This window comes from Lactuca virosa, chromosome 8, assembly GCF_052849685.1.
Source record: "Lactuca virosa cultivar CGN04683 chromosome 8, Lactuca_virosa_CGN04683_v6, whole genome shotgun sequence".
Lineage (NCBI taxonomy): Eukaryota > Viridiplantae > Streptophyta > Magnoliopsida > Asterales > Asteraceae > Lactuca > Lactuca virosa.
Genome location: NC_136433.1, coordinates 395,158,269 through 395,230,357, shown reverse-complemented (window position 1 = coordinate 395,230,357; position 72,089 = coordinate 395,158,269). Strand labels below are relative to the sequence as shown.

General features: G+C 39.2%; 1 protein-coding gene, 1 long non-coding RNA gene and 1 other non-coding gene across 3 annotated transcripts; 1 reads left to right on the top strand and 2 right to left on the bottom strand.

Annotated features, from left to right (window-relative positions):
* Positions 1-38,109: 38,109 nt before the first annotated feature.
* Positions 38,110-43,437, bottom strand: LOC145132018 (uncharacterized). The gene is made up of 4 exons (XM_079066657.1): positions 42,764-43,437; positions 41,851-42,277; positions 40,324-41,712; positions 38,110-40,020 (listed from the first exon to the last, which is right to left on the bottom strand). The coding sequence occupies exons 1-4, from the start codon at positions 43,435-43,437 to the stop codon at positions 38,110-38,112; spliced, it is 4,401 nt and encodes a 1,466-aa protein (XP_078922783.1).
* Positions 42,659-42,765, top strand: LOC145134983 (small nucleolar RNA R71). The gene has a single exon (XR_013719465.1). It is a non-coding gene; the product is annotated as a small nucleolar RNA R71 (small nucleolar RNA).
* Positions 43,438-52,181: 8,744 nt separating the features above from the next.
* Positions 52,182-53,919, bottom strand: LOC145132989 (uncharacterized). Its single transcript, XR_013718324.1, has 2 exons — positions 53,655-53,919; positions 52,182-52,718 (listed from the first exon to the last, which is right to left on the bottom strand). It is a non-coding gene; the product is annotated as an uncharacterized LOC145132989 (long non-coding RNA).
* Between the last annotated feature and the right edge of the window lie 18,170 nt (positions 53,920-72,089).

Here is a 72,089-nt window from a genome sequence, read left to right as displayed (position 1 = left end):
CCAAATAATTATTATAAGGTCCTAATAACATTACTATATTAAAACATAAGCTATACTAAAGATAGGTTAGGCGTAGCGCACTTACAGCGGGTTTTTCTCAAAAACCGGGCTTCGCCGAAGCAGCGTTCCCGAGCCGAAAGGCTCCTTTATCGGTACTCCGGGAGCCTCGGGGCTTCCTTCGGGTTCTAGGGAGGTTCCATAGGCTTTTTGGGGGGGTTTAGTGGCTAGAGAGAGGTTCTAGAGAGAGAGAAGAGGTTGGAATGGTGTGAAGAATGAGGGAACCCGACACCTCTATTTATAGGCTGGAAAACAGCTCTACTCGTCGAGTAGGTCCTCCTACTCGTCGAGTTCGTGCCACATGTCACCTTCTGGTGGCTTGCCTTGGGGAGAAAGCCTTGGCCCATAATCAGCCACGTCACCCCTTTTGCAGCAGCACCCTGCCGACTTCTAAATCCCGTAACTTTCGCATACGAGCTCCGTTGTCGACGTTCTTTTTTTCCACGCGTAGGTAAAAAAAAGAACTACAACTTTCATTTAGACTCCATCGGCTAATTCTCGACCGATCTTAAATTTAACAGTAGGATGAGATTAGACTGTTAAATGACCACGAAGAATTCGTAACTTCTTCATACAGACTCTGTTTTCGTCTGTATTTTTACCGTTGACTTCCTATTAATGAGATATTCAACTCTCATTTAGGCTGCGTAAGCCAAAAACTGCTCGAACTAAAATTCGAGTTTCTGGCCGTGCACTGCTATGCCAAATCTTAGAAAATTCATAACTTCCTCATACGAAGTCAGATTTGGGCGTTCTTTTTATGGATGTTCTCGGTTTAACATGTACTACAACTTTTGTTTAGATCACTAAGGCTAAAAAGTCCTCTATTGAAAATTTACTATTTACGTCTCCCGGTGCCGTGCCGGTTTTGCCGAAAAACTTCGATGGACCATAACTTCTTCGTTATAACTCGGATTTTGGCGTTCTTTATATGTACGGAACCCTTGAGACATATTCTACAACTTGGTTAAGATTATTTATTCTAAATAATCTTTTGTCAAAAAGTCATTTTCGACCCCTATTATCTCTAAATTAACTAGCCCGGATCTACGGGCGTTACAATTATCTCCCCCTTAGGATGATTACGTCCCGAAATCATCAACGAAACAGGATTGTATAATGACTCCATACATTATCTCTTCATCCTAGGTAATAACCGTAACTTCTATGTTGTTTCGAATGAGTATCTAACTCTTGGACTCCTTGACTGCAGACGGTGCTCGATCTTGCTCCCGCCCTCTGTCTCATGTTAGACCTTCAATCATGGCCTTCATGTCACAATCTCGCTCTTTATCAGAGACTCCTTCTTCAAACTTGTTATTTGACTTCCACGATAGACCGATGGGTCACGTTCTAATGACCTCTCATCGTATGTTGCAATGCTTAGACTCAGGTCTCTTAGAGTCAAACCCTAAACCCTAAACCCTAAACCCTAAACCCTAAACCCTAAACCCTAAACCTTAAACCCTAAACCCTAAACCCTACCCATGGCTCTGATACCACTGTTGGGCTTTGTATACTACAACATCCTATGGTGCACATACAACCCTAAATACCTTGGATCTATGTTTTCACTAATTATATATGCAATGATGTTTCCAAGGTATTATGTGACATCCCCATTTTCACGGCCAGAAAAGACCGATTTGTTTATGCTTTATTTTGAAAATCAGAGTATCTTTTAAAGAAATGTGTTGTGGAATTTGTTCCCAGAAAAACATGATAAATACGTTATCAAAGCATTTCCGAAGAAATGTATTTTTATTCATTTTCAAAAACCTTGGGATGTCATTGTCAATACAGAAACATAAGCATAAACAGAACTTACATTTATTTACACTAGTGATCTACATCTCTTTTAAATCTCTCACTGTAAAGTAGCTTCACATCGACACCTGTGATACGAATAAACTGAGTGGGTCAGGTTGGGAAACCTGGTGAGTACATAGGGATTTCAATCCCACAATGTTATATCATATATATAATTTAGAACTCACAAAATATACAATTTCACCATATATATAAGCAACTCTTACCCCCACCCCGTTAATTCTCACAACGAGACTATCCATACTCTCGGACCTAAGATTAACCGTTTTACCTAATCCATACTCCCGGATCAGAAATGAACGGCTTTACCTAATCCATACTCTCGGACTAGGGACGAATGACTAATCCATACTCTCGGATTAATGACGAATGATTATGCCTAATCCATACTCTCGGACTAGGGACGAATGGCTAATCCATACTCTCGGATTAATGACGAATGATTATGCCTAATCCGTACTCTCGGGCTAGGGAGGAATGACTATGTCTAATCCATGCTCCCGGATCGATGACATATTTTAAAGTTCTATTCTCTGTGTATAACTCACTCGTACTCATAAGAAGATACTACCTAATATTCCCCATAATTAATTTAGGTTTACTCTTTATCCTAAATCATCATATATAATCAGGTATGTTCTTTAACACGTATTTCAGGCAACATCAAATAACTCGCACATAAACATATATTTAATACTTCAATCAATACTTGTATTAAAATCATGTTCATGAAAGGGACTATGTACTCACCTGAAAGGTGGTGACTCGGAACTCGGACAACGCTTCGTTATCTCAAAACAATTTTCCCTTGACAAAACCTAGTATCAATACCACTAGGGTTTAGTCTAACGTTAACCGAGACTAATTAATAGTCTAGCTATTATTATTATTATATAAGCGTTAAACAACACTATATAACTCATAATAATAGCCCAAATACTTATTATAAGGTCCTAATAACATTACTATATTAAAACATAAGCTATACTAAAGATAGGTTAGGCGTAGCGCACTTACAGCGGGTTTTTCTCAAAAACCGGGCTTCGCCGGAGCAGCGTTCCCGAGCCGAAAGGCTCCTTTATCGGTACTCCGGGAGCCTCGGGGCTTCCTTCGGCTTCTAGGGAGGTTCCCTAGGCTTTTTGGGGGGTTTAGGGGCTAGAGAGAGGTTCTAGAGAGAGAGAGAGAAGAGGTTGGAATGGTGTGAAGAATGAGGGAACCCGACACCTCTATTTATAGGCTGGAAAACAGCTCTACTCGTCGAGTAGGTCCTCCTACTCGTCGAGTTCGTGCCACATGTCACCTTCTGGTGGCTTGCCTTGGGGAGAAAGCCTTGGCCCATAATTAGCCACGTCACCCCTTTTGCAGCAGCACCCTGCCGACTTCTAAACCCCGTAACTTTCGCATACGAGCTCCGTTGTCGACGTTCTTTTTTTCCACGCGTAGGTAAAAAAAGATCTACAACTTTCATTTAGACTCCATCGGCTAATTCTCGACCGATCTTAAATTTAACAGTAGGATGATATTAGACTGTTAAATGACCACGAAGAATTCGTAACTCCTTCATACAGACTCCGTTTTCGTCTGTATTTTTACCGTTGAGTTCCTATTAATGAGATATTCAACTCTCATTTAGGCTGCGCAAGCCAAAAACTGCTCGAACTAAAATTCGAGTTTCGGGCCGTGCACTGCTATGCCAAATCTTAGAAAATTCATAACTTCCTCATACGAAGTCAGATTTGGGCGTTCTTTTTATGGATGTTCTCGGTTTAACATGTACTACAACTTTTGTTTAGATCACTAAGGCTAAAAAGTCCTCTATTGAAAATTTACTATTTACGTCTCCCGGTGCCGTGCCGGTTTTGCCGAAAAACTTCGATGGGCCATAACTTCTTCGTTATAACTCGGATTTTGGCGTTCTTTATATGTACGGAACCCTTGAGACATATTCTACAACTTGGTTAAGATTATTTATTCTAAATAATCTTTTGTCAAAAAGTCGTTTTCGACCCCTATTATCTCTAAATTGACTAGCCCGGATCTACGGGCGTTACAATTATCTCCCCCTTCGGATGATTACGTCCCGAAATCATCAACGAAACAGGATTGTATAATGACTCCATACATTATCTCTTCATCCTAGGTAATAACCGTAACTTCTATGTTGTTTCGAATGAGTATCTAACTCTTGGACTCCTTGACTGCAGGCGGTGCTCGATCTTGCTCCCGCCCTCTGTCTCATGTTAGACCTTCAATCATGGCCTTCATGTCACAATCTCGCTCTTTATCAGAGACTCCTTCTTCAAACTTGTTATTTGACTTCCACGATAGACCGATGGGTCACGTTCTAATGACCTCTCATCGTATGTTGCAATGCTTAGACTCAGGTCTCTTAGAGTCAAATTCCGGAACAGACTATACCTTCCTTCATGTTCTAATCTCATCTTAAAAGGTAGCATTTCTAGCTACAAACAACCGTCGCGATACCTCTATTGATCGCTTTGATTAATTCTTCCAGCTTAAGTCAGGTGCTACATCGAACTTGGTTCTCGAAACCACGTAACATACTCGTCGTAGTCGGACTCAATTTGGTATGACCACTAGGGTCAGAATAACAATCATCTTCTTAATCGTTACCGAAATAATGGTAACGACATACTTGAATAAAACGAATTCAATTACTTGCTCCTTGGTAACCTTGTGACTTTTCCTGATCCAAGTGTGAGTCCTGTGCTTCTGGTAGTATATGCATCTACTACCTTTCACACCTACTCATACTCGTCCCAAGTATTGTCTCGCAGTTTTTTCCAAGTCACCATACAGAAATCACACAACAGTTTAACACATCAGATAACCAAACGAATGTTTTATTATTTCTTGAAACTATTACATAGGTGTTCAAGTTCACCCTATACTATGCCTCTAATAGGCTACATTATACGATACTATCCCTTGGTTACTTCATAACTCGATCTTTGGATATCAAGCCTTCACTCCTGAATCCTTGCATTGTTATCTGCTTCGTCAAGGATCATTTGAAATGCTCTCGCCTTTGGCTTTGGCGGCACATTTGGCTTTGTAGCCCCTTCTCTCTTTGGGCAGTCTTGCTTGAAGTGCCCTTCCTCGTTACATCCGTAGCACACTCTTTTGTTGAATGTACACTCGTTGGCATAATGCCCATGCTTCCCACACTTGAAACAAGTCACCTCCTCACCGCATTTTCCAGAGTGTTTCTTTTTGCACTTCTCGCACCATCTTGCTTCACTTCCTCCTCCTCTAAACTTCCTTGTACTGGACTTGCTCTTCTCATCGGGCCTTGCCGATCCTTTGATTTCCTCTTTTCGCCAACCTCAATCTTGCTGGCGGCTCTTCCCTTGATCATCTCCTCAACAGACTTGGCAGCCCAGATAGCTACCTCCAATGTAGGTGCCTGACGCACTGGCACCGCGTACTCCCATGGAAGTCCTTTTGCGTACTTGTCGATTTTCGTCAGCTCATCCGGAACAAGACGCAAGGCGAACTCCATCTTCTCTGTGAAGTTGTTGGTGTATTCATCAATAGACATGCTTCCTTTCTTCAAGGTAAGGAATTGGTTTTCTAGCTCGAGCAGATTTTGGGCTGAGCAGTACTTACGTTTGAACTGCACCAAAAACTCTGCCCACGTTAGTTGCAGGGGCTCATTGGGGCATAGAGTCTTACCCAGAGTGTTCCACCAACGAACCGCGCCTCCTCTGAACTGGCGTACCGCAAACGTTGCCTCTGCAACCACACGTCATGAAAGCTAACTCCATCTCCGAGATCCAATCCATGACCCAAATCGGATCTTCCTTTCCAGTGAAAGTCGATGGCTTGCAAGTCAGAAAATTCTTGTACTTACATCCATTCCTCTCGAATCCATCATCCTGGTTGTTTTTTCGAACTATTGGTGGGTTGTCTTGACCAACGGTCCCACTGTAGTTCCCTCCTTCTGACTGCCCATCGTTCAATTCGGGCTGTTCAACTGGCATTGTAGGTTCGTCCCTATTTTCATGCAACATCTGCCTCATTTCTTCCCTTTGTTCAGCTAACATAGCCCGCATCATGGCTTGTACTCCAGCCATGGTGATTGGCTCAGGTGCAACTTCTACTACGACTGGTATTTGCTGTATCACTAGGGGTTGATCTCGGTTCCCATTTACATTCACGTTTCCGCTACGGGTCCTTGCCATCTTGATCTATACACCGAATAAGGTGAATCTAGATCTTTATTTAGGATTGACGTTTAAATCATCCTTATCACTCCGAAACGTTTATATTCTAGTTCTAATATCGTAGTTAAACGCTTAGAATCCTAAACAAATAAGGTTTCCAGATCCGGTTGGCAATAGACCATAGATCCGAACAAATAACAGCATATCAGGCACAAGCATTTAGCACATAAAAGCATTTTAGGCACAATTCCTAAAATAAGCTAGTGCTCACACCTCACAATCATCGCTTAGCATTCTAAGTTTAAGTCTAGAAATAAATCCATATTCCTAGTTCGCTTAAATTAATGCTCTGATACCAACTGTGACATCCCCATTTTCACGGCCAGAAAAGACCGATTTGTTTATGCTTTATTTTGAAAATCAGAGTATCTTTTAAAGAAATGTGTTGCGGAATTTGTTCCCAGAAAAACATGATAAATACGTTATCAAAGCATTTCCGAAGAAATGTATTTTTATTCATTTTCAAAAACCTTGGGATGTCATTGTCAATACAGAAACATAAGCATAAACAGAACTTACATTTATTTACACTAGTGATCTACGTCTCTTTTAAATCTCTCAGTGTAAAGTAGCTTCACATCGACACCTGTGATACGAATAAACTGAGTGGGTCAGGTTGGGAAACCTGGTGTGTACATAGGGATTTCAATCCCACAATGTTATATCATATATATAATTTAGAACTCACAAAATATACAATTTCACCATATATATATAAGCAACTCTTACCCCCACCCCGTTAATTCTCACAACGAGACTATCCATACTCTCGGACCTAAGATTAACCGTTTTACCTAATCCATACTCCTGGATCAGAAATGAACGGCTTTACCTAATCCATACTCTCGGACTAGGGACGAATGACTAATCCATACTCTCGGATTAATGACGAATGATTATGCCTAATCCATACTCTCATACTAGGGACGAATGGCTAATCCATACTCTCGGATTAATGACGAATGATTATGCCTAATCCATACTCTCAGGCTAGGGACGAATGACTATGTCTAATCCATGCTCCCGGATCGATGACATATTTTAAAGTTCTATTCTCTGTGTATAACTCACTCGTACTCATAAGAAGATACTACCCAATATTCCCCATAATTAATTTAGGTTTACTCTTTATCCTAAATCATCATATATAATCAGGTATGTTTTTTAACACGTATTTCAGGCAACATCAAATAACTCACACATAAACATATATTTAATACTTCAATCAATACTTGTATTAAAATCATGTTCATGAAAGGGACTATGTACTCACCTGAAAGGTGGTGACTCGAAACTCGGACAACGCTTCGTTATCTCAAAACAATTTTCCCTTGACAAAACCTAGTATCAATACCACTAGGGTTTAGTCTAACGTTAACCGAGACTAATTAATAGTCTAGCTATTATTATTATTATATAAGCGTTAAACAACACTATATAACTCATAATAATAGGCCCAATAATTATTATAAGGTCCTAATAACATTACTATATTAAAACATAAGCTATACTAAAGATAGGTTAGGCGTAGCGCACTTACAGCGGGTTTTTCTCAAAAACCGGGCTTCACCGGCGCAGCGTTCCCGAGCCGAAAGGCTCCTTTCTCGGGACTCCGGGAGCCTCGGGGATTCCTTCGGGTGCTAGGGAGGTTCCCTAGGCTTTTTGGGGGGTTTAGGGGCTAGAGAGAGGTTCTAGAGAGAGAGAGAGAGAAGAGGTTGGAATGGTGTGAAGAATGAGGGAACCCGACACCTCTATTTATAGGCTGGAAAACAGCTCTACTCGTCGAGTAGGTCCTCCTACCCGTCGATTCCATGCCACATGTCACCTTCTGGTGGCTTGCCATGGGGAGAAAGCCTTGGCCCATAATCAACCACGTCACCCCTTTTGCAGCAGCACCCTGCCGACTTCTAAACCCCGTAACTTTCGCATACGAGCTCCGTTTTCGACTTTTTTTTTCCACGCGTAGGTAAAAACAAGATCTACAACTTTCATTTAGACTCCATCGGCTAATTCTCAACCGATCTTAAATTTAACAGTAGGATGATATTAGATTGTTAAATGACCACGAAGAATTTGTAACTCTTTCATACGGACTCCGTTTTCGTCTGTCCTTTTACCGTTGAGTTCCTATTAATGAGATCTTCAACTCTCATTTAGGTTGCGTAAGCCAAAAACTGCTCGAACTAAAATTCGAGTTTCGGGTCGTGCACTGCTATGTCAAATCTTAGAAAATTCATAACTTCCTCATACGAAGTCAGATTTGGGCGTTCTTTTTATGGATGTTCTCGGTTTAACATGTACTACAACTTTTGTTTAGATCACTAAGGCTAAAAAGTCCTCTATTGTAAATTCACTATTTACGTCTCCCGGTGCCGTGCCGGTTTTGCCGAAAAACTTCGACGAGCCATAACTTCTTCGTTATAACTCGGATTTCGGCGTTCTTTATATGTACGAAACTCTTGAGACATATTCTACAACTTGGTTAAGATTATTTATTCTAAATAATGTTTTGTCGAAAAGTCATTTTCAACCCCTATTATCTCTAAATTGACTAGCCCGGATCTACGGGCGTTACATATTAAGTCTATAACTAGCATGAAATTGACATATACCATACAAGATACTAGTTAGAGTAACATACATTTTATGTATCTTGAAGTATTGATGTATTTGGCCTTAAGAGCTTAGCCCCAATAGTGTGGAAGCCTCAAATGAAGTCACAACACATCATGGGCAAAGGTGTTTCTTGAGAGAGAATCTTCATGCACCAAAAACACCTCCATGAACTCCAAGTATATGTCTAGGCGTTTTTGGCTATGAATGGGTATATTTATATGTAGGATTCCAAGGGTCATGGGTATAACCCAAATCCATACCCATGGGTGTTATGATCCATGGTTCATGTGGCCCAACTCTTTATGTATCCATACATAAACTTGGTCCAACATGGATCATAAGCCCAACACATATAAATATAACTAATTACCATAATTAGTCCCCATAGATTTAATTAGTCTCCTTTGATCACTAAATTAATTTCAAATTAATTCTTGATCAATACTAATTAAAACATATGATTTCATATTAATATATTATAACTTATAATATATTAATAAATCATATATAACCTTCTCTCAAGAGTCCATCCTAACAAATTGTCCTGATGATATGTGTAACGCCCGTGTTTCTGGGCTAGGCATTAATGTCGTTGTAATAGTCTAGGTTAACATTTGTAACTCATTTTGAAATAATAATAATGTATTATTTGAGTATTATGTGTTTATGCTTAATTGTGTGGCTTAATTGAATTAAGAATAAAAATAAGCGTAAAAATAAAATGTTAGATAAAACCGATATTGATACATGAAGGCGTAGTGGTCGTGACGAGGTTTCCGAATATATAAAGAATGCTGAAATCCGAGTTATAAGGAAGAAGTTATGAGCTGTCGAAGTTTCTCGACAGAACCGACACGACGCTGAATGACGTAAAATATGAATTTAAGATAGAGATATATCTAGCCTTAGTGATCTAAACGAAAGTCGTAGAATACGTTAAACCGAGAGCGTGCATAAAAAGAACGTCTAAATCTGACTTCGTATGAGGAAGTTATGATTTTTCGAAGTTTCGACTTAGCGGTATGCAACCCAAAGTTCGAATATGAGATCGAGTGATTTCTAGCCAAAACAATCTAAACGAGAATCGAATATCTCGTCGATAGTAGTCCAACGGTAAAAAGACAGACGAAAACGGACGTCAGATGAAGAAATTATGAATTTCTAACGGAGTTTTCCTGTCCCGACCTACTAAAAATAATATAATAAAAATAAATTCAAAATTAGCCGACGGAGTCTAAACGAGAGTTGTAGATCATAGTCTCACCTACGCGTGGATATAAAGAACGTCGAAAACGGAGATCGTACGCAAAAGTTATGAATTTATGAAGTTCGAGGCACGCATCCCAAAGAGGGAACGCCCCGCGTTCAATTGGGGAGCGCCCTGCGTTCAATACTTGGCTCCGGAGTGGCCACGTCGATGCCGACTCAGCGGATAAGGGATAGGATCGGAACCCCGCTCCTACGCACCGCGTTCGAAGGGAACGGCCAGCGTTCGGGGAACGCCCTGCGTTCGCGGCAGACTTCAGCACTATAAATAGATCACAAAGCCAGCCGTTTGTGGTTGCCAAATCTCTTCTCTCTCACTCCATATTACCTCGTTTTACGTACAAAGTATACCCCCGAAGTCCTGGTATCATCCCGACACCCAAAGCAAGTCCCGACGCCTCGAAGATCCCGAGAAATAGAGTTGTCGAGCCAAAACTCTGCCTGCGAGAAGCCCGGTTTTTGTGAAGATATCCCGGTTTCATCGAAGAATATTATTTTAAGAGTCGTATTGCTGTCCGATCATCGTCTTATCAGGTGAGTGTATATTCCTTTTCTTCTAACACATAGATACGAAGTATTCTCTACAAAATACGTGTTATGTGCTTGTATATTATTTGCGTATTCGAAATAATTGTTGAATGAATGATTTGTACAGGTTTTAAGCTGTATATAAATGTATATATTTTTATCTACTAATATGTTGGGTAGAACATGGGTAGATAGAGGTTGTGTGATGAAATAAAATGATGAGAGGCCTCGATGTTGTTGTTGATCTAGTCATCTAGCGGAGTATGGATGACGACCACGAACTCTTTCTAGACTGTCCTGTGGAACGCTGGCAGGTTCATAACCTGTAGGTGTTGTGAACGATGTGTTCACCGGTGTACTCTATCCCCCTCATGGTTGCCTTTAGGACATCTATTGTTAAGGAAACCCCTTTGCAGTAATGTCCATCCCGATGAAAATCCTAGATTAGGTCCCTGGTAATAGATGTTGTTTTAGGGACGTAAAGTGACGATAACGGGAATGGGTAATCGGGTTATTGTTGGTTGGTGAAATTAAATATAATTATTTATTGTGGCTTGAAAACCCTATATGCTCACCAGGCTCCCAAGCCTGACCCACTCAGTTTTATTTGCATTACAGGTAGTGGCGCGAGAGGATAAGATGGATGAATCATCAAGTTATTTTGTTTATAGGCCAGTAGTTGCATATAACTGTTGTAAGGCTTATAATGTGCCGTTTATGCTTTTGTGTCTGTATCGGAACATGACATCCCGAGTTTTGATATATAATGAAAATACATTTCTTTAAGAAATGCTTTGATAAACCTTATTTTATCATATTGTGTTTTGGGAACAAATTCCGCAACTCTTTTAAATCAATGGATTTACTCTGAAATTATTTTAAAAGCATAAATTAAATCGGTCTTTTCTGGCCGTGATATTGGGGATGTCACAATATGCAACCCAAATGGACCATGCTACTCTCGGGTCGAGTACATACCAATAATAGTTATGGGCTTAGACATCTAATCCAACACTTACCTCTATGTTATGATAAGTTCCGCATGACTTATCATATGAACAAGGAGGATGTCACTTTGAGCAAACTTTAGGGCCTTTTGAGGACTACCGAAAGTGGTCTCAAAGGTAAATCTGTTGTAACCACTCCTACTACTACTGCCCCAGTCCTGGAAATCGGACAAGGCAAGGGAAAGAAGAGGAAGACCCCTTCCAAGGGTCACAAGGGAAAGTCTCTTCATGGGTCCTCTTCAAGCAAGACTAATGTCGGTCCTGCTACTCCCTCCTCCAACCCAAAAGAAGCAGAGTGCTTCTATTGTCATGATAAGGGGCACTGGAAGCGAAGCTGCCCTAAGTACTTGAAGGATGTTAAGGATGGGAAAGTAAAACCCACCCATGCAGGTATTTACACTATATTGTCTAATAACTCACCGCATACTAATTCGTGGGTCCTTGATATAGGTTATGGTATTCACATTTGTTCTGATTTGCAGGGACTAACAAGAAGTGAGGATGTGGAGCACGGAAAGATAAACTTAATCATGGGGAATAGGAAAGTTTCACATGTCACAAAGATTGGAGTTTATTCTTTATTGCTTTGTAATGGGTTAAATTAGATTTGAATAATTGTTGTTACTCGTCTGAAATGGTGAGAAATATTATTTCTTTTCATGGTTTGTACAAACAAGGTTTCACATTTTCGTTTGATAATGAAATTGGTGCAATAAATGCTTATTATAATGGTATTTTTATTTTAAGGCATTACCTTGTAATGGTGTATATGAAACTGTGATGGTTGTAGATAACTTAGGAAATAATGTATTGCATATTGATTCTTCCACTAGTTTGGATAAAGCATCCTTGTGGCACTGTCGTCTTGGACATGTCAACAAGAACCGCATAGACCAACTCCAAAAGGCTGGAGTCTTGGAATCATTTGACTTAAAGTCAGATGATAGTTGAGAATCTTGTTTGCTTGGAAAGATGACTAAGTCACCATTCACTGGTTCTTGTGAGAGGGGTGAAGGTTTGTTGGACCTCATACACACAGATGTGTGTGGACCCTTCAGAACTGCCACAAGGGATGCTAACCGCTTTTGTGTGACTTTTACTGATGATTATAGTAGATATGGCTATGTCTACTTAATCAAGAATAAGTCAGAAACATTTGAAAGATTCAAAGAGTTTAAGCAAGAAGTGGAGAATCAGCTGGGCAGGAAGATATAGATGCTCCGATCTGATCGAGGTGATGAGTATCTTAGTATCGAGTTCCTATACTATCTTAAGGAATGTGGAATTGTTTCACAACTGAAACCTCCTAGGACACCACAACTTAATGGTGTGGCTGAGAGGTGCAATCGAACCTTGTTGGACATGGTTCGTTCCATGATGAGTCGAGCTTCGTTACCTATCTCATTTTGGGGGTATTCCTTAGAGACTGCCGCCCATATCCTTAATCTAGTCCCTACCAAGAAGGTTGCCAATACACCTCACGAGATGTGGACAGGGAAGGTTCCCTCGTTAGCACATATCAAGGTTTTGATGGGTTTTGAGCATTCTAACACTTCCTAAGTGTACATGCAACCCTAATAACCTTGGATCTATGTTTGTCTTGTTGTTGATTATGATCCTTGAAACCTTGTGAGCCTAGCACCCCAAGTGTGATGCCTCAAATGCTTCACACAACACCAAATGCAAAGGAGTAAACTTTGAGAGAATCTTACACTTGCAAAATCGGCTCTAGCCCTCTTGTTTCTTAGTGTAGCCTATTTTGGTGGAGAATGGGTTTCTTATATAGTGTTGACACATCTAGGGTTACACCATGTAAACCCTAATGTGTCATGACTCTTCATTTCCATGACCCATGGGTCTGTAACTCCCATGGAGCATCCTATGGGTGGAACCCAACTTGATAATCCATGGAGCCTCTTAGCCCACTATATAAGATATGGAAGATTTACATAATCTACCCATATATTTAATTAGTTATCTTTTGATCACTTAATTAATTCTAAATTAATTCTTGATCAAACTAATTAAATAATATTATTAATATATTAGAACTTATAATATATTAATAAACCATAAGTGTTATTTCTCTCATTTTAGTTTATCCAATTGCATGGTGCCATGCAACCCAAATGGACCATGCCGGGTCGGGTCAAGTACATACCAGAAATAGTTATGGACTTAGACACCTTATCCAACAGTCTCCCACTTGGATACGTCTAATAACTATAACTGCAATACTTCAGGAACCGATCGGCAATCGTAGCTCTTTCAAGGTCTCTCAGAACTGAGAAGATGATGATACGCCATTTAAGATAAGTGATCATATAATCCTCTGTTCTAGATATCAGCCGGACAAATACATGGAACAGTGTCTTACTTTGTGTCCAGCAGTTTGTTTCCCGATTTCCGATTTGTTTGACAAAGAACTTAATTGAACACATCAACTTAGTTCTGACCGGGCCCGGTACATAGGTCAAAACAAAATCATCGAGGGGCCCAGATATCAGCTTCTAATCCAAGAAGGAACAGATAAACTTCGACTCATATGTTTGTTCTACCACTCATTGAATTATACACAAAAGCACGTTTTATAACATCGACTTACCAATGCGTTAACGTACAATCAATGCATAACCAACTCATAAGTAACAAATTATATCTCTAGGTTTGAAGACTTATATGATATTACCGTCTCACGATCACTCGAGATAAATTCCATGAAGTGATTCTAGTGAGCGTGGGTTGAGTCCAATGCTCAGAACTTATGAGCACCCATGAGTGTTGTAGCCATGTCCAACAACTTAGACCTCTGCAACCAATCATGACAGTCTTGATTCATACCTACTTCCGACATATGACCGACTGTGGAGGTTCGAATAATATGATATACCAAACATAATTATTCTGGAAGTCAAAACATGCAAAAGAAATATAGTAAACGATCGACAAGAGATAGCAACACTTTACTCATAAATAAAACACCTTTTATTCATCATCTAATGTCAATTACACTTTACAAATTTCAAGGTTATCTAACTACTAAATCTAATATCATCCTTCAGCCCTATGCTCCGAGCATGCTGGAGATGCTTAACCCGAGTCAGTCCCTTCGTGAGGGGATCTGCTGGATTCTCATCCGATGATACCCTCTTTGCCACGAGGAGTCCTTCTTCTATTCGATGTCTGATGAAATGGTATTTTCTGTCGATGTGTCTGGATCTCCCGTGATCCCTTGGTTCCTTGGCTAAGGCAACTGCACTTTCACTATCACAGAAAATTTCCATTGGCTCTTTAATAGCTGGTACAACTCCAAGGTCTCTAATGAAGTTCTTCAGCCATATCGCCTCCTTTTCTGCCTCGCTAGCTGCTATATACTCTGATTCGCAAGTTGAATCAGCCACTGTCTCTTGCTTGGAACTCTTCCAAGAAATTGCTCCTCCATTTAAGGTAAAGACCCAGCCTGACTGAGAGCGGAAATTATCCCTATCAGTCTGAAAGCTAGCATCACTATACCCTACAACTCTCAAGTCTTCACTCCCACCGAGGGTAAGGACCCAGTCCTTAGTCCTCCGTAGGTACTTGAGGATATTCTTTACCGCAGTCCAGTGTGCCTTGCCAGGGTTCCCCTGATACCTACTAACCATGCTCAAAGAAAAGGCTACATCAGGTCGAGTACACGTCATAGCATACATGATCGATCCTACAGCCGAAGCATAAGGTATTCGACTCATTTCTGCTATCTCAGCCTCAGTACTAGGGCTTTGTGTCTTACTCAATCTGGCGTTACTCTGGATGGGTAACTCTCCTTTCTTGGAGTCCTGCATGCCGAATCTCTTCAGCACCTTATCCAAGTAGGTACTCTGACTAAGTCCAATTAGTCTTTTACTCCGGTCTCTCAAGATCCTTATCCCTAGAATATAGGCAGCTTCTCCTAGGTCCTTCATAGAGAAACACTTCCCAAGTCAGGACTTAACTTCCTGCAGAGTTGGGATGTCATTTTCTATGAGTAGTATGTCATCCACATACAATACCAAAAAGCTAACTATACTCCCACTAGCCTTGACATATACACAAGATTCATCTTCACTCCTAGAAAAGCCAAATTCCTTGACTTTCTCATTAAAGCAAAGATTCCATCTGCGAGGTGCTTGCTTTAACCCATAAATGGATTTCTCAAGCTTACACACTCTATTAGGGTACTCTGTGTTGATAAAACCCTCTGGCTGACTCATGTAAACATCCTCAGCCAACTTTCCATTAAGGAAAGCGGTTTTGACATCCATTTGCCATATTTCATAGTCATGAAATGCGGCTATGGCTAACAGAACCCTAATAGACTTAATCTTGGCCACTGGAGAAAAGGTATCATCATAATCAACTCCTGGAGTTTGTGAGAAACCCTTTGTAACCAGTCGTGCCTTATAAGTGTGTACATTACCATCCATGTCGGTCTTCTTCTTGAAGATCCATTTGCACCCTACAGTCTTACGACCTGGTACATTCTCAACCAAGTTCCAAACTTGATTGTCATACATGGACTGTATCTCGCTGTCCATTGCCTCTTTCCACTTGGCTGACTCAGGGCCTGCCATGGCTTCCGCGTAACTGTTAGGTTCATCCAGACCTATCAGCGTCTCATCACTGATAAGTGTATCACCTTCCGCAGTAATATGGAATCCATAGTAATGCTTAGGTGCATTCCTAACCCTTGTGGAACGCCTCAGAGGTACAAACTTGTCAATTGGCTCAACAGAAGTTTCCTCCTCAAGTTGAGTGCTAGGGTTTGAAGTTCCTTCACCACTTGACTGTTGAATTTCTTCAAGGTCAACTTGCCTCCCACTGTCTCCTTGGCTTATGAACTCTCTCTCTCGAAAGAAAGCCCTCCTAGCTACAAAGACCACATTCTCACTAGGTCTGTAGAAGAGGTAACCAAAGGATTTCTGTGGGTAGCCGATGAAAATACACCTCTCACTTCGAGTTTCGAGCTTATCATGACTCTCGCGTCTCACGAAAGCCTCGCAACCCCAAATCTTAATGTGGTCTAGTTTGGGTACTTTACCAGTCCACATCTCATGAGGAGTTTTGGCAACTTTCTTTGTGGGAACTAGATTAAGGATATGGGCGGCAGTCTCTAAGGCATACCCCCAAAATGAGATTGGTAGCGAAGCTCGACTCATCATGGAATGAACCATATCCAACAAGGTTCGATTACGCCTCTCAGCTACACCATTCAACTGCGGTGTCCTGGGAGGTGTCAATTGTGAGACAATCCCACATTCCCTAAGATAGTCGAGGAACTCTGAACTAAGATACTCACCACCTCGATCGGATCGAAGCATCTTAATGTTCCTGCCCAATTGATTCTCGACTTCCTGTTTAAACTCTTTAAACCTCTCAAAAGTCTCTGACTTATGCTTGATTAAGTAGACATATCCATATCTACTGTAATCATCAGTAAAAGTCAAATAATAACGATTAGCATCCCTTGTGGCATGTTTGAAGGGCCCACACACATCCGTGTGTATAAGATCCAACAAACCTTCACCCCTCTCACAAGAGCCTGTGAAGGGTGACTTTGTCATTTTTCCAAGTAAGCATGATTCGCAACTATCATCTGACTTTAGGTCAAATGACTCCAATACTCCATCCTTTTGGAGTTGGCCTATGCGTTTCTTGCTTATATGTCCAAGACGACAATGCCATAATGATGCTTTATCCAAGTTATTATCATTAACAGAATCAATACACAATACATTATTTCCTAAGTTATCAACCACAGATACAGTTTCATACACACCATCACAAGGTAATGCTTTAAAATAAAGAACATTATTAAAGAAAGCATTAATCGAACCAACTTCATTATCAAATGAAAAGGTGAAACCTTGTTTATACAATGCAAGAAAGGAAATAATATTTCTTGCCATTTCTGGCGAATAACAACATTTATTCAAATCTAAACTAAACCCACTACTTAGCGATAAAGTATAAACTCCAATCTTGGTGACAGGTAAAGCTTTCCTATTCCCCATGATTAAGTTTATTCTTCCATGCTCCACATTCTCACTTCTTCTTAGTCCCTGCAAATCAGAACAGATATGAATACCACAACCGGTATCAAGGACCCAAGAGTTAGAATGGGGTGAGTTATTAGATAAGATAGTGTAAATACCTGCATGGTTGGGTTTAACTTTCCCATCCTTCACATCTTGCTGGTACTTTGGGCAGTTCTGCTTCTAATGTGACTTTTCATGGCAATAGAAGCATCCAGCCTCTTTAGGGTCAGAAGAAGGAGTGACAAAACCTTTCTTGGTTCCACTTGAAGAAGAGCCATCAAGGGTCCTAGCCTTGGTACCCTTCGGAGAGCTCTTCCTCTTCTTCCCTCTACCTTTCCCGATTGCCAAAACCGGGGCGGAGTTTGGAGTAGGAGTGTTAACAACCGACTTACCCTTAAGACCTGTTTCTGCGGTCTTGAGGAGTCCCTGAAGTTTGCTGAGTGTGACCTCTTCCTTATTCATGTGATATGTCATGCGGAATTGATCATAGCACGATGGTAAGGAGTGCAAAATGATATCTATTGCAAGCTCCTCAGGGAAGTTCACATTAAGCTTCAGCAACCGATCCACATACCTTTGCATTTTCTGCATGTGGCTCGTGACGGATTCCCCGTCCTTCATCATGGTTGTTATGATAGAGCATATGATTTCATACCTCTCTTGTCGTGCACTTTGATGGTATCTTTCCATCATATCTTGGTGCATTTCAAAAGGGTAGAAGTCCTCATAGGACTTTTGGAGTTCCGCTGTCACGGTGGCCAACATGATGCATGCCACTTTTGTAGCATCCCTTTCATGTGCCCGGAAGTCAGCGATCTCCTGGGGAGTTGCAGTGGTCTCATCAATCTCCTTAAGCTCCTTGTCAAGGACATATTCTTTGTCCTCGTAGCGGGTAATCATCCTGATGTTTCTGATCCATTCATTGAAGTTGGATCCATCAAAAGTGACTTTCCCACACAAGTTCATAAGGGTAAAAAAGCCATTAGGATTAGAGCCAGAAGCAGCATTGTTTGAAGACATCTGAAAGAAGAGAACAAGATTAGTTTAGATATTAAGAGAGTCCTTAATAAAACACCCAAATGTAATATTAAGGCTAGGATCCAATCACAATATATTATAACTTAGAAGAGGTATGCCGTAATCCAAGCTATAACATATTTGAAAGGTAGGTGAATGACGATTCACCAATTTCCACCATGAAAAACGAAATATAAATATTAGGTTTTTAATTGGTTCTTAGAAATTCCTAGATTCTTTTGAGATTCAATGAACTTTTCAAAGGCATGTTTTAATCTCGAGTGTGCCCTCCAAGTTTTGTGACTGGGATACCGAGGATCACAAAACGAGGTGTGAAGTAACCATGCAAATCACTTGGTACCCTCAAGGTTTATCACTCAATCGATGTGCCGGTAAACCACACACGCTCCACCGATGCTATGGTAAACCTTAAGTCACCCTTTACCTACCTTGTTAAGTCCAAGTTAGTGTGCCGGTTAACCACACACGCTCCACCAACGACTTAAACAAAGTGTAAAGTGTAATTTCATGGATTAGCACCTTATTCACATTTTCCTAAAGTAACTAAGATTGGGAATTTAATAAAAGCATTTAGTTACTTTATAATATTCATCATACTTTTAATGAGAATTTATAAGTCCTTGTCTTACCCGTTCGGCTAACGACCCTCCACCGATCAAGGAAGCGGTGGGTGAGAGTGGACACCCATTAAGTTGCCATTTTATAGGCAACAACCTTATACCCCCCTTATAGACCGGCTTCGTGAATGAGGCGTACTAGCGGTAAGACGACTTGACGTTATACATATATATATTAGTAACTTATAATATTATAAAGTATAAGGGTTGAATTTTAACTTTTAAAATTCTAAGGTTTGGAACTAAAGTTTTAATCAAGACTTTACATGTTCCAAAACTTGAGGGCAAGTTTTGTAAACTTCCAAAACTTTTCATTTCTTATAACTTATGAATTAATTGAGTAATAAAAATGAAGACTCTTCATTTTTATAACTCTTGTGTTCTTTTAATGGCTTTAATAAAAGTGAGACTTTTGGTTTTCCATAACTTGAGGACAAGTTATGGACTCCATTAAAACACATTATGATCATGAATTAAACTACCATGAAGGTTACAAACAATTCCTATGATCATCTAATCTAGTTCAAGAACATGAATATGAACACTTTCAAGAATAAAAAATTACACTTAAAAAAACTTGTAATTTTAATAATTGCCATTGTAAATGGATTAGCATAAACATTACACCATCTAAAACAAGCTTTAAAACATCAAAACAGTTTAGGGTAATGTTTCTAGTCCATTTCCAGCAACAAATGTGCAAACTTTCATACGAGCAGAAAACAGAAAAACGATTTTCTTTCAAGCTGTTTGCACACAAAAGAAAAAACAACAAACGAACCAGGCTCTGATACCACTGATGGGTTTTGAGCATTCTAACACTTCCTAAGTGTACATGCAACCCTAATAACCTTGGATCTATGTTTGTCTTGTTGTTGATTATGATCCTTGAAACCTTGTGAGCCTAGCACCCCAAGTGTGATGCCTCAAATGCTTCACACAACACCAAATGCAAAGGAGTAAACTTTGAGAGAATCTTACACTTGCAAAATCGGCTCTAGCCCTCTTGTTTCTTAGTGTAGCCTATTTTGGTGGAGAATGGGTTTCTTATATAGTGTTGACACATCTAGGGTTACACCATGTAAACCCTAATGTGTCATGACTCTTCATTTCCATGACCCATGGGTTTGTAACTCCCATGGAGCATCCTATGGGTGGAACCCAACTTGATAATCCATGGAGCCTCTTAGCCCACTATATAAGATATGGAAGATTTACATAATCTACCCATATATTTAATTAGTTATCTTTTGATCACTTAATTAATTCTAAATTAACTCTTGATCAAACTAATTAAATAATATTATTAATATATTAGAACTTATAATATATTAATAAACCATAAGTGTTATTTCTCTCATTTTAGTTTATCCAATTGCATGGTGCCATGCAACCCAAATGGACCATGTCGGGTCGGGTCAAGTACATACCAGAAATAGTTATGGACTTAGACACCTTATCCAACAGGTTTAGGTTTGCGAGGCTTTCGTGAGACGCGAGACTCATGACAAGCTCGAACCTCGAAGTGAGCGGTGTATTTTCATCGGCTACCCATAGAAATCCTTTGGTTATCTCTTTTACAGACCGAGTAACAATGTTATCTTCGTTGCGAGGAGAGGAGTCTTCATGAGAGAGAATTCATAAGCCAAGGAAACAGTGGGAGGCAAATTGACCTTGAAGAGCTTCAAGAGTCAAGCGGTGAAGGAACCTCAAACACTAGCGATCAACCTGAAGAGGAGACTCCTGTTGAGCCGATTGACGAATCCGTACCTCTGAGGCGTTCCACAAGAGTTAGGAATACACCTGCGTTTTATGGTTTCCGTATTACTACAGAAGGTGATACATTTATCAGTGATAGCACACTGATAAATATGGATGAGCCTAACAGCTACAAGGAAGCCATGACAGGCCCTGAGTCTGCAAAGTGGAAAGAGGCTATGGATAGCGAGATTCAGTCCATGTATGAAAATCAAGTTTGGACCTTTGTAGGGTTTCAAAGTACTCCATGGATGATGGCAATGGGCCCCCTTGATGAAGTGTAGGTTAAAATCCCAAGACTTGTCTTTTCCCTATAAATAGTCATGTATTATTCATTATTAGGGTTAAGAGTGAGACAAAATGTAGCCGCCACGTTGTGAGGTTTCTTGTAGAGTTAGATTCTTATTCCTTAAAGTGTAATCTGTTCCTCATAATTGAATAAATCGAGTGATCATTCGACATATCTTCATATTTGTGTTTGTTCTTATTTTCCGCATCTTGTTCATCAAATCTCAATTAGGTTTTTTAATCCTAACAAGTGGTATCAGAGCAGTAGGTTGTGTAAATAATACACATCTCTTCTGTTAGAAGAAAATCTTTAGGGTTTCCGCTTTTATCGAATCCATTGGAGCCGTCATCACTTTATTGACGATGTTCCTAGATCTCGATATTACCCTAACTCAATCTTTACAAGTATGATTCTTGACAGGTAAGCAGATCAAATCATCATGTCTCTCGACGAATCTCAAACCAATCCCATCAACATCTCTAACAGCATTGGCTCGACCACAAGGATTCTGATCCTATATACTCACGAATATGAAGTGTGGGCTCTTCATGTTGAAGACTATGTTCTCGGTTCAGAGGATAAATAACACACACTCACACACTCAACTTTTACACCTCTCAAGCACACCTCTACAAGTGGACTAAACCCACCTTATATAGAGGTGTTTACATGTCTCTCTCTCACTGTCTATCTCATGAGTCAAAAGGCTAATACACCACATGCAAGTGGGTCTACAAAAGTTAAACCATTTACAAAGTCATACATGTATAACTTTGCACCCCAACATTCTCCCCCTCAAAGTTAGGAATGGACGACCCACTTCAAATCTTCCAAAATCGAGCAACTACGTGATCCGAGCCTCAAGGGTGACACATGTCGAAATGAACTTCAAATCTTTAATTCTTCCATGATTCTTCAATTTGGGCTCTAGGATGTGAGACCATACAAACCAAGCATCAACGAATGATCAAGAGATTCTCAAACTCCAAATAATCACCCAAAAGTTGAGCATAAAAACACACCCCGAAAATCTTCAATAAAACCAAACCCATTTCGAACCGAAATCACTTCCAAACTTCCAATTGCATCATTTCGTGTACTTCAAAGATTCAAGGTCACTTCGGTCTTCAAATCCGCGTAATATGAAAAATTCAAGTTCGAATTTCCATATAAATTTCACCCCCTTTTTATAATCAAAATTTGATTATAAAACCTTCAAGGAAAGAGAACGTGCTCTATTCGGAATTTTTCGTGTCAAAACTCCCCCTTAACATGTGGTATAAACTTTGTGCTTCAATCCGGAAAATCCAAAAAATCTTCAATTTTTAACTTCGTTCACGAACCGCCTTTGACAAAATTTCTCAAAAATGGGTAGAAATTGTCAATTTCAAAATTCTGCAGTGACCCGGTGCGCCCAAAACAACCAAAAATGCAAAACTCTCCCCCTTTTTCAAAGCTGGGTAGAAAGCGTCAATTTGCATAAACTGCAGGGGCCTGAAATGCATATTCTTCAATTTCTCAGCAAAATCAGTCCTTTTTCGAATTTTGGTATGAACAGCCAAATTTTCGAAACCTCGGGGACTAATTTCGACAATTATTTATTTCCCTTCAAAACTAACGAAACTTTTATCCAATTGTCGAAAATTTGGAAAAAGTGTTAAACTATCGAAAGTTTAGGGGCTATTTTCATAACATTTGCCTTCTTCTTCAATTCGTACGAAACTTCATCCCTTCCTACGATGAAATCATCTGCCCATATGAACGAAACTTTTTAAGCTTTCTTCTTCCCTTCGTACGAAACTTCATCCCTTCGTACGAAATCATCTGCACCCTTCGTACGAAATCTTTCTCTCTCCCCTTCGTTAGATTCAATTAGAGCACCAAACCAACGAAAATTTTTCCACTGCCATTTTAACGAAAACGAAGGCATACGAAGCCTCTGAATCTTGTCTGAATCATTCAACCACTGAATCATGATCCAAATAAAAAAATCTTTCGTTCGTTCAACAGCAACTCATCACCAAGAAATCTGAACATTCGTGCTTTAGCCCCAAAATCGATTCCATAACTCAGTCCAAATCACGATTCCAAACATTCGACTGTAAAATCAACGACCATACAGGAACTCTTCGTACATCAACCCAATCAACTAAATCACCAATAGCGAACCATTCGATTGTTAACCCAAACACCTCGATTCCAAATCTTCGTACATCAACACGGTTCTTCCCAAATCAAAATTATCGATCATCAAACCAAAGGCTTCGATCGAACGACTCCAAAAACGAATTCTCAAGTCTCAAACATATTTCGTCTTCAATCAACCATCATTCGCTTTCAAAACCATCATCGATATCACACATCTTTTCGTCACTGAACAACCCTTCCTAGTTCGTTTCCAAACCAACGAATCCAAGTCCAAGTTCTTTTCGTTCCCAAACCATCGATGCGAACATCGATTGATTCCAACAAATTCGACTCCAAACTATCTGTTCGTTATCAAGCATCGAACATCAATTTCTAAACTTAATTTCGTGAATATTGACACATTAAACGATGTCGACTTCTAGCAGTACACATCGAACAAAAATTCTTCAATCCAAAATCAACCATCAAATATTCGAAATCAATAGAATCCAACTCCGTATTTGTTCCTATTGATCACGAACCAACACCTTCAATGAGCGACTTCAATTCATCGACTGTGAAACCCAACGTCTTCACAAATCGACATCGACATCTGAGTTGAGATTTTTGAAATTAAACACCAAATCAAGTATGATTTCAACATTCATAGCCTCTGTTCAACTTGCATCAAACTGATTTCAACCTTCAATTCAACGAATCAACTCCAGAAAATCGCAGTTGACTTTTTATAATGATTGACTTTTTGAATTCAAACACCAAATCGATGAATCAAATACCAAATTTTGGATCTAAAACTTGATAAATCATATGTTCTTCACGAAAATTTCAATTGATAGTAAGTTCTTGACCAATTTTTATCAAAATCAAGAACACAACTTCCAACTTCTTTGTTTTGACTTGATCATAATCGATGTTTGAGATAAAACTCAATACATATGACCGATTCACAAGTTCATCTCTACAATCAAAACTCATTAATTGTTCAGAATGATTAGAAGAAATTGAGACTCCAAAATTCAGAAACAGAACAGAAGTCACGAACATGAGATACGACGAGCCAGTGATGAAACAAAGAAGATATCTAATCAAAATGAAATTGGGGCTCAATTTTGATGAACAGTGACAGATTTGTAAATTGGATTAAGATGAATTGTGGGCTTAATAATGGATGATGAGTATTGTATTCATTCTCACAGATTGGGCTTCGAAAATTAACATGAACAGTAAAATCACAAATCAGTTTGGGCTTGAATTTTGAATTGATGAACAATAAGGAAATTTGGTTTTAAGCTTGATCTAAAAAAAATTATTGAATCATCAATGGGATTTGAAACAAAATAGATCCAATGAATCAAAACGATCAAAAATTCAAGAACGTAATGCACGATTTCAATGAAAATAAGAGAGATCATAGAGAGAGACTCACCAAAAATGCTCCAATTGTGGCAAATTTTGCCAAACCGAGAATCGTTCTTCAAAAAATCACGTTGATCTTTGAAGACCCGCTTTGATACCAATTGTAGTGATTATGGAACATGGTTTGGCATGCAGAATTAAAGATTGCACAATGAACATGGTGATTTGGGTGTTCAAGAGATGTATTGAATATGTATGGTGTTACAAAAAGGGACATAGATCTACATCTACATAAATAACACACACTCACACACTCAACTTTTACACCTCTCAAGCACACCTCTACAAGTGGACTAAACCCACCTTATATAGAGGTGTTTACATGTCTCTCTCTCACTCTCTATCTCATGAGTCAAAAGGCTAATGCACCACATGCAAGTGGGTCTACAAAAGTCAAACCATTTACAAAGTCATACATGGATAACTTTGCACCCCAACAGAACCTGAGACTGATCTCTTAGAATGTGATCTTACTAGTGAGGAGTATGCTCTGATGGTGTCTCACCCCATGCGGTTCGCAAGGAAGAGATTCCCTTCTGCCAAGAACCGAAACTGGCAAGGGAGTTATAGCTCTGAGAAGGCGAAGGAGGAGAACACAAATACTCCTCAGAAGGAAGAAGAGAAGAAAGAAGGAAAACTAGTTGGTAACTCTGGGTATGACTGCCACTACTGTCACGGGCAGAATCATTTGGCGAAGGATTGCATGCTACGAAAGCTGAATGAGAAGAAAGAGGAGGAAGATGATGAAGCTTACTTCAAGCGTAAGCTGGAGTAAATCAAGAAGAAGAAAACTAATGATAAATCTATGCCTGCTTTGATTGTGCACTTGTCGCAGAGAATGAGTTCGGTGGAGTAGAAGTTTGGTCTGCTGACTTGGAAGATGAAGAAGTTCGCAAGCCCACACATGGCAGGGCATTTGTTGCGAAGGAAGAAGGCTGTGAGGTTACTGGCAGATGTTTGATGGTAACAGCTGATGTATCACAAATGAGAGGCTACACAACAGATGGCGGGTGTGAAGAAGCGAAGGAGAGGGAAGACAAATGCTTTACCACAAAACCAGTCAGAGAGCAGATCAATGAGTGTGATCAGTTGATCAAGAAGGTAAATTCCATCCTTGAATCTCTTAAAATACCCGTATCTAACTATGAAAAAGAATTGAATGATTTAAAATTCACCTTCTCTAGTTTAAGTGGTAGCCTAAAACAAACTCGCCTCACGAATTCTAACCTAACTGATCAAATTAGCAGGGTGTCTTCCAAGAGTGAGGAGCGAAGGATGTGGATAGAGAAGAAGGAATTAGAGTTGGTTAGGGCAAGAGATGAATTGATTTATTTGCAACATGACAATTTAAAGTTTTTGAAACAAAGGAATATTTTTTGTTTAATTGCTAAACGTCTTTATTCCAATATTACTCAGTTGCATTTAGATTGTGAGATTGGCAATAAGATTCACAAAATGATTTTGCCTTTCCTTGAATTAAAGGAAGACGAAATAGATGGCGATTGCTATAATTGTGAATCAATTGTCTCATCAGAAGAAACCTCTAAAGCCTACAGAATTGGACTGGACAAAATTGAGTCATTTATTAAGTCCAAAGACCACAAGGACATGCTCAGAAACTTACTAGATGAAAATGACATATTGAAAATAAAGACCGAAACTGTACATAAATTTGATTCATCGAGTTCTACGTTGAGTTCAGATAACAAGATCAATGCTGAAAATACATCTGAATTTGATGAGGACAGTGACATGAGTGAAATATTTGTATAGGATGAGGTTGATTGTTCTGAATTTATTAAAACAGAACCTGAACCAACAAAAGTCCTTATATCCGAAAACTCTGTTGAGTTCGCTCGATTGTCTAAAGACAAGGTCAAAGTCCTGAAAGAGATGGTTGTGGTATACCAAAAGGTACAAACTGTACCAAATCAAGTCTACGCTACCACTGGAGTTACTAAGGATCATACAGTTGATCTAACAACCTTAGTAGATGAAGACAACGCTGATGGCTGTGATGAGTATTTTTGGTCAGCCCCAATCGACAATGCAGATGAAACGAAAGGTTTGTCGGAACGAACCTTGTGGAGAGTGAAAAACAGATACGTAGTTGAACCAATAAACAAACCATCGAGGTTCAATAAAGCTAGTACAAGTGGCACCAAGGACGTTCAAAGTGAATTTTCAAAAGGAACAAGCGAAACTAACAGTACAAGAGAACCTCAGTTAGTGAGAACCGAACCTCATGCTAGGAAGGCGAAACCGAATGTGAATATACACAAATCATCCAAGCAACTTGCAGAGCAGAAACATCAACGAAATAGGAGATATCAGAAAAATCTCAACGAGAGGAAGCAGTTTTGGAAATCCCAGAACTCCAACTATGTACGTAAAGAAAAAGGTTCCAACCAAAAGACGAAAGTACATTCACAGGCGAAACCCAAACAGTGTTCACACTGTCATTCATGTGCTTCACAGAAACAAAATGGTAGTTTCGCTCATAAGTCATCAGTTCCTAAAAGGTTCTCTGAGAAACCCGATCCTCCTCACTCTCAACCAAAGAAAACTCCTATCAAGGATGTTAAAGGGAAGGGAAAGCTCGTCTCAGATTCTGAAGTTTAAACAAAGAAGACGACCACTAACCCTAGGAAGGATAAGAGAGAATTTGTTAAGAGTTAACATAAAGAAAAACAAACTGATTCAAACAAAACGAAAAACAAAATCAAGGTTTTCACCATTAAAAGGAAAGATGAAACCACATTAATAAAACGAATGTACATGATTGATCTTTCTATTGCTTTTCCCTGTTCTGTAAAAGGCTCACCAGGACCCAAGCAACTTTGGGTTCCTAAATCTGCTTAATTTTTGCAGGTTATACGTGACGAGCAGTTTGACAAAGAATGGTATATTGATAGTGGCTGCTCACGTCACATGACAGGAAGAAAGGAAGAGTTGAGAGAGTTTCGTGCTCTCAAAGATGGTGGATGTGTAAAGTATGGTAATAATTCTTTTGGAACAATAAAAGGCTATGGGTTGCAACACAATCTAATTAGTGTTTCACAATTAGTTGTCGGAACTGGCCTGAAAGTATCCTTTGATGATGAAGGATCGGAAATTATAGAGAAAAAGACGAAAGCAGTTCTATTGAAGTCACAACGAAAAGGGGAGATGTATCCCTTAAACTTAAATCTTATAAGAGGGAAGCCTGCTATATGTCTGTTAACTAAGGCTCACTTTGATGAAATCTGGCTATGGCACCGAAGACTTTCGCACCTTAACTTCAAAGACATCAACAAGCTAGTTCTTGGTGATCACGTGTGAGGGCTTCCTCTCTTAAAGTTTGATAAGGATCACATGTGTGCAGCATGCGAAATGGGGAAGCAAAGCAGATGGAGTCATCCAACTCTTGTAAACACAAAGATCATCGAGCCTCTTGAGCTTCTACATATTGATCTTTGTGGACCATCTGCAATCGAAAGTGTCGGTGGTAGTAAGTATATACTTGTTATTGTTTATGATTTTTCCTGTTTCACTTGGGTATATTTTCTGAAACAGAAATCAGAGGCTACTCTAAAGCTAAAGAACTTTATAAAGAAAATGGAATTTCAGTTGCGAAAGCTGGTTCGCAACATCAGAAGTGACAATGGGTTGGAATTTAAAAACAAAGAGTTTGAAGAATTCTTAGCTGAAAAGGGAGTAACTCACAACTTCTCTACTCCCTACACTCCACAGCAGAATGGCGTAGTTGAAAGACGAAACTGCTCCTTATGTGAAGCAGCCCGAACCATGCTCAGTTTCGTTTGCTTACCTCTGTATTTCTGGGCTGATGCTATCGCCACAGCTTGCTACACTCAAAATAGATCCTTCTTGAATAAGCGATTTACCCTTACTCCATATGAAATCTTAAATAATCGCAAACCTAACGTCAAGTTTTTCCATGTCTTCGGTTCCAGGTGTTTCATCTTGAATTCTAAAGAAAACCGAAGCAAGTTCGATGTGAAAGCAGAGGAAGGTATCTTTTTGGGTTATTCGCTGACCTCTAAGGCATATAGGGTTCTCAACAAACGATCCAAGAAAATAGAAGAAACTTATTATGTCACGTTTGACGACAACTATCTGAAGAAGAATCAATCAAGTGAAAGTCAAATGGGAGACATCTTTCCAACACCAAGTCCAATCACAATTCCAATAGCTGACCTATATGAGGAATACATGCTACTTTTTGATGAGCCAGAGAAGGCTATCCACTCCGAAGCAAAAGCAGCAGATAATAATGTCGATGAAATAAAGAAGATAATCGATGATGCCACAAAAAAATGGAAATCGAACCTCCAATCTCAAGCGAACCTTCAAAAGAAAGCACTCCATTGCAGGGGGAGGGTTCGTCTATGACAAATAAATCTGATTCGTCTTTCCAGGGGGAGAACCCATCTCCAACCATGACCCATGAAAGTCCACTCGAGGGGGAGAATTCTGAACCTGATGTTGAAACCGTCTCATCATTCGAGGGGGAGAATCAAAATACAAATGATAATTCGGATGTTCAATCAGAATTCGAAGAGGAAGTCAATGCTGAACTGGATCCTGCCTATGATCCATCCTGCCCTCCACTCACAAAATGGACAAGAGATCATCCAAAAACTCAAGTTATTGGTGAATCATCTGAGGGAGTTCTTACACGCTCTCAACTGAAAGTGAAGCAAACTACTTTATTCTCTCAAGTGGAATATTGCATGTTTAATTCGTTTGTCTCCAAAGTAGAACCGAAAATAGTTTATACTGCACTCGATCACTCTGATTGGGTTCAGGCTATGCAAGACGAACTCAATGAGTTCGAACGAAACAAGGTTTGGAGATTGATTCCCACACCACCTGATGCATCTGTGGTTGGTCTAAAATGGGTGTTTCGCAACAAGATGGATAAAGAAGGCAACGTCATAAGGAACAAAGCGAGACTTATGGTGAAAGGATATTGTCAGGAAGAAAGGATCGACTATGAAGAAACTTTTGCTCCAGTAGCAAGGTAAGAATCAGTTCGAATCTTCTTGGCATATGTAGCACACAAAAACTTCAAGGTATTTCAGATGGATGTCAAGTGTGCTTTCCTGAACGGAGAACTAGAAGAAACCGTATACGTTGAGCAACCACCGGGTTTCATGAATGAAAAGTATCCCAACCATTGCTATATTTTGGACAAAGCCGTATATGGTCTGAAGCAAGCTCTTAGAGCCTGGTATGAAACTTTAACTTGTTTTCTTAAGATGTCCAAGTTTAAACAAGGTTCGGTTGACCCAACCTTCTTTCTCAAGAAAGAGGGTGACCATTTAATGATCATCCAAATTTAGGTCGATGACATCATTTTTGATTCCACAAATTCCAGCCTAACAGTTGAATTCCGGAAGTTGATGGAGACTAAATTTGAGATGAGTACAATGGGTCCAATTAAGTTTTTCCTTGGATTGAACATAAGACAGGGACCAGAAGGCATTTTTATCAATCAAGAGGTTTACACAAAGACTTTATAGGCGAAGTTCGGCATGATGGGAGACTCAAGAGTGAAGGTTCCAATGGCATTCAGGACGAAGCTAACACCATCTCTGGAAAAACCGGCTGCTGATAGGACGCTCTGTCGCCAAATGATAGGGTCTTTAATGTATCTTACAGCTAGTAGACCAGATATTATGTTTTCTGTTTTTTTCTGTGCCATGTTTCAATCCAATCCACGCGAACCTCACATGGTGGCAGTCAAGAACATCTTTCGATACCTAAAGCGAACCTCATCTCTCGGCATATGGTATCCAGCGAAATCAGGATTCTTCGTTCAAGCATTCTCTGATGCCGATCTAGGAGGATGTGGTCTAGATAGGAAAAGCACCACAGGCGGTTGTCAATTTCTGGATGGCAAACTCGTCAGCTGGCAGTCCAAGAAACAAACGTGTGTATCCTTGTCCACAGCCGAAGCTGAATATATAGCCGCTGCATCTTGTGCTTCGCAGGTCATTTGGATTCAAAGTCAGTTAAGAGACTATGGCCTAAACATGAAGCGAATCCCACTCTATTGTGACTCTGAAAGCGCAATCTGAATACGTCACAACCCAGTGCAACACTCAAAGACGAAACATGTAGCACTGAGGTACCACTTTATCAAGGATCATGTGGAAGATGGTAACGTTGAAATTCATTTCGTGCGTTCCGCTGATCAATTGGCTCACATATTCACAAAAGCCTTGCCTGAAGCAACCTTCAATAGAATACTCCAAGGCTTAGGAATGATGGAAGCCAAATCTGTACCGAAATCACCTTCACTTCTATAAGTATAACTTTTGCTTTCGCCTCATTAAAATTTTAACAAGCGAAATAGAGCGAACGCTCGGTCTATTTCGGTTTCGAATTTTTTGGCACCGAATTGTACCGAACGCTCGGTATATTTCGCTTCATCCTTGAAAAGGTGAACGTTCGGTTGACACTTTATGTATACTTTTTGTACATTTTTTTTCTTTATGTTTTTATTTCTTTTTTAATAAAAATCAAAAATACAAAACTATTTTTCCTTTCTGTTTTTATTTCTTTTTCAGAAAAATCAAAAATACAAAAATATTTTTTCTTTCTGTTTTTATTTCTTTTTCAGAAAAATCAAAAATACAAAAATATTTTTTCTTTCTGTTTTTATTTCTTTTTCAGACATATCAAAAATGCAAAAATATTTTCTTTTAATTTGTTTAAACTAGATTGTTATACAATTGTTGCTTGTCTCAACAATGTATCATGGGGAAGGTATCAACTCTTAATCTATATGCTAGCTAAGTGTCCCTAGATGCATGTTGCAGCATGTTGTCCAAAGCCTCGATGACTCTAAAGTGAAGCCTTATTGATTCGATATATACAAATCGTTTCTTCCCAATCAGGCTGCTAAATTCAATTAAGTCATGAGCTACCTTACTCTTCTCACATTGAGTTAAGAGTTATCTGCTTGGTCACTTTCGTATAGCAAAGGTACTTTCGCTTCTTTAACCACCTTACCATTTTTCTTCATTATTTTCGATTCCATGAACGTAACCCTTGAGATTCTCAGCATGTACCACTGAGGTTTACGGTTACACAACATCTGTGTTGGTGATCTTAGTTTCATTTCACCATGATCTAAGTGAAACCCACAATCCAATACCTTTCATGAATTGATGGTGAACAATTGAATGTTCTTGTTTTTCACCCATGTATTGACGAAACCACTCATGTGGTATGTACCAAGAAATCTCTTTTATTTTTTTGAGATCTTTATGAAATTGTCTAAAACTAAGGCATTTCTTCCCAAAATATATAGTTTTAGTTTGTTTTTGAGATTTATTCTATTTCACCAAGTCATTGAAAAAGATTCCAACCTACTTGATGTTGTAGGCTACACAGGCCACACAAGTACTTCACCCAACTTTCGGTCTTATATCAAGATACGACGTTTGGTTGAAGCTAAAAGCCACCCTTATATCCTAATTTTGAAAAGATGCCTTTCAATGCTTCTTAATAAGTATTTGATCGTATTTCTACGGGAAACCACACAGACACTTCTAAGTCTCTCTTGAATTTGAAGGAAGAGATTCGTACCTGGGATCATCCGTTTCGTGTCTCTAATGACATCACTAATATCCCAAATAAATAATTTGGTTTATTTCTTTTTCTTTGGCACACTCTTGCACGAACATCTTTATGATTTTCCAAAAGTCTTGTTCGTGGCCCTAATGGCAATTTTCAGTTCTACAGTTTCCCTTCTAACTCAATGGTGGTCTTATAAGTTATGAAGCTAAAGGTGCTCGGTCTATTTATTTGGACTATGAAGTGAAAGAAGGATTCGCCTCTGCCTTGAGGAAAGAGCCAATTGTCAAACCAATTGGTAAAGCAAGCGATGTGAACAAGATACAAATGGGAAAAATAGACACGAAATATCTCACAGTGATGTTCACTCGTGGAGAGAACCAAAATTGCCTGTTCGCCTTACCCGACAAACACCTGTTCTCCACTACCTGTTTGGAGCACATCTTGAATACCGAAGCTGTTCAAGATAGTGAAGAAGACAAAACAGGCACAACAGTAGATTTCTCTCGCCTCAATTGACGCAAAGGGGGAGATTGTTGGGTATAGAAGAGTGTGTCATTGGGCTTTTTGCTTTAGTCCACTTTGTATACGGTATTGGGCCTGTCCAACCGTTATTTATTAGGGTTATAGTATATATATATAGTGCATGCATGCACCGTGAAAGAAGTTGTCGTTCATATCATTATTGTAACCCTACCACACCTCTACAGTATCAATTCTTCATAGAGTTTTTCTGAGGTTGTGGCTTATTAATCATTCGACATCAGTTTGATTCATCTTGTGTTATTATTTACTTAGTGTTCCTGAGTTGCTTGTTAAGAATCTTATCGATCTTAAAGAGTTTATCTCATCAAGTGGTATCAGAGAGGGTCTTTGAAGATCTATTGATTTTTGAAGAATCAGTTCTTGATTTGATGATTTTCTACACAAGTTATTGAAGATTATTGGTGTTTTGGCGGATTAGAACTGACGTGTGTAAACTCAACTAGTTTTAATCCTACTTTTAATTATAAAATTGACACACAAAGGCAGTGGACCTATCAATTGTGGTGTAGTTAAATAAATAGGGTGTCGAACTCAGGAAACGGAAAATTAAAACTAAATACTAGAATTAACTAAAAACAAGTAATAGAAAATAAGGGTTTCTCTAGTTTTGCAAGACTAGAAACTTAACTAAAACTTAACTATTCAATTAAAAGCTGAAAACACATAAAAACAAACTAAATTCAATGATCAAAAAGGGTTTCTGTTTAGGTTCTACTTATTTACTCCTATGGTTAATTTTTATGATAATATAATAGATTAATTATTATTGGTTACCGACTCTGGTGATTAGATTCGCATTCGCTATTACTAATCCTTAGAAAACATACCAATTCAAACAATGGCCAGTTGATTAAACTAATAGATTTCCTAGGTTAATTATTCGGGTTAAATAAGACCTGTAGCTAGCTAATTAAATTTGGTGATTCAATTAACCTCTTGTTGATGGTGTATCACACAAGCTCACACGTTAATTTACCCATTCTCTAATTAATCCTAGTTTCATGTTCATTATTCCTAGGCATATAGTATTGTGTTCACATAAATTATATGAGATAAACAATTAAGAGATGTTCATGCAGCTTAATCACTTAGCAATTAACAGAAAATAGTTGTGGTTAATGCATAAGGGTCTTTAACAAGCTTATTTTAACAATATCACCAACTAACAATTAATCAAAAGAGTAAATTAAACCATAAGAGCAAATTTGTCTTCCCCAAACAGAAACTAACAAAATTAGTTCATGATTCAGTGTAGGAAAGCTTAAAGACGAATTCAAATAAACCTAACATAATTATATTCAAATGTAAGTGGAAAATTAAACCTAAAGTGCCTTAATCTCTTAAGAATGAAGGATTAGGGTTCTTCACACGTTCTTCTGATCTCCAGCAAGTTCCTTAGTCGCCAAGTAAGTTCTCCAAAAAGCCAGAGTGTCCTCAATTCGGGTTTGTGAAGTCTATTTATATTTTTCTCAAAACAGGGGCTACTCGTCGAGTAGATAACTGACTCGACGAGTCCCTTTGTTGAATCCGTATGCGGCAAGGACTTCTCGTATTTCTTCGCGAACCTTCCTGTCTACTCGTCGAGTAGACGACCCTACTCACCGAGTAGCTTAAGAATTAAGCCTTTTTCTTATTTCTTCCATTCCCGAGCTTTCATTCATGACTCCTGCTTCCTTTTGCTTCCGAGCACGACTTCTGGACTTAAAATATAATTCAAACATTATTAAGTACCTTTTGTCCATAATATGCGAATAATTAGCTAATAATTGATAAAAATATATACTAAAAATATGGCTAAATATGCAAATATCAAAATACCCCACACTTGACTTTTGTTTGCCCCCAAGCAAAACTGAAATTTAACACACTAATATCACATAAGACAATCCCAATCAAACCCAGCCATTATGCCAAGACCGCAACGCGTGCATTTGTGTCTAAATTTTTCCTAAACGACCCCCCTCATCCTAAATACTCACAATCCTCATAAACACTCGCCCACTTCTTTTGAACAATGCTCATTTTATGCATCCCTCCGAATCCATCTGCAGAAAACCTCCTAGTCTCAAGGTGTTTTTGGTTGAGCAACCCAAGCATACATATTCTAAAAATTACAATTTTCGATACCATTATGGAGCTTTTTGGAATTCTTCACTTCCTTGATAATTTGAACTTTAATTTCTTTGAATTCTTCCTTTTTGATTTTCTTTGATTTTTAGGTATCTTCAACTTTTGAACTTTTGGGATTTTGACCTTTTGATCTTCACTTTAACTGCTCCAAAATTTCTTCAAACTCGGACTCGTCGAGTAGGTAATGTGCACTCGGCGAGTCCATCGCTGAGTGAAAAATAAAAATATGCTGCTTTTGGGTTCCGTTTCTGATGTGGCTCGGTATGATAACTCAGTGTATTTTCTTCATTTTTCTTCAACAAATAACACTCTAAGACCTTCCTTGAGAACGGACTCGACCCTAAACTCATGCACATTCTCATCTAGACCCGATCCTCACTCTAACCTTGACAATTGAGACTCTTGCATGCATCCAATCCTTCAACCTGAAGAGAAAACAACCACAAGTGATAAAAGAAAACACATTCCTACGTAAACATCCTACAAGTTCAACACCCAAAACAAAGAAAAGTAAATAGTCTTAAACATCAAAAACACAATAAAGCATCAATCTTCCTACTCGTCCTCATCTCCTCCGGCTCCACTTCCGCCCGCTTGGTTTCTTCTCGCTTGCACCCTTTCATCCCAACTGGACACATACAGGAATCCGGGCCCGGGCCTTGGCGCAAAATGCATTTGCTCAAATAAATAAGTAAATGACTCATTGACATAGTTCACGCCCCGCCCGAGGTCGTCTTGGTACCTTCGCTGCTCAACATTATACCAATCCATAGGTAGCTCCTCATCCACCGGAATAACCGGTGGGTCTTGTGGCACCCGCTCTCTCCTTCGCCTTACCCTCCTTCCCGGTTCTTCCGGCACCAACGTTTCATCATCATTTGGAATACTAACATGCCCCCTCCATAATCGTCAATGATCCTAGCCCTCCTAAATAAAGTTGTGGTGAAGGGAGGACTAGGAATCATAGTCAATGCTCGTGCCTCTTGTCGGTCCAAAATACCATAAGTTCTCGCGAGCCTTGTCACAAACATGCCGCCATTGATTTTTGAAGTCACCCGCTCTTTCACTGCCCCCTCGGCCAAGTATTTTGCCATGCAATATCGCAAATTGCAAAATACATTAGGAGTAATAATACTCCACATGTAGAAGATGTCGAGAGTGGGGACTTTATCGTCATCCTTTCGCATGTTTATAGAACTCGCGATCAGACGATGTATTAGGCGATGAATCGGGGATCGGATCATCCCCTCTTGAGCGGATGAAGGGATGTAGACTTGGTTGGCAATGGTGTTCCACCAAGTAGAGGCAACCACACCCTCGGGCAAGTCTTTGTGACACTGCTCCAAAAATGACTCAAAAGTCTCGGACATGATCTCATTCTGATCATAAATTCCCAGCCTCCACGCCAGCTCTGCCATGCTACACTAGCGAAACTCTCCTCCAAGGCAGAATGAAATGATGTTTGGACTATAATAGTCATCACCACAACGGAAAGAGATGGTAGCAAAGAATTCCCAGCATAGCTCTTGATATACCGGCTCTTGCAACTTAAACAACCGACTCCACCCGTCACAGATTATTTGTACCCCATTAACTTCACAAGACTTGACCAGATAATGGTTCAGCGCTTCTTCCAACCCAGTTTGCCCTATCCAGGACCAGTCCAAATCATTAGGAACATATATGTCCTTCCGCCTCAAAGCCTCCAACTTGCTTTTGGTTCGTGTGAGTGAAGACTTGTTGGTGATGCTTGGAAAAGTCAACCATGGGATGTCCCCATAACTGCCTCATCGTGAGCTTTGACCTCTCTTACACATGGTTCCTGAACAGCAAAGAAACAAGAAAACCACAAACAAAATACCTAAAGTATTAAAAATGGCAGAATATTGGGCATCAGCAGCATGGACTCGCCGAGTCCACAAACTACTCGGCGAGTAGGACGAACTGCTCGAGTCCAAAATCCGTTCTGATGAATTTAACCGGCCAAATCCATAAATTGTTGCAGGGGTTTGCTTCGGAATGTTCCAGGAGTCTATGAATGTAAAAATTTACGTCTAAAACGTCCTAATTTGTCAAAAATCAAAACCCTAAAATCCAAGTCTTCCCAAAAACGGGATTTTCCAGAAATTAAAGGTGTTATTACCCCAAAGATCGAAACATGTAAAGGATTAAGAGCTAAAGTTGTTACCTTGTTGGTTGAATTTGCAGAAAAAGAGAAGAATCAAGATGGATGCTTGAGAGTGTTTGCATGTCGAGTATGGGGAGGCGGCTCGTATGAATAGCTGAGTGTTTGCAAATTAGGGTAAAAACCCCTCTTTTACAGAATGTAATAATTTTTTTTTTCGGGTAAATATATGTACTCGTCGAGTAGGCGGACCTACTCGGCGAGTAGATGCCTGATTCAGCGATTTTTCGGGATTTCTGAAATGGGCTCATCGAGTAGCCTTAGAGACTCGTCGAGTTTTTCATTCTGTGAAAAATTTGAGTTTGTAAAATGAAATGTATGCCACCCCACACTTGAGCATTGCTTGCCCTCAAGCAATCATTTTGAACATAGAAGAAGATTGATGAAAACAAATCCTAAGCAAAATGAAAAAAAACGAAAAAGAGAAGAAAAGAAAGCAAACTCTAAACGCGGGTTGCCTCCCGGAAGCGCTTCTTTTTAAGGAGTCATTAGCTGGACTCCTTCCCGATCTACGTTTCTGTAATCCCTTCCAGTAGCAGCCCTTCTTGAAGTTCTTCATTCCTTGGAATTCCTTCTTCATATTTTTTCACCCTATGACCATTAACCTTGAAATGAGTTCCATCTTTTGATATTAGCTCAATAGCTCCATGTGGAAAGATTTTCTTTACTGTAAATGGACCATCCCATCGTGTCTTAAGCTTGCCCGAAAATAGTTTGAGCCTTGAATTGAAGAGTAACACCTTTTGTCCCTCTTTAAAGTCTTTATTACCTTTCAATCTTCTATCATGTCAACTCTTGGTCTTTTCTTTGTAAATTAAGGAACTAGTGTAAGCTTCATTCCTAAGCTCTTCCAAGGCATTCATTTGCATTAACCGGTTAGTTCTAAGTTCAGCCAAATCAAAATTGCACACCTTTAATGCCCAATAAGCCTTGTGCTCTATTTCAACCGGTAAGTGACAATTTTTTCCATAGACTAGCCTATATGATGTAGTACCAATAGGTGTCTTAAAAGCTGTTCGGAAAGCCCAAAGTGCATCATCTAATTTTTCCGACCATTCCTTCCGATTACCTCCAACCGATCTCTCTAAAATTCTTTTTAACGCCCTATTTGTTACTTTGGTTTGGCCACTTGTTTGTGGATGATATGATGTTGAGAACCTATGCTGGACACCATATTTTTGCAACACCTTAGCTAATTGATCATTGGCGAAGTGAGTGCCCCGGTCACTAATGAGAGCTTTAGGAACTCCAAATCTTGAGAACAATTTCTTTAAAAATCGTACCACCACCCGAGCATCATTAGTGGGTAATGCTTGTGCCTCCGCCCATTTAGATACGTAATCAACCGCCACCAAGATGTATTTATTTCCTTTAGACACGGGAAAGGGTCCCATGAAGTCAATCCCCCACACATCAAATATTTCACACACTTGGATGCTATGTTGGGGCATTTCATTTCGGGATGATATATTTCCCGCTCTTTGGCATGAGTCACATTCCTTGACATATTGAGCAACATCCTTGAAAATTGTAGGCCAATAGAACCCAATATCAAAAATCTTCTTCGCGGTGTAATGTGCTCCATGATGTCCTCCGGCGGGTCCACTATGGCACTGTGCCAAAATTTCTTGACTTTCCTTCCCGAATACACATCTTCTTATCATTCCATCCGCGCAGCTTCGGAAAAGGTATGGCTCGTCCCAAAAGTAGTATTTAATTTCCGAAAAGAATTTCTTCTTTTGTTGGCGAGTCAAATCTTTTGGGATGTATTTGGTTGCTAAATAATTTGCTATATCCGCAAACCATGGCACTTCTCCCGCTACTACCAAGATATACTCATCGGGAAAATCATACCCAATTTTATCTTCTTCTAACTTCTCCAAAAGTGGGTTCTCTAGTCTTGATAAGTGATCGGCAGCTACGTTTTCCATCCCCTTTTTATCGCGTATTTCGATATCAAACTCTTGTAGAAGTAGGACCCAACGTATCAATCTGGGCTTTGCATCTTGTTTGGCAAATAGATACTTCAACACGGAGTGATCGGTAAAAACGATTCTCTTGGATAATACTAAGTATGGCCGGAACTTGTCAAAAGCGTATACCACTGCTAACAGCTCCTTCTCGGTAGTAGTGTAGTTCTCTTGGGTAGGATTCAATGTCTTGCTTGCGTAGTAGATTGGTTGAAAATGTTTATCAACCCTTTGCCCTAAAACAGTATCCACTGCATAATCACTAGCATCACACATTAACTCGAAAGAAAAATTCCAATTTGGTGCTATCATGATAGGAGTAGTGGTTAATTTTTCCTTTAGCAGATGAAATGCCTCATGACATTCCTTGGAAAAATCAAATGGGGCGTCCTTCAAGAGTAATTGAGTCAAGGGCCTAGCAATCTTTGAAAAATCTTCAATAAACCGGCGATAAAAACCCGCATGGCCTAGAAAGCTTCTTACTCCCTTGACATTTGTTGGAGGTGGTAAATGGGCTATCGTATCAACCTTTGCTCTATCCACCTCTATCCCCTTTTTAGAGATCTTGTGACCCAACACAATGCCTTCCTTCACCATAAAATGACACTTCTCCCAATTGAGAACAAGGTTGGTCTTCTCACATCTTGCTAGCATTAGATCCAAGTTGGACAAGCAATCTTCAAAAGAGGACCCAAAAACCGAGAAGTCATCCATAAAAACCTCCATAAACTTTTCGATCATATCATGAAAGATAGCCATCATGCACCTTTGGAAAGTGGCTGGTGCATTGCATAACCCAAAAGGCATGCGTCTATATGCAAATGTTCCACTCGGGCATGTAAAAGTGGTCTTCTCTTGGTCTTGTGGGTCGATTGGAATTTGAAAGTACCCCGAAAACCCATCGAGAAAACAATAATAAAGATGACCGGAAAGCCTCTCAAGCATTTGATCGATAAAAGGCAATGGAAAGTGATCCTTGCATGTGGCCTCATTTAGCTTCCTATAGTCGATGCAAACTCGCCACCCGGTTACCGTCCTTGTTGGAATTAATTCGTTGTTTTCATTAGCCACTACCGTCATGCCTCCTTTCTTCGGAACCACTTGTACCGGACTCACCCATGGGCTATCGGAGATTGAATAAATGATTCCGGCATCTAGTAAGTTCACCACCTCCTTTTTCACAACTTCTTGCATGTTCGGGTTGAGTCTTCTTTGGCGTTGTACTACAACTTTTGATCCATCTTCTAAGTTGATTTTGTGGGAACAATAGGCCGGACTAATTCCCTTTATGTCGGTTATCTTCCATGCTATAGCACCTTGCCTCTTCTTTAGTACAACCACAAGGCTCTTCTTCTCATGTTCGGCCAAATCAGCAGCTATAATTACAGGTTTTTGCTGGCCATCTTCAAGAAATGCGTACTCCAAGTGATCTGGTAGTGCCTTGAGCTCAGTTTTTGTGTTCTGAATGCTGAACACGTCGAGTCCAGTAAGGGGAATCGTCGAGTCCATTGTAATTTTCGCGACTGTTTGGGTTTCTTCGAATGGACTCGCCGAGTCGGTCGAGGCTACTCGGCTAGTCGGTCTTTCTGCACTTCTGATCAGTTCGTCATACTCAGCTTCCTCGAGCAGTCTTTCTAACTCCATCAGGTCCCTTTCAGCATCAAACTCTTCTTCAAATGAGACGGTGGACTTGCTTGGTTTTTCTTCTTTCCAATCTTCCAACAATTCTTCCAACATGTCAATTGAAAATGTCGTGTCATCACTACTCCTTGCATCCTTCATGGCTTGATCAACTCCAAATGTGACTGATTCATCTCCTACCCGAAGGGTAAGTTTAGAATCTCGCATGTCGACGATAGCACTTGCCGTATTAAGAAAAGGTCTTCCGAGTATGATCGGGACTTGGGGATCCGCTTCCATGTCTAAAACTATAAAGTCCGCGGGGAACACGAACTTGTCCACCTTCACCAAAAGATCTTCACAAATTCCTCTAGGAAATGTAACCATTTTGTTTGCTAGGTGGATTGCCATACGAATGGGTCTTGGCTCGGGGAGATCTAACTTTTTGAAAAACGAGTAAGGCATGAGATTTACACTTGCCCCTGAATCAGCTAGCGCGTAAATGGTGGCCAAGTTTCCAAATTGGCAGGGCAATGTTAAACTTCCCGGATCTCCTTTCTTCTTAGGAAGTTTGTTCAACATAGCAGCTGAACAGTTCTCGTTTAGGACCACCTTCTTCACTTCTTCCATCTTCCTTCTATTAGTTAGAAGATCCTTGAGAAATTTGGCGTATTTTGGCATTTGAGCAACCGCTTCTATGAATGGTATATTAATTTGAAGAGCCTTTATGTGTTCTAGAAACTTCTGGTAGTCTTCTTCATTCTTTTCTTGCCTAGCTCGGGCTGGGTATGGCAGTGGAGGCTGATATGGTTTAACAGGAGGTTTATTTTTCTAATCAGGTGTCGGACTCGTCGAGTCCATATTGTGGACTCGGCGAGTCGGGTCTGGGTTCAGCTGGGTTTGATCTTGATTCTGCCCTTCTGCCTCCTTCTCTTGCACCGGTTTCGGATCTTCGTTCTGAATAGGGGCTAGAGGAGTTATTATCTTTCCACTCCTAGTTGTCACAATATTTATATGTGCACCTTTTGGATTGTTTTCGGTGTTACTAGGAAGTTCTCCCGGTGCTCTTTGATTCATTTGTTGGGCAAGTTGCCCCAGCTGCTTCTCAATGTTGTGAATAGATGCTTGCTGATTCCTTAATATTGTTCTTGTATCTTGTATTGCAGCATCGTGGTCATTGTGTCTTTTCTCGGATGCAGCCACAAATTTAGTGAGCATTTCTTCTAGATTTGGTTTCTTTTCTTGTACCGGCTCCTCCTTTTGGTAAAAACCCCTTGCCTTTTGTCTATATTTCTCCTCCCTCGCTTTCTTGTACTCATCATAAGGAAGCCATTCTTTCTTAGGTTTTCGCCAATCGTCATCAAATCTATCACCACTAGAATAACATACTTGCACTTTCTTATTCCCGTTCTCGTCCAAATCACAATCTCTAGTTAGATGAGGCCCATTGCAATTCTCACATCCTACCCGAATAGCATGGATTGTTTGATCCATTTTATCCATCCTCCTATCCATGGTTTTCAACATTGCCATAACTGCCGACAAATCTTCAGAAGCTGCATAAGCTGATCCCTTGGTCATATCATTCCTTGGATTGTGGTATTCTCTAGAATGCTTAGAGAATTCTTCAATTAGTTCTTTGATCACCAGGGGTGCCTTCTTTGTGAGGGGTCCTTGCGAGTCAAGGAGCTGCCTAGTTGTTACATTGACTCCATCATAGAAAATGGAGACTTCTTGTTGGCTATTAAGATCATGATGTGGGAAATTCCTTAGTAGACTTTTGTATCTCTCCCATGCCTCATAAAGGGACTCTCCAGGTTGTTGTTCAAAGTTGGCAATATCTTTCTTCAACTTGGCTATTTTCGAAGGTGGGCAAAACTGGTCAATAAATTCTTCCTTCATCTTAGCCCATGTAGTGATGGATCCGGGAGGGAGTGACTTGAGCCAATCCTTTGCAGCACCTTTGAATGTCACTGGAAGCATACGAAGCAGTTGGGTTTCGCGAGGCACATTTGGAACATTAAAATAATCAGCCACATCATTGACTTCATCCAAGTGTTTATAGGCATCTTCGTGGTCTTTTCCGTAGAAGGGGATCTCCTTGAGTTGAGCAAGTATGTGACCCTTAAGCTCAAAAGTGGCAGTCGCAGGAATTGCGGGTTGCACAAGTCCCGGGCTGGTATCATCTCGTATCCTCTTCTTCCATTCGCCCATGGGAACTTCATCGATGTTCGCCATGGTGTTGTCAAAGTCACCTTCTAGATCGCTACCTTCTTCAAATTCGCTTTCTTCTCTTTCGGACTCGTTCACGATGTCTTCCTTGATTGGGTCTTCGTTTTCCAAGGAAGAGGTGCTGGATGCTCCTGATTTGCTACTCTTTTTCTTGCTAAAAACGGATTTGAGATTCTTCAAAGGTGAGTTCTTTGAAGAAGCGGATTCTCCAACGGCTTTTCCTTTGTTCTTCTTTAGAGCGGACTCCGGGTCTTCAAGTGGAGGAACCAAAGACGTATTGGATCCTCGGGTCATGTAACAACTGTAACCAAAGTAAGAAAAACGCGTAAAAAGAACAAAAAGAAAATAAAAATAAAAACTGTGAAACAGCGCTGGACTCGCCGAGTAGCGTCGATTGCACTCGGCGAGTTCAAGGCAGAAACAAAAAAAAATCTAATTAAATTTCTAAAACAGAAAACTATGAAAACTAATCCTAATAACTAAATTACCTAAAAATAACTTTGTGCAAGATAAATCTCACACAAAGGATCGATAAAGCTAGAAATTAGTGCTAATTTTTGAACCGTTCCCCGGCAATGGCGCCAAAAACTTGATGTGTGTAAACTCAATTAGTTTTAATCCTACTTTTAATTATAAAATTGACACACAAAGGCAGTGGACCTATCAATTGTGGTGTAGTTAAATAAATAGGGTGTCGAACTCAGGAAACGGAAAATTAAAACTAAATACTAGAATTAACTAAAAACAAGTAATAGAAAATAGGGGTTTCTCTAGTTTTGCAAGACTAGAAACTTAACTAAAACTTAACTATTCAATTAAAAGCTGAAAACACATAAAAACTGATAGGTTTTATACAAACAATCCTATGTGTGCATGCAACCCTAATTGGATCTATGTTTTCACTATTAGACATACAACTTTATGAACACAAAAAGAAACCTGGAATTCTCCTCTAATTTTCGAAATCTACATAGGAGAATAGAATACATACCTTTTGTTGTTATATAGCAATAACAACTAGTTCCTTGAATTTCCTTAGCTCTTGAAAGCAAGTACCACAAGTGTAGTACCTCTAATGGCTCACAAACACACTAGGTGAAAGGATGAATATGGGAGAGAGGAGAGAAGGGTATCTTGCTCTAAAATTCGTCCCTTTTAGGGTTTTTCCAAGGAGTGGTCGAATTCTAGTGCCTTAGGGTGCTATTTATACTTGAGGCTAGCTAGGGTTTCAAGGTGGAAACCCTAATCCCTTAGCTTAGGGCCTAAGCAAGTCCATGGACTCCTTTCCTTAAGCCCTTGGACGAAAAATCCTAGATCCTTCTAGGATTTTCGTTCAAGCCTTAATAAAGGTGATCCAATAGCCCAAAGTCTCAACTATCAAATAATTACAAAACAGCCCCTGTACTTTTAATTAATTCCTTTAATCCCAAAATTAATTCCTAATTAATTTCTGATTAAATACTAATTAATAATATGATTCCAAATTAATATATTATTCATATAATATAATAAATAAATCATATTTATGCCCTAATCAACCTCTCTCCTCAACTGTCATCCTGTCTAGTCACCAGTGTGAAGGCAACCCAAAAGGACCATGCTCACAATCGGGTCAAGTACATACCAAAATAGTTATGGACTTAGACACTAATCCAACAGTCTCCCACTTGGATAAGTCTAATAACTATTCCGCGTATGAATTCAGAACCTGATCAGCAATCGTAGCTTCCAAAAGCCGCTGTAAACTCTGATCTTATCAGATACGCGTGTCCTTTAGATAAGGGATCATATATTCCTCCATTCTATGAGATATCGTATAGACATGAGACATGGATTGAAATCATTCTCTCAGTCTATGTGTCGTTTCCCGATTTCCGATTTATGACGACTGACTAATTGAACAAATCAAATCAGTCCTGGCCCGGCCGAGCACTTTCCTTTGTCATCACTAAATCATCGAGGGGCCCACATATATCGCTTTTATCCCACTTTGGGTAAAAGGAATGGATAAACTTTGACTCAAATGCTTGCTTGCACCTACTAATCGAATCACACACAACAATAAGTTTTATAACACCAAGTTACTGGTGTGTTTACTTATCATCAATGTGCAACGGACCAGCAAATAACAACTCACACGTCTCGGTTTCAAGAATATACAATGTTATCGTCTCACTAATCACCCGTGATAAATCCATGAAGTGATTCAAGTGAGCGTGGGTTTAATCCAATACTTTAATCTTACCAAAGCACTCATGAACTCTGCAGCAAACTTGTGTTATGTCTAAACACTTTAGACAATCTGCAGACAGATTCATGACAGTCTTCCTTCATACCTACTTCCAACGTATGACCGACTGTGGAGGTTCGAATAACCCAGTTATTCTGGAAGTCAAAACATGCAAAGTGAAACGCAATAATAATATTAATCCTATATGGCCCCAAAACTTTTGAGCGTAAATAAAAACACTTTTATTTAAACACCATATTGATTACTCATTATTCATTGCTTACTGTTTCAGAAAATCAACTTATTACTCGAATTATAACCACAACTGTCCCATGCTCCAAGCATGCACACTTTGGTTTCCTATGGTCCATACTTTGTGAAATAGATCAATTGAAAAACTTTTACAATGAAACTCATTTCACAATCCCCAATCCTTATTATTAGTATAAGAATACCAAATTCTTGCCACTTTTAGAATATGTCAGATTCTAACATTTTATGCAATGATTCTTTCGTAATGTCATAGCACAAAAGTCACCAAGACTCGGTTAATGAAATTACAAGGTATTCTATCGGAAATTGTTACAAGACAATTCCATAGACGTGAAGTCTCACATTCAAAGTACATTCCTTTGAACATCCTTCTCGCACAAAATTTTCTAATCTAGACATAAATTCTTAATTTCCAACTCCCATTAATGGAAACATTTCCTTTGCCATATGACAACTCATTCTTAATAGAATCTTATCTATTCATAATAATGTCAATATAGTCCATCCAGTACTATACTTCCAACTACTCACAAGCGACAAATCCTCAGTGAACCTCAGATCGTCCTTTGATAGTTGTTTAATTATTTTAGTCAAAACTGATTCTAGTCCTTTTTCCCTCTTAATGCCCTATGCATTTGGAAAATTTTAGAATGGTCAAATATTACAGCATATGCAATCGATCCTATACCCAAAGCGTATTGGACACGATGCATAATGTCTCACATAAAGATATGATACTGTATCAGTCTTTTGCCATAATATTTTGTTAGCCATGTTCTCACAATTCGAACTATGAAGAGGGATGCCGTAATCATAATCGAATTTTGAGAACGTGTTATGTATCCTTGACTAAATTTTATTAACATTTCTTGATCTAAGCTTTTAGATTTTGAAACGAAGTATAATATTCTCTCCCTTAATTATAGCAAAACAACTTTTCAACCCCTACAACTTTGCAAAGTTAATCTTGTTTTATATAATTAATATTGCTAACTCGCAATACTTGAAATAATAATCATGCTCCCACTAACACAATGATTATTTCCATACAAGCATAACACTTATGCTCCCACTAGCTTTGACATGTATTCAGAAAACACTTGAACTTCTAGAAAACAATGCTTATTGAATTCCTTAAGTTCATATTTCTAATATCTAATGCTTTGATAAGCCTTTATCTAAGCTTTTTAAGCTCATACACCTTTCCTTAGATAGCTCGCATGTGTGTCTAAACAATTTAGAATTTATGTTACTAAGTCCTAGATGTTCAGACTAATTGCCAAATCTCACAATTCGAACTATGAAGAGGGATTCCGTAATCATAATCGAATTTAAGAATACAATTATCACAATTGTTATCTTCTTTAAAATCTCTCTTAGTGAAAGCATTTCCTCAAAATCATTTTCATGAAGGAGGGAGACCTTATGACACTTAGATTTTAAAGTGTATGTGTTCCTATCCATTTGAATTTGTCATAACAATAATCGTAAGACAATGTTCGTGACAAATCTAACTCATATGGACTGAACTTGTTCAATCTCGATTTCCTGCCTCATGGTAGCATGAATGCCCACCATTGCTTCCAGGTCGTTGAGTAGTTCACCCTTTCCTATCAATGTACTTTCCATTGATTAGGGTGCCTTGCCTTTATGAAATCAATTCATAGAACTCATATTGCATAGTTGACTTCATCTGGAATGGCGCAGAAACAAAATTATATCAACACGATAGGTCGCCAACCTCAAGTCGTGTGCTAGTGATTAACTATCGGTTTATTCTTGATTTGTTCTTGAAACTTTTCAAGGCAATTGAGACTCCCACTGACCTCTTGACATATATGATTCTCTTGTCAGGAACCTTTCCTAGACAAAACAAATATTCAAGAGTTAGTGTAGTTCTTATCAAGACAAAACACTTCACATAATTGGTCCTAGTTGGTCTTTGTCTTATCCAAGACAGCACAACTTACCAATTTCAAATGTGCAAGAATAAGAAAACCTTTTCCAAACTCCACATTTGATGAGTGTTATAAACCTACTTAAGACTTGTCACTCAATTCACAATCTTGAAATATAACTCTAAGACTTGATATTGGAACGAAGTATGATTGACTTCTTGATTTTAACCATTTCTACAATTCTCGATTCCTCTTCTTAGACATACAAATACACTAAGACTCACTTGGAGGATCAATTGAGATATGGTTCTTAATCATTAAGACTTATCATAAAACACAATAAAAGGTACTCTCCTTTCTTCGTAGAATAGAGAAACTTTTATCTTTCTGCCTACTTGATTCTTCTTATTCGTTCTGCTATTGATTGAAACTCTTTCAATCAACTCAGAATTATACTTAATCTTATAAGTATAACCATATTTACTAAACTTTAGTAAATCATGACGAATATCTTTATCACTCTTGTGGTGGACTTGATCAATGCACAACCTAGTGTACTCGATCTCCTAGTCCTTCTCATGACACTTTGTCAAAGAATTAGTCTAATTTCCAAATATGAAGTTTCTCATTCATCACGCAACCAAGTTGCATGACTCCAAGTTTCTGACCAACTGAAACTTGGGCGATGAGAATCTTCCCTTATTTGGCAAATTCTCGACATTTCCACAAATAACATAATTAAGAATCAAATCCATTATTGCTAACGATAGAAACAATCAAACATCAATTTTTCATACACACCATTGCAAGGATAAATAAATAAGACAAAATCAAAATTTATTTTATTGCGGAAAAATTTGTCCTTACAATGCAATTCAACTGAAAAACTATGCTATTACATATTTCTAATCAATCTATCCTAACTCTAGAGTAGCAGCTCAAAAATCTGATCCTCGAGTCCATGCGATCGAAATCCATTTCTTCATGATCAGATTCAGCACACTTCTTCCTTAAGCTTCCTCTCTTTTCTTCGATCCTGCAAAAACATCAAAATGTAATCTTGTCACATCATGTATTAAGAATCAAAGAATAGGAACTTATAGAGTTAGTTAATAGATTTTACCTGAAGTAGAGCCATACGTCTTGACTCTCCCATCTCTCAGATCTCTCAGGTAAATAGGGCAGCTTCGTCTCCAATGCCCCTTCTCTTGGCAATAGAAGCAAATGGACTCTTTTGGAATGGCACAAGGAACTATCTCAGAATTTGCCTTTTCTGGATTTCCAATGTCACCACTTTCAATGTTCGTTGAAGTTTGGGAGTTTGATTCACCAGACAAATTTGCTTGATCAGCACGCCAAATCATTGCTGATTCAGCAGCTATAAGCAAATAGGTCAAATCAATGAGGGTCACGTCATGGTTCATCATATAGTACTCTCTAACGAACTCACTATATGATTCAGGAAGCGACTGAAAAACCCAGTCAACAGCCAACTCACCTGAAATCTCGACACCCAACATCTTTAACCTATCCATGTGTGACTTCATCTCTAAGACGTGTGCACACACAGGTTTCCCATCTTCGTGTTTACTTGCCAAAAGGGCTTGAGTGAGCTTGAACTTTTCAAGCCTTCGAACTTGTGGGTCAGGGAGAATAATTGGAGGAGGTGGAGGAAGTGAAGCATGACTCTCATTTCCTTGATCGTATCGTGGAACGTCATCTTCATTTGGAAAGCTTGTTCCAAGGGACTTGGGAAGACCATTGTAAGATTTATACATCTACAAAACGGGAGAAAATTCAAGTTAGTTGATAAGAATCCTTGATGTAACACCCACATGAAACATCAAGGCTAGGATCCAACACAACATTCTACAACCTAGAAGAGGGATGCCGTAATCTAGTTGCAGAATATTTGAAGGTAGGTAAATGACGATTTACCAATTCCCACCATGAAAAACGAAAAAGAAATTTAAGTTTTAAATGAATTGAAACTCCTAGATCTTTTGAGATTCATTGAACTTTTCAATGGCATGTTTAATCTCGATTATGCCCTTCTATTTGTGACTGGGATGCCGAGGATCACAAACAAGGTGTGAATAACCATACGAATCACGTGGTGCACCCAATTGCTACTATCACCTAATCAATGTGCCGGTTAGCCACACACACTCCATTGATCTATGATAAACATCGAGCCACCCATCGCCACCAATGTCAATCCCAAATTAGTGTGCCGGTTAACCACACACGCTCCACTAACGTTTGACAAGGGTACGAAGTGTAATTCCATGGATTAGCATACAAATTCACATTTTGCCCTAAAGTAACTAGAATTTGGGAATTTGTAAAAGCATGTAGTTACTTTGTACTTCATTATACTTATAATGGAAGGTTTCGTCCTATCCTACCCGTTCGGCTAACGACCCTCCACTAGTCAAGAGTGCGGTGGGTAAGAGTGGATACCCATTCAATCGCCATTTTATAGGCAATTTCCTTAAACACCCCTTATAGACCAGCTTCATGAATGAGGCCTACTAACGGTAAGACTGACTGTTTACTTATACATATATAATATTAGACTTTTAATGTTATATATATAGTATAGGGTGTATTTTACACTTTTAAAATACTAGGTGGTTTTATTAATTTTCTCTTTTAATTAAACTTTTAATTAACTTAACAAAACCATAAGGGTGTAATTTGAACTTTTTCAAAATACGAGGGTTTTAGAATTTAACATTTCAAAATTAAACTTTTAATCAACTTTTAAATTCCAAAATTTGAGGGCAAGTTTTGAACTTTTCAAAACAATTAGGTTTAAAAAATTTTAGAAAAATTAAAACCTTTTAATCTTAAATATTAAAATTTGATTTAATAATTATCCAAAATTAACCAATTAATTTGAATTATTAAATCTTGGAGGATATCTATTAAATTAAACAATTAATTTAGCCTAATCCCTTAAATCCCCTAAAAATCGAAATTATGGGATGGGATAATTCAAAATCTTTAATTACCAAATTTAAACACTTAAAAGATAATTACAAGATATGACATTATCCAAATCCCTAAAAATTAGGATCTAATCTTGGGGAGGAGGCCAATTTCGAAATCCTAGGGTTGGATAACCCTAGAATTCGAAATCTTGGAGGCTAAGGAAAGGATTTTGGGAAACCCTAACCAAATTTCGAAATTTAGGGTTTATGAACCCTAATTTCGAAAATCATGCCTTTAGGGTTTATTGGCTATAAACCCTAATATGTCAAATTCATACTTTTGTATAAAATCTAATTGAAAACAAAAACCAATGCTCTGATACCACTGATAGGTTTTATACAAACAATCCTATGTGTGCATGCAACCCTAATTGGATCTATGTTTTCACTATTAGACATACAACTTTATGAACACAAAAAGAAACCTGGAATTCTCCTCTAATTTTCGAAATCTACATAGGAGAATAGAATACATACCTTTTGTTGTTATATAGCAATAACAACTAGTTCCTTGAATTTCCTTAGCTCTTGAAAGCAAGTACCACAAGTGTAGTACCTCTAATGGCTCACAAACACACTAGGTGAAAGGATGAATATGGGAGAGAGGAGATAAGGGTATCTTGCTCTAAAATTCGTCCCTTTTAGGGTTTTTCCAAGGAGTGGTCGAATTCTAGTGCCTTAGGGTGCTATTTATACTTGAGGCTAGCTAGGGTTTCAAGGTGGAAACCCTAATCCCTTAGCTTAGGGCCTAAGCAAGTCCATGGACTCCTTTCCTTAAGCCCTTGGACGAAAACTCCTAGATCCTTCTAGGATTTTCGTTCAAGCCTTAATAAAGGTGATTCAATAGCCCAAAGTCTCAACTATCAAATAATTACAAAACAGCCCCTGTACTTTTAATTAATTCCTTTAATCCCAAAATTAATTCCTAATTAATTTCTGATTAAATACTAATTAATAATATGATTCCAAATTAATATATTATTCATATAATATAATAAATAAATCATATTTATGCCCTAATCAACCTCTCTCCTCAACTGTCATCCTGTCTAGTCACCAGTGTGAAGGCAACCCAAAAGGACCATGCTCACAATCGGGTCAAGTACATACCAAAATAGTTATGGACTTAGACACTAATCCAACAAAAACAAACTAAATTCAATGATCAAAAAGGGTTTCTGTTTAGGTTCGACTTATTTACTCCTATGGTTAATTTTTATGATAATATAATAGATTAATTATTATTGGTTACCGACTCTGGTGATTAGATTCGCATTCGCTATTACTAATCCTTAGAAAACATATCAATTCAAACAATGGCCAGTTGATTAAACTAATAAATTTCCTAGGTTAATTATTCGGGTTAAATAAGACCTGTAGCTAGCTAATTAAATTTGGTGATTCAATTAACCTCTTGTTGATGGTGTATCACACAAGCTCACACGTTAATTTACCCATTCTCTAATTAATCCTAGTTTCATGTTCATTATTCCTAGGCATATAGTATTGTGTTCACATAAATTATATGAGATAAACAATTAAGAGATGTTCATGCAGCTTAATCACTTAGCAATTAACAGAAAATAGTTGTGGTTAATGCATAAGGGTCTTTAACAAGCTTATTTTAACAATATCACCAACTAACAATTAATCAAAAGAGTAAATTAAACCATAGGAGCAAATTTGTCTTCCCCAAACAGAAACTAACAAAATTAGTTCATGATTCAGTGTAGGAAAGCTTAAAGACGAATTCAAATAAACCTAACATAATTCTATTCAAATGTAAGTGGAAAATTAAACCTAAAGTGCCTTAATCTCTTAAGAATGAAGGATTAGGGTTCTTCACACGTTCTTCTGATCTCCAGCAAGTTCCTTAGTCGCCAAGTAAGTTCTCCAAAAAGCCAGAGAGTCCTCAATTCGGGTTTGTGAAGTCTATTTATAATTTTCTCAAAACAGGGGCTACTCGTCGAGTAGATAACTGACTCGACGAGTCCCTTTGTTGAATCCGTATGCGGCAAGGACTTCTCGTATTTCTTCGCGAACCTTCGTGTCTACTCGTCGAGTAGACGACCCTACTCGCCGAGTAGCTTAAGAATTAAGCCTTTTTCTTCTTTCTTCCATTCCCGAGCTTTCGTTTATGACTCCTGCTTCCTTTTGCTTCCGAGCACGACTTCTGGACTAAAAATATAATTCAAACATTATTAAGTACCTTTTGTCCATAATATGCGAATAATTAGCTAATAAATGATAAAAGTCTATACTAAAAATATGGCTAAATATGCAAATATCAAGAATCAAGGTTCTTGTTCAAAGTTCTGTTCACGAAGATTTGTGAAGTTTTCTACTGTTCATTGTGGTAATTTGATCCAATTCTCTTTCAATTCATTATTTTCGTTGGATCTAATATGATTTGAGCCCAATCATCAAGTCCATATTCATTATGATTCAATCTGTTTTGACCCAAAACGAGTAATCTATTACTGTTCATATCCAATTCTAAGCCCAAATTCAAATCAATGTCGTTTTCTACGTTTCTGTTCTTCCGTCAATTGTGATTTCACATCTTCATGTGGTTTGAGATCGAATTTATTTGCCGATTCAAGTTATTCTCATAATTGTTGAAATTATCATGATCGATTTTCGATTTGAAACAGGAAATCAAAATTCAATTTCGAAAATCAAAATTCAAGTTCGATTTACTGTCAATCGGATTGCTGGTTTCTCTAATGTCGATGTACTTCCAATCGGAACAGAAATCAAAATTCAATTTCGAAAATCAAATTCAGGCATGTGTGTGGAAACGAAAGTTATGAATGAAAGATGAAATCGATTCAATAGCGATAGGGATTGTGTTGGCTTGTTTGGAACTCGTTTGGAACTGGAAGCGTCTTTCTGCATAAAAACGTTGGTCACGATTGTGAAGGGAATCAGACAAATAATTGAGAGGTTTCGGAATTGGAATAAATGATTGAGGATTCGTATTGTAATGACTGGTACTCGGAATATGGACTCAGGTCTTGCAATCAATTGACATTGTTTTATATAGTCAAACCATAAAAGTCAAAATTGAGATTTTGAGATTGTTTCACATGCGAACGATCGGAATTGACCAACCTGCAAACGATCGAAGAATGTTTCTTTGGGATCGCACTCCGTCTCACAAACGTTCACAGCGAACTCATGATTGGATTAGGTTTGACTGTGATTCTCGATTCGCATCTGCACAACTCGTAGCGAACCCCTTGCGATTGGGACTACGAACGTCTCAAACTCGCACTATTGGACTCGAATTCGGAGTCCTAGTAGGCACGAATTTCTAAAAGCGAAACCTTGTGCTCGGAACGAAATTGCAAAATCAATGTTTGTTTGGATTCGTTTTCTTATCTTCAAGTTACGAAAGTGAGATGTTTCAGATGTTAAATTGGGGAAGAAGACTCAATCTTTCGTTTTTGGTCCCTGGCACTTCAACGATTTGACACTTTTGGTCCTTGTTGTTTTCACAGCTTGGCGATTTTGGTCCGTTTCCAGAAACTGTTACAATTGAAGGGGAATGTGATGCAGATTTATTATTTTAATCCCCTAACTTTTTAGCAATGTGACGGTTTCAGCCCATTTTTCGAAAAGTTTACAAATTTGAGGGCTGGTGAATAGTTTTGAATTCTTTAATGCACATATTTTTTCGTGAACAGAAAATTATGGATTCCATCAAGTCTTGGTGGTTCGGAAAGTCGTTTTTCGCAATAAAGTCAAATTTTCTCGACTTTTTCGGATTTTATACTTCATCGGTTATATCATTTTGTCGCGGGGGAGCATAGTAATTTTTTATCCATTCAAGATCATTCTCATGACCATTTGAAGGCTTTATAATCACGTTTTTGATTATAAATCGGGGGAGAATTTGGTATGGCCATTCAAAATTGGATTTGTGACTTTTCAAATTTGAAGATTTTTGATAAAGCTTGTGGTAGAATTATGAAGGTAGCTTTTACAGTAGCAGTTCTTCGTCGAGCTCTTCTAAAGCTTTTGTAGAGAAGTATCCTTTACAGTAGCAGTTCTTCATCGAGCTCATCTAAGGACTTGTTATATCTCCGACTTCTAGTATTTTCTCAATCAAGTGACGTTACGCATCTTAAAATTTGGGTTGTTACATGATAATTTTTGGTGGCTTATATCATTATCTTATTTGAAGATCATTGTGACTTAGAGGGGGAGTTCTTCAAAGACAAGAAGTGTTCGGCTTCTAAATTATGAAATGGGTTTTTATGGCGGGTTTGGCTTTCTTGAAGATTTTTGGGATTACATTCGAAAATGAAGTTTAAACACATTACTTCAGTTCTTGGTTTATATATATCCTAGAGCCTGTTTTTTAAGACTATTGAAGAATCAAGATTCGTGGATTGCTTCAAATATTCCTCGTTGCAAGATCATTTCGTATTTGCTAGATGCTTGTTTTGGAAGTTAAAGCATTGTCATCCATTCCATACTTTGAGGGGGAGATTGCAGGGTTTCAAAGTACTCCATGGATGATGGCAATGGGCCCCCTTGATGAAGTGTAGGTTAAAAGCTCAAGACTTGTCTTTTCCCTATAAATAGTCATGTATTATTCATTATTAGGGTTAAGAGTGAGGCAAAATGTAGCCGCCATGTTGTGAGGTTTCTTGTAGAGTTAGATTCTTATTCCTTAAAGTGTAATCTGTTCCTCATAATTGAATAAATCGAGTGATCATTCGACATATCTTCATATTTGTGTTTGTTCTTATTTTCCACATCTTGTTCATCAAATCTCAATTAGATTTTTTAATCCTAAAAAGCTTGGTTGACAATGTACCGGGTCGTAAGACAGTCGGGTGCAAATGGATCTTCAAGAAGAAGACCGACATGGGTGGGAAAGTACACACTTATAAGGCGTGACTGGTTGCGAAGGGCTTTACTCAAACTCTGAGAGTTGACTATGATGAGACCTTCTCACCAGTAGCGAAGATTAAATCTATTAGGGTTATGCTAGCCATAGCTGCATTTCATGATTATGAAATATGGCAAATGGGTGTCAAAACCGCTTTCCTTAATGGAAAGTTGGCTGAGGATGTTTACATGAATCAGCCAGAGGTTTTTGTCAATGCAGAGTACCCTAATAGAGTGTGTAAGCTTGAGAAATCCATTTATGGATTGAAACTAGCATCTCGTAGATGGAATCTTTGTTTCGATGAGAAAGTCAAAGAGTTTGGCTTTTCGAGAAGCGAAGATGAGTCATGTGTATATGTCAGAGCTAGTGGGAGTATAGTTAACTTTTTGGTACTGTATGTGGATGACATACTACTCATAGGAAACGACATCCCAACCTTGCAGGAGGTGAAATCCTGGCTTGGGAAGTGTTTCGCTATGAAGGACCTTGGAGAAGTTGCCTATATTCTAGGGATAAGGATACTGAGAGACAGGAGTAAGAGACTAATTGGGCTTAGTCAAAGTATCTACTTGGACAAGGTGTTGAAGATGTTCAACATGCATATTTTCAAGAAAGGTGACTTACCGATCCAGCACAATGCCAGACTGAGTAAGACTCAGAGTCCGAGTACAGAGGCTGAGATAGCTGAGATGATTCGATTACCATATGCTTCCGCTGTTGGCTCGAGCATGTATGTTATGACTTGTACTCACCCTGATGTGGCCTTTGCTTTGAGCATGGTCAGCAGATATCAAGGGAATCCGGGCAAGGCTCACTGGACTGTGGTGAAAAACATTCTCAAGTACCCGCGGAGGACTAAGGACTGGGTCCTTACACTTGGTGGGAGTGATGACTTGAGAGTGGTGGGGTATAGTGATGCCAACTTTTAAACCGTTAGAGATAATTTTCGCTCTCATTCGGGCTGGGTGTTTACCCTGAATGAAGGAGCAATTACTTGGAAAAGTTCCAAGCAGGAGACTGTAGCTGATTCAACGTGCGAATCAGAGTACATAGCAGCAAGTGAAGCGGCAAAGGAGGCGATATGGCTGAAGAACTTCATTGGAGACCTTGGAGCTGTACCAGCTATAAAGGAGCCTATGGAGATTTTCTGTGACAGCGACAGTGCGGTTGGCTTAGCCAAGGAACCAAGGGATCATGGCAGATCTAGGCACATTGACAGAAAATATCACTTCATAATACACAAGATAGAAAAAGGGCTCCTCGTGGCAAAGAGGGTATCGTCAGAAGAGAACCCGACAGATCCCCTCACGAAGGGACTGAATAGGGTTAGGCATTTGCATCATGCGAGGCGCATCGGGCTGAAAGACGATATTAGTTTTAGAAATTAGATAACTATTCTGAAACTTGTAATAGATAAATGTAATTGACATTTGATGAACAAAATAAAAGTTGTTGTTTATTTATGAGTAAAGTTACTATCTTTTGTCACTTATTTACTATTGTTTCAATTTCGCATGTTTTGACTTCCAGAATAATAAGATTATTCAAACTGTCCACAGTCGATCATACTTTGGAAGTAGGTATTGAATCAAGACTGTCATGAATTTGGCTTGTAGATTGTCTGAAATGGTTAGACATTGCTATGACATTCATAATTGCTCATAAGTTCTGAGTATTGGATTAAACCCACACTCACTTGTATCATTTCATGGAATTTATCTTGAGTGATCGTGAGACGCTAATATCATATTAGTATTCAAACCAAGAGATATGAGTTGTTGACTATGAGTTGGTTGTGCATTAATAGTACGAAAACGCATCAGTAACTTGATGTTATAAAACGTGTTGTTGTGCATAATTTGGTGAATACTTAGTACAAGCATATGAGTCAAAGTTTATCTGTTCCTTTAAATCCTTAGAGGATTAAAAGCGATATCTTGGGCCCCTCGATGATTTTGTTTTGACATATGTGTCGGGCTCGGTCAGAACTCAATTGATGTGTTCGATTAAGTTCTATGTCAAACAAATCGGAAATCGGGAAACAAACTGCTGGACAATAAGTATAACGTTGTTCCATGTATTTGTTTGGCTGATATCTTGAGAACAGAGGATTATATGATCACTTGTCTAAAATGGCGCATTCTAGTTCGACAAAGTTTTAAGAGCTACGATTGCTGGTCGGTTCCTGAAGTCGTACTTGCAACAATAGTTATTAGACTTATCCAAGTGGGAGACTGTTGGATAAGGTGTCTAAGTCCATAACTATATTTGGTATGTACTTGACCCGATTTAGCATGGTCCATTTGGGTTGCACTTCACCCGAACAATTTGGACTTTTGAGAAGAGGATATATATGATTTATTAATATATTATAAGTTATAATATATTAATATGAAATCATATTATTTAATTAGTATTGATCAAGAATTAATTTGGAATTAATTTTGTGGTCAAAGGAGACTAATTAAATATATAGGGATTGATTGTGTAAATTATTCATTCTTATAATGTGGGCTAATGATCCATGATTCCTTATGTTGGGCTTGACCCATGTGGTGACCCATGGAGGTTAAAACCCATGGATCATGAGGAATATGGAAAGTCATGCACATTAGGGTTTACATGGTGTGACCCTAATATAACCATACTATATAAGAAGCCCTTTGGTTCAAGAAATTGGCCCCTAGAGTCTTTACAAGTGTGTGGCCAATTTTATGAGCTAGAGAGTCCTCTTCCAAGTTTCCAAGTGTTAGTGGTGATTTGTGATTCCACTTGAGGCATTCACATTATTGGTGCTAGGCTCTTGAAACTCCAAGCAACAAGCTACAACAAAAGGTATGTTATTTAACTTGTTTTATTACCCAAGTATCAAAGTTTTGTATTCTAGCTAGGGTAATACATTGGAAATTGAAAGTTTGCATGTATAATAGAGAAAACATAGATCCAAGGTATTTAGGGTTGCATGTACACCTTAGGGGTGTTAGAATGCTTAAAACCCATCAATTAGCTCATGAGGGTTGTCCTAAGCTTGATAAAACTTGTGTCTTTTGGTCCAAGGGACCTCATACTGACCAGATCCGAAGTCTCGTCTCCATATCATGCCCAAGAAGAAGCTAGAAAAGCCATAAATCCATAAATAAGGGGATCTAATGCTAGAGTGATCAAGGTAACGACTTGTTACCTGAAATAGGATGCCAAAATGGAGTTGATAGCAGATCCTCAGCCTCCTCCTTGATCCAAGCTCCTGGATTCTCAAGCCTCTTCAAGAATCCCACCAAAATAAGCACCTTAAGCCTCACACACACTCAAGATAGAGTTTAGCTCATTAGGGTTTGTTCTCTAGACGTGAGGAGTGATGAGGGAGGCGGGGTGGAGGCTTAGAGTCCTTTAAATAGGGTGGAAAACCCGAATAATTAGGGTTTCCTCAAATAGCTCCAACTCGCCGAGTTGGCCTCTCAACTCGTCGAGTTGGTCATAAAACTCACGCGACCAACTCAGCCTCTACTCGACGAGTCGGGACCTCCAACTCGTCGAGTCACCCAGCTAAAATTGAATATTTAAACCATAAAGCTTGTACATGCAGATCGGGATGTTACAGTTCTCCCCTACTTGAATTAGATTTCGTCCTCGAAATCGCTCCGTAAAAACCCATAGCTCGGAATCAATAACTCGAGAAACACTACCGAAAATCTCATATTACACATTAATCTCCCTCTCAAGATGCCCGAACCCAAACGGGAACTCCCAATCCAGAAAAAGGACGGGCCCCTCTACCGCAGCGGTACCTGCTAACTCTACGGAACCTGGAAACGCTAGAGGCCTGTCTCTAAGCCTGACCGCCCATGCAAAATATCATCATGTCAATCGCTCGTCGAATGACAGATCCTGATGTCACACTCCCAGCTCTGATTATCTCGAGGCGACTGATGAAATCCGGTCATTGGCCACAACAACTTTCGAACACTCATACCTGACATATCAGTCGATCTAGATCGTACCCAAAAGGAACGAAAGGGTCACATCTCATCAGGGGCCCATTTAACTGAACTGCTATCAAACCCCCGAAATATGAACCCTTAACACATGTCCTCAGACACAAGAAAATGATCATGCTCGCTTGTAAGTACCCACTGCCATCCATAATCATAAGCCCCAGCTTCCTCTCAAATATCCCTTTTAACACTGAGCCCCAGGTCAACTCCCGACCCAGCAGTTAAACTTCCAAAGGTTACCCATTACACACCCAACAAAACGACTCACCGACTTCTTTCTCACAATAACTATCTCGGCCATCATGACACATGAATCACGAAGTTCGCTTCACCCCAAGCGAATACTACAACCCCAGCTGAAGTCGCCTCACCTTCGACCTCTGTCATCAACTACTCACTAGATCCATGCGTTTCGCGGTCCTTCCCATACCAACGATCTGACCCACTCAGGTCTAAGACATCAGATGGAAATCAATATCCCTAAAAAATGGACCCATCTAAGAATCTGGAATCTCCTCCCGCCTACTCAATACACAAATTGATCCAAACTCAAACTCGAGAGTCTGATTCATCAGCAGAATTGGAACCACTCGTTTCCAATCGGACACTCAACTCATGACCCGAGATTCGCGAATTCATGCGTACACCATTTCTCCAATTCCTTTCAGTTCCGATAACCCCTCCTCAACTCGGGATATAACGATTCCCGACCTTCATAAAGACCCCAGTCTCGCCCCTGGTTCGGCCACCAGTTTCCCGAAGACTCAATTGGTAAGGCTACCCAAGCCTAAGAACTCCTCTGTGTCATGCTCTAACTAGCAAATACTATGGCTCCCCGTAGTCCCACAACACTCTCTCGCTGACTCATGAATACTACGGCTCCCCATAGCATCATGACACCCCTCGCAGACTAGTGAACGCTACGGCTCCCCGTAGTATCATAATACCCTCTCTCGCTGACTAACGGATGCTACGGCTCCCCGTAGTCCTCAATACTCTCTCCCAATGACTCATGGATGCTACGTCTTCCCGTAGTCTTACAACACTCTCTCACTGACTCACCATGGGCTCACTTCATGGTTTTCCCCTGATAATCCCAAGTGATTGCTCTCACTCGGATCCACTCGCCCTCTTATTATCCCAAAATATTATCATCAAGTCATCACTACACTAAGTTCACTAACTCATGTTCCGCAGCCCAACATAGATAGCTGTGCACACCCACCCAACTTATGCACCACCGCTCCTGATGTAAATTCTTGAAGACAAGGAACTTTTCTCAGCACAGTTAGACCCTTGGACAGTCCCACTCCGGCAACAATTTACTGATGGGTTCCCACTGGATCAATAGTCACTTGGTACTCCATTTGCCATATCACAACTCGAGTCTCAACATGACCAAAAATTTAGAACCTCATACTCTGGTACCTCGGTACACCATCACAGAATTTCACGATGTCTTGCCTCAACCACTAATCTTCCACTCACAGCATCATACTCGGATACCGCGATTCACCAATCTCGCAAATTGAAACACGGAGGAATCGTCAATGACTGGAAACATGCTGACGAAAATCCGAAGTTCCATCGTCTACTGATCACAACCCATACGAAACTGCTCACACCGACTCTGAAATTGGTTGATAACCCAACTGCTGTCCCTCCTGGACTATAAATAACAATCTATACTTCGAACTAGCAAATCCCCGCTATTGAACCCTGACCTCGGCGACAGGCGCTCTCCCGCTCAACCCTTGCAATCCGAAAATCCCTGACCACAATAAAATTCTCTGACCAACGGCCATTTGTCGAGGTTTCACTCATCCTTTCTTAAGCACATACGCATTCATCATCTCGCTTTGTATCTGACCTTTTCCTTCCATAACCCAAGTCTCGTAAGTCCGTTTTGCAGATCTCCATAACCCGTCCTCTAACCAAACTTGCACGGTTTGCTGATCCTCTCAACAGAATACCACTTCTCCCCCACTAGGGTTCCAACCACCACTAATTGGTATGCCAACAGTCTATCCCACAGACTGTCTCACCAGATATACCACACTTGATTCTTGGAACATACCACATAACACTCGATGATCTTCCCGATAGGGACCAAGCAACTCCAAATATCTCGATTCTCAAGTGAAATCCTCAGAAACTTCCCAATGTGACTGTCTCTAGTCACCTGAAATCTCATACCAATACACTACCGAACCTCTTATCTGTCCCGAATTAGTCGTGACCCTCATTCTGGAGACGAAGAACTATCACACACGTCATCTCTGATTCCTCGACCAACATCCTATCACGCGGATTATCATAGAAGCAAGAGTCATTCCCCCTCACCGTCGATGTCCAATGCAAACAACGAGGGCCACCGCCCAGATATACTTCTTTTGATTACTTGTAACTGCTACTAACATATGCATTACTGTACTCCACTAAGGCACATCCTCGTCCTCATCCATCTCAGTACCCACTGCTAACTCTCTTATGGTATAAGAAATACCTCGCAACCGACGTACTCTCTAAATACTATGGTGAAAATATCGCGACTATATGCTACCCCACAGGGTTTACTTCCAACTCCGAAACCGAAAGCTCATTATCTCTTTCGCTCCACACAGAAAACGAAAATAGTGCAATTCTCATCACAGGAAGTGACATCTCAACTATCGGCCGGATGCTCAGCCCAGACCTCAATCTTTCACAAAGCATCATCTCCACTTTTCCTCGAGTCCTGCGACTCCATCTGGCACCTCACCAGACAACTCTTCGGAATTTAAACTCCATTTTCTCGTAAGGTACACTGTCACACCCCCAAACCAGACGGCGGAAACGTCTGGGGGTGGAGGACTTGAATTGTAGTATCACAACACATGCATCATAGTAACCAAAGTAGAAACAACCATTGTATTTAATAAAATATAAATATTTACATGTGTTCAATCATTGTATATTGAACCAAAATATAGTTATACAAAAGAAGATATGACTCAACAAAGCTCCATCTTCTCAAAAGCTCGGGGAGTACCTGTGTATTATTTCCTTGAGAATACAAGTAATTTGAAAAGAGAGTATCAACATAAAGTTGAGTGAGTGCATAAATGTTTATGTTTGAAATAGTATCTCTGTATCCTGTATATGTAAACTGTTCCAGAAAATCCTATATTTTCTGTTTGTATATGAAAAGTAGTTTTATTCCTATAAAACCCTTCTCTGTGTATTAATGTTTTGTATTTGTATTACTTATGAAAACTTGTAAATGAGAGTGTGCCTGGCTCCACCAGTTGTTGTTGAAAACTGTATTGAATCTTTGTATTTTGTATTCTGTAAACTAGTACTTTGAAGGTGTACTTTCGTTTAGTTATTTATACACTAACGTATTGTTAATATCTTTTTAATGAGTTATTATAACCATATTATGACTGATGGCCTGAAACAAACGCTTTGTGGGCGTTTAAACTGGTGATAACAATTGCCACTCATCTAACTGTAGCTAGCAGCCTGAGTGCGGGGTTGTCAATCCCGATATAGATCTACACATGCTTGTTTCGATCCCCGGCTGGAGATTCTGGTTATAATGTCAGGACTTTTCTATGTTGTCTAAAATGAATTAAACAACCTGAATCTAGTGTCTCATAAAAAGCATATAAACGTTACATGTATATTAGTTTGAAAACTCAATCATTTTGAAATAATGATTGACAGTATATTCTTTGAATCAAAACCCAATCATTCTGAAATAATGATTGACAGTATATCCTTGAATTAGTATTTCCAAACATGTATTTGATAAGTGTAAACCTTGATTTGTTCTGTATCAAAACCCTAGTTTCTTGTGTATTCTAGTATACTTGTATCATGAATTATTGTTCTATGTATAAATTATACCTATTATAATTTATATGTACTCCCTGATTGTGTAGTTAACCATGTTTGCATGTAATCCCTTGCTCAACATGTTACAAAGGTAGTTAAACTGATGAAATAACTATTATATTTATATACATATACAATTTTATATATAAGTAAAATTTAAACGACACTCGGACAAGTAACCGGTACTTTAAGCCCACATCCAAACAAGGAAAAGGACCCAGAATGAGTTATCAGTCCTAAGCCTTTTAAATCTTATTTATATACATATATATATATATATATATATATATATATATATATATATATATATATATATATATATATATATATACAAATATGAATTTTGGGGAAAAATATAAGATTATAAAAGAGTTTGATGTGTTGAGTATTTTTAGATAATTTAATGTTATTTTATCATGATTTGAATCATGATTTTATAACACAAAGTTCTTGTGTTATGCTTGTATTCCCCCCCTTAAAACAGTAGAAATTATGAAAATACGGGGGTATGAACTCACTTGATAGATGCTGAACCGGACAAAGTTTCGTTTCACGAAAAGGAGTTTATTTGTCGAGAAACGGCTCAAATTGGGCAGAGTTTCGACAGGAGAGAGGTTACTTCTCGGGAATCTCGAGGCTTCGAGGCTTGCTTAGGGTTCGAGACTTGATACCGGGGCTTTAGGGGTTGTATATGAGCTTAGGGGAGTGGAAAATGTGAAAGAGAATGATTTTTGGGGTGAAAAAGTGTAAAAAATCCAGAACCCTCGCATGCTATATATAGTCCGAAGGTTCGGACCCGAAGCTGCGCGAAGGTGACACGCGTCGGACAGGTGGCGAGGCGAGGGGGCTTCTTCGGACCGGAGGCTCGCTGCTGGCTGGCTCGGATTAGACCAACCCTCGGTCCAATGGGAAGGAGACACGTGCGAAGGGGAGGGTCCGAGGTGTGTGCGAGGGGTGTCTCAGGGGTATCTCTTGCGAAGCTGTTCGCTTCTAAGTGGACCTCAGCTGCGGTCCAATTAGGAAGTGCCACGCATAGGTTCGGTCCACTCAGCAGCTGCCACATGCGAGGGTGACGTGGCATGCGAAATTGCCCGGTTTTTTCCCATTTTTTCTTTATTTTTGTGCCAAACTTGCGAAAATCATAACTTTCGCATACGAGCTCCGTTTTTGACGTTCTTTATATGAACGCGTAGGTAAAATCATACTCTACGACTTTAGTTTAGACTTCGTCGGTTAATTTTGACTTTATTTTTAATATTATTATTTTAAACAGACCGGGACGGGAATCCGTTAAAAATTCATAACTTCTTCATCCGACGTCCGTTTTCGTCTGTCTTTTTACCGTTGTACTACTACCGACGAGACCTTCAATTCTCGTTTAGGTTGTGTCGGCTAAAAATCGCTCGATCTTTATTTCGAGTTTTTAGCTGTACACTGCTATACTGAAACTTAGAAAAATCATAACTTCCTCATACGAAGTCAGATTTTTCCGTTCCTTTTATGAAAGTTCTCGGTTTAACATAAACTACAACTTTCATTTAGATTGTTAAGGCTAAAAAGCCTTTTATCAAAAATTCAGTTTTTACACTGAACAGTGTTTTGTCGGTTTTGTCGCGGATTTTCGATTGGTCATAACTTCTTCGTTATAACTCGGATTTTAGTGTTCTTTATGTTTTTGGAAACCTTATTACAATCTCCATCACTTGGTTCATCCCAATCGAGATTGCTAAATAATTTATTTTTGAGGGTCAATTATGTAAATATGCACATTATGCTAAAATTTCTCTTTATTATTATAAAAAGAACTATACATTGACCTAAACTATTACATATGTTTGAAATTACGATTTCTTACAGTACACTCCATTGAAGCTCAACCGACATGGCCCTCTGGCCCCACAGTTTACCATATCCATTCCCAGTCTGAACACTCATCGTCGAATGACTGGAAAAATGGCAACACACTCTGCTACGAATCATGGTACCCGAACCATGTTATCTCCCTACTACCTGCTATTTAGAACCTCTGGAATCCTCCCTGTTTCGAGTATGGGTCCTCTGCTTTCAGTAGTACGGGCCCATACTACCTACCACATCTACCCATACTTTCCACACGGATCGTCCCAGGTTTCCTAAATAGCTGCTCAACCTTCTCGATCACCAATCCCACTGCACATGGCCGCTCTCCAGCGAATACTCTCCTCTATCAGCGTACTTATCTGACTAAGGTATCTCCCTAGGCTCTCCCTAGGTTCTCATACTTCTCTTCCATCAGTTACTGAAGAACTCCTCATGATGCCAGCCCGTAAAACCACTCTGTCATATAACTCCTCTCGCTCTATCAACAACTCAAAAGGCATCGCCGACTCAGGCAACCCCACCTCTCATGGCATCTAACTACCCTCTCAGAAGATTCTTCCAAAAGTACATCTAGGTATCTCTCCTAGATTACTCCACTACTCAAAGCTCTCTCTAAAAGATTCATGTTGGTTACTCCTACTCAGCACATACTCAAGGCACATAACAAATAGCAACAACTCCTAGGCTAAGGCATCACAAATCAGGCAACTCTAGCCCTAAAACATGAAATACCTAGCCTATCCTCTAGCATGCATCACTAGTATCTCGTAAATATATCATATCACAATTAAGTAAGGGTATTTTGGGAAATCACCGTTCGGGCTCTGGCTGATTGTACACACTGCTCCAACTCATTTCTCTTAAAACTCTTTCTCATTTTATAAAAATCATTTCTTTTGAAATTTTTTCTCAAATCCTCAGTTTGAGTCTAGACATACCCGAAGGTACATCCGAATCCCTCAAACCAAGGCTCTGATACCAACTTGTAACACCGTAATTTTTTCAAATAAAATTTTCATTTTAAAATCACATGATTCTCATAACATATTTCACAAAAATCCCAAGCATCAAATTATCAAAACACAACTCCATAAATGTTTGATTAAAAATCCATGATCCTCAAAACATAACTCTTTCTCTCGTGTGTACAATCAAACCGACGCCTTCCCGCTATCCTGAAAAGTACCTGAAACACATATCACACAACACGGTAAGCACGAAGCTTAGTGAGTTCCCCAAAATACCACATACACAAATAATAATCCTCTCATGGCTATAACTCGGCATGCACCCTCTGGTCTCATGCGTCTCAGTGTTGAACCTCCGGTTATGTGTCTCAGTGAGGACCCTCCAGTCTCACAGCTCGGTTTGGACCCTCCGGTCTTGTCTCAGTGGAAACCCTCCGGTCCCACAACTCGGTTTGGACCCTCCAGTCCTATCTCAATAAAACACAGAATATAGCATATATATCACACAGACAACATGCATAATATCACGTAACTCAAATAATCACAAAAGACCCTCCGGTCACACATAGATACCACTCATGGTAAGTATAGTGAGAAGACTCACCTCGCAGAGCAAGCAATGCATCCCTCACTCGAGCCACTGGTCTAATCTCCGCCCTTCCATGGCCTCCGAAATCCACAGTTGACCAAAACCCTAAAGTCAACGGTCAACACTGACCCAACTCTAGAAGTCAACGGAGGTCAAAACTCAAGTCAAAAACCCATGTTGACTCAACTCGCCGAGTACAACTCATGAACTCGTCGAGTCCCTCAGAACTCAGTAAGTCGCGAAATCCCAAGCCTACTCGCCGAGTTGCTAGCCAACTCGTCGAGTTCATGCAGCGTCCAAAAGATCAGGAAAACCCAACCTACTCGCCGATTTGTCTCATCAACTCGTCGACTTCATTCTAAATCCAAGGACTGATAACACCCCCTCAACTCGTCGAGTTGTCTCGCCAACTCGTCGGGTCAACACACGTCAAAACCATCGGGTAAACTTAACCGACTCGACGAGTCAGCTCATCGACTCGCCGAGTCCTTTCAGACTCTTTTCTCATTCAGACGTTTTAAGGCAGATTTACAACCCCAAACTCTAGATCTAGCCTCCTACGGCTGAGATACCACGTAAAGCTGCAAGCTTTACGTCCATGCACATCTAGAAGGACTAAACTCATCCAAACAAGGATTAACAAGGACATTAACTCATGAGGGTTGTCCTAAGCTTGATAAAGCTTGTGTCTTTTGGTCCAAAGGACCTCATACTAACCAGATCTGAAGTCTCATCTCCATATCATGCCCATAATCATAAATGACTCAATAAGAAGCTAAAAAAGCCATAAATCCATAAATAAGGGGATCTAATGCTAGAGTCATCAAGGTAACGACTTGTTACATGAAATGGGATGCCAAAATGGAATAGATAGCAGATCCTCAGCCTCCTCCTTGATCCAAGCTTCTGAATTCTCAAGCCTCTTCAAGAATCCTACCAAAATAAGCACCTTAAGCCTCACACACACTCAAGATAGAGTTTAGCTCATTAGGGTTTGTTCTCTGGATGTGGGGATTGATGAGGGAGGCGGGGTGGAGGCTTAGAGTATAACGCCCGTAGATCCGGGCTAGTCAATTTAGAGATAATAGGGGTCGAAAATGACTTTTTGACAAAAGATTATTTAGAATAAATAATCTTAACCAAGTTGTAGAATACGTCTCAAGGGTTCCGTACATATAAAGAACGTTGAAATCCGAGTTATAACGAAGAAGTTATGGTCCGTCGAAGTTTTACGGCAAAACTGGCACGGCACCGGGAGACGTAAATAGTGAATTTTTGATAAAGGACTTTTATCCTTAGTGATCTAAACAAACTTTGTAGTATACGTTAAACTGAGAACATACGAAAAAAGAACGCCCAAATCTGACTTCGTATGAGGAAGTTATGAATTTTCTAAGATTTGGCATAGCAGTGCACGGCCCGAAACTCGAATTTTAGTTCGAGCGGTTTTTGGCCTACGCGACCTAAATGAGAATTTAAGATCTCATTAATAGGAACTCAACAGTAAAAAGACAGACGAAAACAGAGTCCGTATGTAGAAGTTATGAATTTTACGCGGACATTTAGCAGTATAATCTCTTCGTACTGTTAAATTGAAGATCGGTCGAGAATTAGCCGACGAAGTCAAAATGAAATTTGTAGACCTTATTTTTACCTACATGTGGATATAAAGAACGTCAAAAACAGAGGTCGTATGTGAAAGTTACAGATTTTAGAAGTCGGAAGCGTGCTGTGCGAAAATGGGTGATGTGGCACAATCTTGGCCATTGCTTTCTCCCCAAGTCTTGCCACTAGATGGTGACATGTGGCACCAAGTTCAGCCATTTTTCACCCTATAAATAGAACCTCTCCCATCCTCATTTTCTTCACACTTTTCCCATTTTTTCTTCTCTTTACTCTCTCTCTAGAACCTCTCTCTAGCCTCGAAACCCCCCGAAAAGCCTAGGGAACCTCCCTAGCACGAGGCGGAAGCACCGGAGTGCTCGACGGCTCCGAGAAGAAGAGCTTTTCGGCTCGGGAACGCTGCTCCAAGCAAAGCCCGGTTATCTATAAAACTCGTTGTAAGTGAGCTACGCCTACGCTATTTTTAATATAGCTTTTATTTAATTATAGTAACGTTATTAGGAACTTATAATAAATACTTGGGCTATTATTATGGGTTATATAAGTATTGTTTAACGCTTATATAATAGTAATAATAGCTAGACTATTAATTAGTCTCGGCGAATAATAGACTAAACTCTAGTGGTAATAATACTAGGTTTCGTCGAAGGAAATTATTTTTAAGAAGCGAAACGCTGTCTGAGTTCAGAATCACCACCTTTTCAAGTGAATGCATGGTCCCTTTCATCTTACACATAGATATGAAGTATTTAATATAAATTACGTGCTATGTGTGCATATTGTCTGAATACTTGTTGTCTATGCTGGGTGAAATAGTTTTATACACGTTTTAAATGATTTAAATTGTATATGTATTTTATATCTACAAAACGTGTTGGGTAAAACATGGGTAGATGTAATAGTTACTGTGTGACCAAATAAAATAATGAGAGGCCTCGATATAGATGTTATTGATGATCCAGTCATCTAGCGGAGTATAGATGACGACCACGGACTATTCTAGACAGTCCAGTGGAACGCTAGCAGGCTCGCAACCTGTAGGTGTTTATTTGAACTGTGTGCTCACCAACAGTACTCCATCCCCCACATGGTTGCCTTATTTGACATGAATTGCTGAGGAACCCCCGAAGCATGTGTTGTCACCCCGATGAAAGTCCTTAGACTAGGTCCCTTGTGTTAGATGTTTTAGGGACGTAAAGTGAGGATAACGGGAACGGGTAATCGGGTTTGTTTGGTTTGATAAAGTTAATAAACTTATTTATTGTGGGTTGAAAACCCTATGTACTCACCAGGTTTCCCAACCTGACCCACTCAGTTTATTATATCACAGGTGTTGATATGAAGTCACATTACACTGAGAGATTAAGGAGATATAAATCACTAGTGATAATGAATGTAAGTTCTGTTTATGCTTATGTTTCTGTATTGACGATGACATCCCAAATGTTTTAAAATAAATAAAAATACTTTTCTTCGGAAATGCTTTGATAACGTATTTATCATGTTTTATTGGGAACAAATTCCGCAACATTTTTATTAAAAGAGGTACTCTGATTTTTATAAAGCATAAACAAAATCGGTCTTTTCTGGCCGTGAAAATGGGGATGTCACATAGAGTCCTTTAAATAGGGTGCAAAACCCGAATAATTAGGGTTTCCTCAAACAGATCCAACTCGCCGAGTTGGCCTCTCAACTCGTCGAGTTGGTCATGACCAACTCAGCCTCTACTCGACGAGTCGGGACCTCCAACTCGTCGAGTCACCCAACTAAAATTGAATATTTAAACCATACAGCTTGTACCTGCAGATCGGGATGTTACACGATAGCAAGCCTGTCACACCCCAAAACCGGAACGGCGGAAACGTTCGGGGGCGGAGGACGTCATGTACAGTATCACAACAATGCATAATAGTAAACAAGCAACAACATCATCCATTGCATTAATAATATAATTTAATACAAGTGTGTTCTGTGTATAGTTTATAAGACACCAAAAATGAATAATCAAAATAAAGACGAGTCTTAAAAGCTCCGTCTTCTCAAAACCTGGTCATCGGTACATGTCTACTGGTGACCTGAGAATACAAGTTATTTTTGAAAGCGTAGATCAACATTAAAGCTGGTGAGTTCATAAGTATTTAATGTCATTGTTTGTATAAGTTTGAATGAAATGCTTGTAAATGTTTGACATAAAATTTTGTAAGTGTTGTTTGTAAATGTTTGAATACTTCCTAGAAAATCCTATATTTTCTACTAAAGTAGTCTTCTACGAAGACTTGACTGTTTTGTAAGTTTGTTCTTTTGTAAAAGTGATTGTTTTCCCCAAGTATGACTATCGTTACCAAAATATAGTTTTCATTACCGTTTATGTAAGAAGATCACAATATGAATGAAAAGGGAAAATAAAGATGTACCGTAGTTTTGTCTAAGTAACTACCAATGTACTAACTACCTTAAACCTGTTTGTTTAATTAAGGTAATATGTGATGAGATTATAACCATACTTGATTGACTAGTAAATCACGACGTTCGAGATGTCGAAATGGTATGACATTCGTCACCCGTAGACCTGCAGGTCCCACTGTAGCTAGCAGCAAGGTGTAGGATGGTCAATCCCGTATAGATCTATACACAAATTCACGCTCTCCCTCCAGGAGACTCTGGTTATAAAACGTGAAACGATAGTATATTGCCGCGCCATGAAGTAGTGGCTCACATAAATGTTATCTTGTTATTGTATTAGTGTAGTATGTTCTCTCTGTTTCTAGTATGTAGTATGTTCTCTCTGTTCTAGTATGTAGTATGTGTTGGGTTTTGAGCAAACTAACACTCCTAAGGTGTTCATGCAACCCTAGAAACCTTGGATCTATGTTTGTCTAAAATACATGCAAAATAATTTTCCAAGGTTCATAACCTATCTAGCATACATGGGGTACTTTTAAACATAAAAGATACTAGAAGAATTACATACCTTTGTTAGTGAGTTGATTCCTTGGGAGTTTGAGAGCCAAGCACCAATAATGTGAATGCCTCAAATGGAAATCACAAATCACTACAAACTTGGAAAACTTATGAGAGAACACTCTAATACTCTAGAAATCGGCCACACCTTATGCACACACACATAGTCCTTTTTCAAGCACTATAAGCCTCTTTATATATTGTAGATGATTAGGGTTATGAACCATGCAAACCCTAATAACCCATGTCTTTTCCTATTCCAAGGATCCATGGGTTAAAAGCTCCATGGATCATCCATGGACTCCCATTTAAGCTTAGCCCATTCCCTAATGAGTGTTAGCCCACACTATATAAGTACAATAGCCCATTATTTAATTAGTCACCTTATGATCACTAAATTAATTCATAATTAATTTAAGATCAATACTAATTAAATAATACAATTTCATATTAATATATTATAACTTATAATATATTAGTAGGCCGTAAATATACTCTTCTCATAATGTTATCCATATAAATAGTTCGGGTGAAGTGCAACCCAAATGGACCATGCCGGGTCGGGTCAAGTATATACCAAATAAGTTATGGACTTAGACACCTTATCCAACAGTCTCCTACTTGGATAAGTCTGATAACTGTATTTGCCTATATAGCTTCAGGAACCAACCGGCAATCGTAGCTCTCGGAAACTCTGTTGAACTATGAAGCGCCATTTTAGATAAGTGATCACATAATCCTCTGCTCTCATGATATCAGCCGGACAAATACATG

Coding starts and splice junctions, on each gene's coding strand:
- LOC145132018 (XM_079066657.1), bottom strand. CDS start 43,437: ATGACCCGAGGATCCAATACGTCTTTGGTTCCTCCACTTGAAGACCCG. Junction 41,713..41,850: donor AGAACGAAGATCCGAAACCG/GTGCAAGAGAAG, acceptor AAACCATATCAG/CCTCCACTGCCATACCCAGC. Junction 40,021..40,323: donor AATTAATTCCAACAAGGACG/GTAACCGGGTGG, acceptor ATGATCGAAAAG/TTTATGGAGGTTTTTATGGA.